Source organism: Haliotis cracherodii, unplaced genomic scaffold, assembly GCF_022045235.1.
Source record: "Haliotis cracherodii isolate W230 unplaced genomic scaffold, xgHalCrac1.p SCAF_10, whole genome shotgun sequence".
Taxonomy (NCBI): Eukaryota; Metazoa; Mollusca; class Gastropoda; order Lepetellida; family Haliotidae; genus Haliotis; species Haliotis cracherodii.
Window position 1 is genome coordinate 8,147,982 of NW_027266265.1, and position 60,948 is coordinate 8,208,929.

The window sequence follows — 60,948 nt, forward strand, 5'->3', positions numbered from 1 at the left end:
AGGTATGCATATTTGCCATGGTTTTTGTCCTGAATCTTGTCAAAATTGACAGAAAATTAAATGAGTGAGTGAGTATGGTTTTACGCCAGCAATATCACGGCGGGGGACACCAGAAATGGGCTTCACACATTGTACCCATGTCGGGAATCGAACCCGGGTCTTCAGCGTGACGAGCGAACGCTTTAATCACTAGGCTACCCGACCGCCCCCAGAAAATTCACACATATATATGATTTCATTGGATTTATCAAACTGGACAAGGCCGGGTTTGTTGGCCTGGATAGGTCTGAGGCGTTTTATTATTGTTGTTGTTGTCAGGATTCGGAACTAGGACATCTCTATTCCGAATCGAGTTCTCATTGCGCATTCTGCGAAAAAACTGCGCGGTGAGATGAAGTTCGATCTTTTTGTCAGTGTTTGATGCAGAGCAAACACTCGCTCTGTATATGGGAAAGATCAAAGGAAGGGTAGCGGTCTAATCAACACCGGCGATCAGACTGATCATGCGACAAGTGTCGTAAACCAATAGCCTCCCTTTCTATTAATGACACTAAAAGTACTAGTATCACTAGTGGGAATGACAAACGTTGATTTGATGTAGCGCGGTCATATTTGATGATGAAAATGCACACGTGACAAAATTAAACTATATGTTTATTATATATATAAAGTTATGCTTGTTTTAAGGGATCTACATACACGTACTTCAAACAATTCAATCTTACAGTTCGTTTGAATTCACCCATAAAATGTGGCCCCAAATACATAAAAACCTACGAAATCTACAAGTGGAGAGTACTTATGTCCGGTGGATGTACTTCTGGGGGTGCCTTTATCCATATGACCCTCCGTCTTGAACATGAATACCCCGTGGGGATTCCGTGTAAGAATTCGTCCCCAGCTACTGATGCTTATCGTAAGAGTCGAGTTATGTTTGTTTGTTGTTTAACGCCGCACTCAGCAATAAACCAGTGATATGACGGGGGTCTGTAAAAATTCTAGTCAATCCAGTGATTGACATCGTGAGCATAGATCCACGCAATTAGGATACGATCAATTGCATCAACCAAGTCACCGAGTCTGACCACCCGATCCCCTTAGTCGCCTCTAACGACAAGCATAGGCGCCTTTTACGGCAAGCATGGGTTGCTGAAGACCTATTCTACCCCGGATCTTCACGGGTATCGAGTTGATGGACAAGGTGGTCAGGCTCGGTGACTTGGTTGATCCCTGGAACGTTGTTCATAATATCAATCACTGGATTGTCAGGTCCTGACTCGATTACATACAGTCAGCCGTCATAAAGCTAGGATATTGCTTCAGCGGCATTTTCATCTTCCACTTTCCTTTGTTCTCCGCGAGTGCATATTAATGTTTAATAGGGCAGCAGGGGCCCCTTGCGTGACCGCTAATCACACTGATGCGCATGTTCAGACAGGAAAGACCTCGCGCCGAAAGTCGGAAACAGCCGAGGGAAGTTATACGTTAGGACATGTCGATCTGCTTGTTGCTGGAATATCTGAAGTATATCAGTGGCCCGTACAGCGGACTCGATTTCAGAGTCAGTGAATACGTAGCGTTATGGAAACTGGCACTTGTACTGATGAAAATTCATAATGGTTTAGGCGTCGTCACATGAGTAGAAATCTCAAAATTTGGGAAAGTTTTACATATCGAGTGACTGAGTGCTGGTGCTGCGCTAGGCAATAATCACGATACATGACCCTAACAACCAGTGACCAAGATGAATGTGTGATAACTGTAGCTGTACTCCATTCTGAGCAATATTGCACCAATATGACGGCGAGGAGGGACAACGTGGCCTTCATCAAACACATCAAAGTGATGCAGGTCTCAGACGTTTACCACTTCGGTGAAACACACGAGCTCGGGTAAGGTGCTGACAAACCTAGAAACATAATCGGGGCGAACCGGAATTCGAACCCACAATCATAGGTTTCTGGCGTGCCCTAAGGACGAAATTTTGCACAGTGAATCGCGGCGCCGTAGACGACTCGGCCACCCGTAAGAGGTTCGGTATTTAGATTATTGCACTTATACAGCGACGTCATGTGTGTGTGTGTGTGTGTGTGTGTGTGTGTGTGTGAGTGTGTGTGCTTGTACTAGTCCGGACTGATCCCGATTTATAGTGCTAGCTCACTGAGATACCATGCCGCAGTTTAACATCAATACCCCACTCAGACTGACTCCGAGCCGACCAGTCCTTGTTTAAGCCCCTTAATGCCGAGCGCCAGACAGGGTAACAACAAGTACCATCTTTTAACATCTTTTGGTATGACGCGGCCGGGGATCGAACCCCGGACCTTCCGCTCCCCACGCGGGCGCTCTACCAATTGACCACGGAGGCGGTCCATGCGGGTGAGAGGGAGTCCACATGGTTGGTTGGTTGGTTGTTTTACGCCGCACTCAGCAATATTCCAGCTATATGACGGAGGTCTGTAAATAATCGAGTCTGGACCAGACAATCAAGTGAGTGATATCATGAGCATCGATCCATGCAATTGGGATCGATGACATGCATCAACCAAGTCAGCGAGCCTGACCACCCGATAAGGCTAGCTGACTTGGTTGGTGCATGTCATCGATCCCAATTGCGTGGATCGATGCTCATGATAGGTATAGCTTATCACGTTACACGAAGTGCAACATTTTAATTTTTGTAACAGTACTTATGTTTATTCATTACACAGTTAATTCAACATCGCTGTGACACCTGACTTTCGTCTGAATGGGACAGTGCAACCTGCTTGGTGTCAATTTCCATGCAGTCTAGTTCAAATTACTTTCCCGTCCAGCCACTCACTCACTCGCTCAGGCACTCACTCACTCTATCACTCACCCACTGACTCACTCACTGACTCACTGTCGCTGTGTAGTAATTACCTGCTAAATTGACATAAGTTATACTACAACATGATCTGGTGTTTCAGCAAGTTGTGTTTTAACAACATGATATAACTTGCTAGGACCGGCACGTGACCAGACCCATCTATGGCAAATTGGGTCCCTGTTGCCATGGTTGTAAGAAACCCGCGCTGGTTCCAAGTTCCAAATGGAACCTCGAACATTCACACCCAAGAACCTCTAACAAAACAGATTTCGCAAATACGAGTTTAAAAGGATTCGTTTTGTTTCCAACCCGTTCCCCTTGTTCTGCAGCTTTAAACCTACATATTCACTGAGTGACTGAACGCGCTTGGTTGGTTGGTTGGTTTGTTGTTTAACGCCTGCACTCGGCAATATTCCAGCTATATGTCAGCGGTCTGTAAAATAATCGAGTCTGGACCAGACAATCCAGTGATTAATATCACGAGCATCGACCCACGCAATTGTGATCGATGACATGCATCAACCAAGTCAGCGAGCATGACCACCCGATCCCGTTAGTCGCCTTTTACGACAAGCATAGTCACCTTTTAAGGCAAGCATGGGTTGCTGAAGACCTATTCTACCCCGGAATCTTCACGGGTCGAACGCGTTTGGCGTTTCGAAGACTATTTATTTATTTTTTTAACCAGTATTGTATGAATATATCTTTCTTTTGAACAGTATTTCAATTGTATCACGACAAGAGTTTGATGTGGGAGGAAGCCTCTGTTTGATTCGGGTATTAGACGTTTACCACCTCGTTAAAATCACGATCACGTGCATGGAACATTAGTGTCATCCATAATAGAATGAAGAACCCGTCTTCAATGTAGCTGTTTCCATTTAGTATTTGACGTCTCCACCACTATGAACCGGAATCTCAGCTATCTTCTATATACATGCGTTAGACCGAATACAATATGTACTGATAGAAACAAAACATGGAACAATGAACAATATAGGGAAATAAGCTTTACCGTCAGTCCATTTGAAATAGCGTGCATACAAATTCAAAACGTCTGAATCAAATGTTGAGATGTGTTTGTGTGCTTTGTTTCCAAAGCGTATTCGTATTCGTACACGATCACCATGTTCCACGACAACCACCAAATGATGATCACTAAAGACACCGCAAACCCGTATCTAATGGAAGGAACAAGACTTGTGGCGGGTGGATGGACGAATGACGGCCGGAGACCCGACAAACAATTAAATGGTCTCTTACGGTGTAAAATATAACCATCTAATACGTCCCACAGAAGTGTGGAACATATAATCACAAGTTCTGAAACTTACTCTACATTTTATAAACACGAGGGGAATCGAACCCGGTTTTCGGTGTGACGAGCAAACGCTTTAACCACAAGGCTACTCCACCGCCCCATTACGAAGAGAACATCAGAATCCAGTGCACCAATTATTATTATACAGTGAAAGAAGTATACATCTGTCGTAATCCAGGAGCGACATCAAACGACCCATATATACGATTCAATTTGTTTCAAGTACGTTCATACATTATACTTTCCAGGATGAAATAGTCTACCACTGCGATCGCATTAGATAAAACTGACGCCGAAGCAATCATCTATATATTGACACTTGGCCATGATTTGTCAGTTCGACCGTTGTTTAGGTTACTGGTATAGATTTACTTGAAAAGCCCCCAATTTCTTTGAACAATTGACTGCCTAAAATATACATTAAGGCAAACAAACAGAGATTAAACAACAACACATCGCGGGCCCCGTGGGGTTGTGAACACAATGACCTGATCCATTGAATGTTAAATCACGTAAGCGGATCAAGCCAATGTTCCTTTGTGTTCAAGGGGAAGCCATTGTGGCCAATTCTCTCTAAAATATGCAGTGATAATTCGCCTTTGCAGGAGCGCAAGGTTATCCCGTCTGTCTGCGTTGTGATATTTTATACAAGTACAATGTAAACACATGCGGTAACACCGCATACTATATTTCTTCATACAAGAGATTTTTCAAATGGTATCTATCCTGTTTTACTTTTTATGACAGAACGCATTTCCTATTTTTACAAAATGACATACAATTACAGTAACCGAAATCTATTCTCTAATGGCACGTTTTGATACTGCTCCATGGCCAGTTATTTCATATCATATTAATAATTTGCATAGCATTTGCATAACTTTTTTACTTCTCAACCCAATTGGCTTAGGCCATGACAGATTACCCTCCCAATGTTTTCTCCGTTTCTTTTTAAGATACATGTATATGACCCAAGTCTTGCGACCATTTGAAGAAACAATCTCTGGAACATACTTATCCTTGTAAAAACTGTCCAGGAGGTCTATTCAGAAATGTCGGAAGCATACATAAAGTCCGGGTTATTTGGAAATAAAGAAGGGGTGGGGCAGTGAGTGTTGCTCAACATTTGATCCCCCAAGGTGTATATTTAATTATTCTCATCTTTTTCAAACTGCCAGATTCGCCAAGGTGTTGGTTATTAGCCTGTTGGAATCGTGGATTTCACCCTTCGTGGGAATACTGTGTTAGAAGTCCTCAAGCATCAACCTTGTACCATGCGACTAAATGGGTTGATTGGTTGACATCTATCCCGAGGCGTGGGACGTTGCTCGTTACATAAATCACTGGTTTGTCTGATCAAGACAATCACCCAATATTGGTCAGTCTCTATGACGAGGAAGAGGCGACTAATTGGATCGGAAGGTCAGACTCGCTGGCCTGGTTGATGCGAAGGTGCGGCGTTGAACAACAAACAAATCTCCTCCTCCCCCCTCCCCCCGCCGCCAGCTGAAAAGCTGTTCAAAGCAGCGACAAACCCCTCGCTTTCTGACACTGATGCCTTGTATTTGCCCAAGTGAATTTTCATTTCATATTTCCTCAATACAACCACATACGTTTTATAAACACACTTCTGAATGCAGATATTTTCATCAAGATAAATAGGAAATGACCTGGCAAACATATTCTCCAACATTCTACTTACTTAAGTAAACAATATTTGAACGGGGAGATTTTCAAGAATGAATGTTGGGAAATAATGGAAGATAAAAATTATTGCCCCACTTGAAGCCAAATTCCTTTGAGTGTACATGTCTTAATAGTGCAGTGGTGGTCGTGACATCCTCTCACTTTCCACTTGATCAACCACCTTCCCGTTCTCAGCTCACTCGCGGGCCTGTTGTGACTGGCATGTGGCCAGAAAATGTCTACCCAATCGCCCTGTGCAGGGCCACACGACCTACACAATCATGCATGCACAAGTAACTGTACTTGAAAGCATAGGAAGCTAGTGCAAACCACCCCCCATTGTGTAACAAACTGACGTTACTTACACTATACATAGATCAGTTCAATTAAGTCATTAATTTTTCATCAAAAGTTAAAAGAAATTAACCCTTGAGTCCACATAAGCCATGGAAGTCCATATGTACCAGCTGTGGTCTGTTGATAGTATCTGCTCACTGAGACTGCCCTCAAATAACGGACTACTAGTCAAGTGCAGAGTTCACTGTTAATCCACAGCTACATCATGGTACAGGCATAACCATGGTTCTATTGTTGAGTGTTAATTTATTGTTCTAACACTGCTATGAATGGTTGTTCAGCTACATCACAGCCTGCCACTACAGTGTACAGGAAGGAAGTGCAGTGTGATCAGTCTTGCTAGCCAAGTATATATACTGTACACAAACTTAAAACAGCTGCTAAAGCAATTGTTTTGTTGTTTAGCGCCACTCTCAGCAATATTCCAGCTATATGACTGGGGTCTGTAAATAATCGAGTCTGGACCAGACAATCCAGTGATTGACATCATGAGCATAGAGCAAATGTAACAATGTAGATGTCTTGGTATCCTTACCAAAAGTTGAGTAGTATATTCTATAAACCGTTCACCCCTATTCCACTCTTATCATTTTTGTCAGCTGTAACAGCCAATACCAAGTCCCACTTTGAGGTCCTGAAATTAAAGATTTGACCCTTGTATGAGACCTCATACATAACCATATTTGGGGGACTATGTAAGTCTAGGTTTTACACTGTTTTCTCAAATATTCCAGTCATGACTGTGAACCATGTACCAAGGTCAAGGTTGACAACTGTTTTCACTACAACCCAGCTGGTTACCATAACTAAATGTGATAACTTAAGTTAGAAGACATACTTTTCTCATTGGATTGAAAATGGTCAGGACACCCCCAATAAAATGCTATGTGAGCAAGGCCCAGTATAATTACCCCATCTATTGTAATGTATATGTGTGCATGCATTTATGGCCATCACAGGAGAGACCATGCTCCTAAATGAAGTGACTACTGCCAGTCCAGGTTTAGACTTGCTGCCATATAGGAAATTGAGACATTGTCCAGTGTAACAAGTATATTCATCATCTGCCAGACTGATATACCTGTTCATCATAATATTTGGGTTATTAGACAAGGATATACGTCTTTGCCTGAATCAAACTCTACTGGCCAATAGCTAGTAGTAAGAAAATATTTTCAGCCAAGATTAAGGAGGAACTCTCACAATAATTATAATTAGCCATGCTCAGGCACAACAACAATCCCTGCAGATTTGAAACAGGTTATTTCAACAACTCATCAGCTATCAAAAGCCTTATGATTTAGCACAATCTAGCAATTATATGGTAATGTTACCCGGTAATTGTAGAGAGAATGTTTCAATTTCATGTTGGGAACAAATATAAATGTAAGACTTTGAAAAGAAATGGGCACATGACCATGAAGCTTAACACCTCATGACTGTGGGCCAGGATAAGGTATCTAACCACTGGATACACTGTAGCCTTCAAAGACTATCAGTCAAGAGAAAAAGTGGCATGTTAATTCAGAGATAAAAATATAGAAGAAAGGAGAGTTAGGTTAGTGTCATTTCCAGTCTAGGACAAGACATTAGGTATAGTTGCATGTGTGAATCTGAGATTTAAATCTTGTGTACTTAAGGCACTCACAACTAAACTGAAAATTGCTATACTTCTTAAACTTTTAATTACCTTACAAGAAAATTTTATTGATTCAAATAAAACTTGCTGGGAGTGTCAATGTGATTGAGCTCTATGATAAGGTTCTGATACTGCGATGGTATTAAAGTATAGAGCATTGGGGACTTTTTCTATGAGGTTAGTAGACACATACCAACAGCCTGATCGACATACTGTAAATCACAAAATCAATGCATCATGTAGCAAATGTGAAACTCTGAGTAAAGTGAGTGAGTGAGCATGGTTTTACTTCACACATTGTACCCATGTTGGGGATTGAACCCGGGTCCTCGATGTGATGAGTGAACGCTTTAACCAGTAGGCTACCCGACCTCCCCGAAACTCCGAGTATAAAATGTCAAAGGAAAAAAGACAGGAGTGCTTGTCGGTTAGTGAGAGTGGTCTAACATTGCACTTATATATTATTCCATAATTATCCTCTTCCTGCTCTCACCTTATTGCCATGGTTTCACAAGATAATCGTTTTTGTTTGTTGCTAAAAGCCACTCAGCAGTATTCCAGCTATATGATGGAGGCCTGTAAATAAGTGAGTCTAGACCAGACAATGCACTGATTGAAATTTTGAGCCATGACCTGTGTCAGGGTATGATTACACACAACAGACCAGGGGTCCATTCCACAAAGTGATATTAGCCCGAAGGTGATTGTAACTATGATCATTGTAGCACTAACCATTGCTTTCTTGAACGGGGCCCACATCACTGAGCATGACCACCCAATCCATAAAGCCACCTCTTACAAGTATAGGTTCCTGTAGACCTAACCAGAATCCACAAAGAGGAAAAGGAAACATAAGCCTGTGAAATTTAAGCCATTATTCTGATGATACATTCATCTTGTGATTCATTGTGATTGTGAATGTGTATAAAAGTGTGTTGTCAGAATTTGGGTTGGCTTAATCCGACATCATGACCTCTTCTATTAATCCCAGTGTGAATTCTCCTCCTCCGTTGGTAAAATACAACATTAACAACAATTAAACACCAAAGCCATATCTTAATAAAAATAATTATACATACAAAATTTCATCTCCTCCAATAAATACTTACATGCTGATTAAATAGTGACTGAACCAGAACATTCATGTAGAAATTGGCTCACCATAAATGAATTGGTCAGTGAATAATTTACCACAATAACTTATGACACAATGGTGAACCTGGCTTCAGGAAAGTGCAGGGGAAGAAAAGGGAAAGTGTCAAAATATCAAAAATGAAACAAATTTGTAGATCTGAATGTTTATTTCTGAAAATTTCAGAGCATCTTAACATACACTTGATCTGCCCTCTAGACAGGAAAAAATATATTTAAGTAGAACATGTGTAGTGTTGTGTCATGTGACTTTGTACATATGTAGAGTGATTCACATGTCAAATGATCTATGGAAAAGACACCTATTCGAGACACAGATGGTGCCACTTGCTGAAAATAAGTTTTACAATGCACTGCTTTCATTCATTCAGGTATGGAAATGTTTAACAGGTAATAAATAACTAACAACAATCTCTGGAGTCTGATATTGCTGAGGAAAACGGATATTAAATTTACATTATTCAATAAATATATCACACATTTGAAATTAGATTGAAAGTTTGTAACATCAAGCTGTTTGAAATGACAAACTACTAAAATCAAGGATAATATTATTTCTGAATATTGGATCTGACAGAACACAGACTGAAAGAATGGTTTTTAAGAATCAATGACTCCTGAAGCCAGGTTTTCAACGTCAAAAAACAAGGAGTACCCCTAGGTAGTGATGATGACTGCCGGTGAGAAGGGTACTGAAAGCAGTCAGCACCCGATGACCAGTGATGGTGACTGCCAGTGAGAGGGGTATAGCAACAAGACGGTACCCCTCCAAAGCAGTGATGACAACTGCCAGCGAGATGGGTACTGTAACGAGTCAGTACCCACCCCAAGCATTGATGATCACTGCAGTGAGATCAGCACCCAACCCAAACCCAGCAGTGGTGATAACTGCTGGTGACAACGGTACTGCAAGTCAGTACCCCCCACCCCAAGCAGTGACGATGACTACTGGTGAGAGGGTTACTGAAGAGAGTCGGCATCCCCCAAGCAGTGATGATGACGACTGCCAGTGACAGAGGTACCGATTAACCAACAGTATGATCTATGACATGATGGAAACAAATGCTGTTGCTAGTGACATGACCTGAAGTTATAGTGACTGTGGCCAATCGTTGTGACACGGCAATAGGAATGTACAGACATTTACAAAATTTCCTAGCAGTAATTAAATACAAATGGCAGTTCAACTTCAGACCAAATAATAGGCCTCCTCTGGCCCATGATGAAAAAAAGAAACAATATGGCTGTTGTGGTGTTGACCACACAAGAAAGGCTATGCAAACTAAAAAGGTAACAGCTATCTACATAAAGTAACCAAACATGTACAAAAAGTCACAAAAATATGCAACAATACTGACGAACAGATCATCAGCCCAGTCCTATGTAAAATTGATCAGCTATTTTCAAATTATTTGATTTATAAGCAACTTAATATTGATAGCGTTCATGCAGATAAGTTAGGCACCCTGCATTTGTACAAGATTCTGGCACGCATGTTTCCAAACTAGATAAATTAATGCATTCAATCTGTACAAACTTTACCCGCTCTTTTCATCTCCTAACAGTTGAGCAATAGTTCGTGCAAATCACTGTTCAGAACAATACTAACTTACGAGGTTCAACATCAGTTTCATGATCTTATAAGGTATACAATCATAAATAATAACACCTAAGTCAAATTTCATGATAAAAGAATCTGCGCAATAATATAAACTGCAACATAAATGTGCAACATTTCATGCGGGCACCAGACCAGATGATTATGGTTAAGACTTCTGACACAAAATAAACAGTCATAATAAAAGATGACAAAATCAGCAAAAAAACATGACCAAGAGAGATCTGGGAGAAGGGTTTTCCTGTCTGAGAACTCTTTCCATCTCATTCTTCATTATGGTGCACAAAATAGTTTTAGTTGATGTCCTGGTTTCTTCGGTCTCTCAAACATAACAAGCTACATGTCTCCTTAGTTCCCAGCCTTGGTTTCTTGCTGATTATGTCCAAAACATAAGAAAAACATTCAAGCTTAAGTAAACCTACACTCTCTAATTAAATCTCATGAGATGCTTGACTTAGTTCAAATAAACCGAGGCAGCAATGGTTCATGTAAATTGAATATGATACAGTGAAAATACTAGAAACATATTGACTGACGGCTCACCACACAACTGAAGAAGGTAACAAAGACACATCACATGGAAACGCCCATCTTGCCACAGGCAGAGGATGAACGTGAGTAAAACACAAAATCCCAACAAAATACTACCAGCTAAGGAATTGTTCATTGACAAGTCCGACAAACTCAACACAGTAGTATATACACGTAGTCCCCAGACCACTGCAGTACAACTGGGTCAGTAATGTCTTATGAGGTAATGAGGGAGGGAGGGAGAAGAGGGGTTGTCTCCCCTTAATGATTGCCTTCAATCAAATTAGCTGTAATACCAAAATACTGGCTCTGGTGCTCTCTCCGCGCCCAGGCCAAGGTAAATACCACTACAAGTTCCGTGTCAAAATATATTCATACAATTCTACAAAAAATGCCCTGAGACCAGTTTTTTTTTATCTCTGTCTTATGAAACAGGTGCAATTTACAAAGCCATGGATGAGGAGCAACTGTATGAACAGGCGTGACAGACAGCAAGAGGATACTATCTACAACAGTGGTTAAACAAATTGGAGCAGCCCACGGTAGTTAGCCCAGTGTGTGTGCGCATCCTTAGCTTCCACGATAAGCCAGGTGAAAACATGCATAGAGGGTTTATATGAAACACAGCAGTTTTAATACTGAGGTATTTGGTGAAGTATCCAAGGCAGAAGTTTCAATGGTTGAGGGGAATACACCATATGGGTTCTGATGAATTCACTGGGTTTTGAGAGCAGCCCACAAGACACTGAGCCACAGTTAGTGACAGCCTCCCTGAAGAGACAGTTGGAATGATGCAACGAGTCAATCCGTCCAATGGGCCGTGGTCAGAATAGGGTGATGTTGCGTGAACGCTAATTTGTCCAAGGGCATGTATATGGCCCCTGTAGCACAAGTGACCACAAACATTCACGCTGAGGTATCAAATGCCATCTCATTTCCCAGAATGAAGCTTGCACATGTTTGGACTCCGAGGTGACAGTAACATATTGGTGAATGGAGGCAGGTGGGTGGCCATCACTTTTGATTGTAGCACAGAGTGTGTATGTAGTCAGTGAGCACTTTGTTCAAGAATCTTCCTCTTTCTCTTCACCAACCCCATCTCCACCTGTTTCCACTTTTTCCTCAGAACTGGACTTGCTGTCTAAAGCCAGAGGCTCATCTGGCACAGCTTCAAGCGGACTCTTTACTGATTTCCCTGATTTCTCTTTACTCTTTGTGGGCTTACTGTCACTTTTACTGGGGGAACTTTCAGATGGGTTGTCATTTGGTTTCTTATCGATTTTCATAACCTTATCTTTCAGAGTATCCACAATTTTACTCAGTTTTGATGATCCTAATATTTTGGGTTTGTTCATCATCCTTTTGACTTTGTCTTCTTTGTACTTCCGGTCTATACTTGATTTTACGTCTGGTTTGGTTTTAACTGAGAGATCTGTAGCATGATCTTGTAATCCATGAGACCTTTGCTTGGAATCACTCTTTTGATGACTACTGCTCTTTTTCACAGACAAATCATTAGGTTCACCACGAGAGGACTTCTTTTTCACCGAGAGGTCCTCTGCTTTGTCCTGAGCAGTTTCATCATCAACATGCCTTGCTTCCTCCTCAGACTCAGACTCCAGACGCCCATTCAATGCACCATGTTGAGCCATGGAGGCAAAGGATGAGGACATATTTGACGGGAGGGGAAAGTTACGTAGACTCTGGGCAGCCAACATAGGGTTATACAGTAGTGGGTTGTAGTAGAATGCTGATGGGAATGAAGGGTGTGGCGTTGCTGATGTTGATGTTGAGGACGAGGACGAGGACTTATCACTTTTACGCCTTTCCCGTCCCTCACCCTTCTCGGAGTCTTTCTCTTTAGTTTCAGTTTCTGACTTTCCAAGAGCAGAAGCCATGGGCATTCCCGGTAGGCCAAAGCCAGCAAGTCCAAGCATTGGGTTAACCATTCCCAGGTTAGGTATTGCACCAAAAGGCAAATTCAGAGGTAGTTTAGGATAGCTTCCCAAAAGCCCGGCTCCCGGGAAGGCGGACATTGCCGCCATGGACATCGCAGGATAGCCCACTTCTCCACCAAGGAACGATGGATGAAGCATACTTTCTCGTGGTTTACGACCTCTTCCTGAGGGTTTCAGCATCCGAGAATCCATACTCTTTGGGAGTGAGCCCTGAAACAAAAGGCAACTTTAGCAAACAAAGACAAAATTATGTAATATATTTAGACAAAAGACAGTATTTCTTTTCTTCATTCAATTCCTTAACTCGTATTAAATTGATGAGGAAAGTGATCAATGATCAATATTTCAGTAAGCATTTGACTTCCATTAAGCGAGTGAGTGAGTAGGGTTTTATTGCCGCTTTTAACAGTATTCTAGTTATATTACAACACACTGAAGACTAAGAATCAACTTAAAAACTGGCTCCACAATACACACATGAATAGTGCATAAATAGCTGAATGTTGTTTCCAACACTTAATTTGAGGAGATTTTCATTATCTGTGCACTAACCTTAGCTCGAACCAACTCACTCCACTTAGCCTCCACATCATAGGCAGGGTTCTGCTCCAGCCACTCCGCAAGATGTTTAAGTGGCGGGGCCTTAGCTCCCGTGATCTGAAGGTACATTGACAATAAGTATTGAAAATCAATATTGATAAGCAACAAATGGCAATAACAGCACACTATAATTTTTCAACATCAGAGCACTTGTAAGAACAATGTTTACCATCTGAATCAAGCAATTAAAAGGAGGGCATCCTGACAAACATTCATACTCCTTGTATATGTTAGCATATATTGGTTAGAGTATATTTCATATTGTACATGTGATGCAGCAGCTATATATGTCACTATATCATGCAATTATAATGTATTAGATGCAAATCTACCACTGAATGTTAAGTATCTATTTCTGGCAATTAACTATTCATGCATACAGGAACTGAGGTTAAATGGATATTCATTTGTTCAGTAATGCATAACAATCTCTTGAATACTTTCCAATGATAAATAGACAAATATTTTCATCAGTTCACAATTCCTCCATGATGTTGGTATTCACAAAAGATATTTGCTGGCAGAGTACAGAAGTGCAACAACCATGTGCAGTCATGCGAAATGTTACATCAGCCAATAAAGAGTAAGCTGGACATATCCGTACATCAAGACCTAATGATTACTGATAAAATTAACCTGGACCTCCAAAGATCCAACAAGCCCAGAGTTGTTCCCCTTGATCCTCCTCTCACCTTTTTGCCTGTTTCTCGATCTACAACCGAGACATTTTCCTGCCCCGTAAGACTTTCTACATCCAAAGTTCGGGGATCTACCCGTGGGCGCCGCCCCCTTCCCCGTGGCCTATCAAAGTGCTCCTGAAATGCGGGACAATGCAAATGGCATACTATAGCAACAACAGAACCGCAAAAAAAGGCCTGTAAGGCTGGTGCCTCCATGCAGTGTGCAGGGTTCTCCCTGCAGTGGGGCACATGGCTCGTCCAAGGATCGATCATACAATATCTAACACCACAGACAAAGCATTGAAAAAAATTATTCAGAAAATTTTAAAAGATATGGGTATTGTGGTGTGGACTTAATTACACAGCGAGCACAAGGGGCAAATAAACACATAGGAGAACACTGCACAAGAATAAGTAAGCTCAGCAATCAAACAATCACTACTATTAAATGTCAAAGCAAAGCTGAAACTGGCTTAACAACACACTGCTTTCATCATGTTTGTTCTCTTTTTTGTTCTTTTCATTCAAAACCTCAAAATATGACATCTGGAAATCAACACTTTACACTGTCTTGTTATACATTAGTTGTTAATGTCTATATAGTTTTCATTATTGTGTTTCAGCTCACAATGAAACACGATATTTTGACAGTTAATATCTAATCCTTAGTGGCAGGGCTTTTAGAACTGATTCATACCGAAACAATATTTGACACTTTTCATGTTTAATATGTGTGACTTTCGCGAATGTTCGTCAAATTAGGTGCATGTGTACTTGTAGACTATCAAACAAAAATAAAGAAGCACAGTTATAAAAGCCCTGGCGAGCATGCGGTAAATAAAGCATTACAATACAAGTCAGTTGTCTACAGTAAGCTTCAGAATTTCAAGCCTGAATCACAGCCATGTCAAATAAAGCAAAATAGGCACACAAAACAAACCATTGGTGACACGTGGTGGGTAATCTCCCCTGGCTCTTCCTCGTCAACGGCAAACTCAGACTGGTCAATGATGTAGTTAGGGTGTGCCATGAGCCATTGTTCAAGGTCTTTTTTCCGTGGGGCTTCTTCTCCAGACAAACGACTTCCATCCTCAAGACAGATGACTGGAATACGTTGATCTGTTGACAGTACATTTAACAATTTGTATAAAAAATGGTTGTAAAATATGGATGAATGGACAAGAGTTTGTTAACGCATCAGAAAAAAACCTTAAAATTTCTTTTTATCCCTCTCGAACATGCAGACCAGTAATCTCTCGCATTTGTTTTTAAGACTTTGATACTGAAAAGTGGTTACACCATTAATTAATTACAGAAAGCTATGGGTACAATATATACATGTACCTGGGTCTATACTGGCAAGAATTCTGGCCTGATGACGTTTAGCAATAGCTTCAGCTAGGGCAACCTCAGCCATCTTTTCGGCCTTACGTTTTCGACCCCGGCGTCTCTTCTCTGGCAGCAGGCCTTGTTCAATCTAAAAACAAATACACTTACAATTTTACAGAAGAAAGAATTGTACACTTAGCACACAGAAAACATCAAAACTAAGGCTCTGAAAAACTTGGCACAACACGAAGGTTAAAGTTGGTATTGGGAATCACAAAGTCATAAACAATCATCACAATGTCATCTTCAGTCTTCTTGCAATCCTATCACATAGGATAATATAAAACTTGACATACATTATTAGGAAGTTCTGTAATAAAACTTGAATAGTCAAACTTCTGACTACTTGACAAACCTATCAACAATATTGTTGATCAACTCAATGAATCTGACCAACATTAGTTAATATACTATTCAAATTTTGATAGAATGATTATCACTATTAAAAATACACTTGATCTGAGAATCATTTTTGTCTTTATCGTGGAAAGATAAATATCCCTATCCATACATAACCAAACATTCATATACAAAATTAGGCACTCACCAGACTAGCAGTGAGCTGACTTGGGTCAAGATCAGATGCATTACTGCCGTTAAGGAAGCTTTCTGTGAGTGCCTGTAATAGGAGCAGTCATTGTCTAACCCGATACTTGGTTCATTCTGCTTCTTAATTAGAAATACCTGTCCTTATGAAGAACATTTACCATAAACCGTGATGAGTACTTTTTACACAGCTGATAACAAGCAGTGTCAGCTTACCTTTCAGTGCTATTTCAAAAGCGAGTGTGTTTTATGCCATTTTGAAAAGCATTTCAATTATGTCACACCATCACAACTTCAGTGCCAAAGGAAAGCCCCAAAAGATGCTAGTCTTTGACATTTACCACTTTGGTGAAACCCATGAGTATGGGTATGGTGCTGACAAACTGATGATCATAACCAGGGTATATGTGGGGTTCAAACCCACAATCATATTATCAAAGCATAAGCAAGGGACACAGTATTGCAGAACTAGTGTCCCCTTTACTGCTTCATAGTCATGAAAGAACTGCATACTTTCTCATAATCCTTGTGGTTAATGTGGGGTTCACTCACATTTAAAAAAAAAATCATTTGAAAGAAAACATTCACTATTCATGATCATCCTACTACATTGACAGAATGACAATGGCAAAGATAAAATAAATAACCTGGCTGGTTGTGATGCTTTCTGTTGCTCTTTACTGGATTTACACATGGATGTATTCTTTGGCTCAAACTCAAGCATCTAACAATGCCTGTCCATGGACTTCAATGACTTTCTGGCAATTAACCTCTAAAAAACATTTCACATTGAAACCTTCGAAATCAGCAGAATGTAAAGTCTGCCTTAACCATTGAGTGATAACCTAAGACCATTATTCTGCTTTGAGGTATCCGAGTGTATGGGTGTTCACTCACTGAAGTGGAGCCTGGTGTTGCGCCGGACAGGTTCATTGCCGACTCCGGCTGACTCTCATTGTCACTGGAGGCTGCACTGGTAGCTCCCTGAGTGCTCTGGCTCAACAGCTGCTGTACTCTGGCAGCTGAAACCCACACAGCCATGTTAACTGTAGCAAGGAAATACTGCACTGGGCTGAGTACAATATATGAGGACATCATCAATTATTGTCAAATTCCACTTCAACTTGCAGCTTTCAATAAAGTAGAATGTTGATTCTACTGTATTGTTATTGAACATTACTATAAGTCCATCTGCATATCATTTATTCATATTGCAAGTTGCATTTTCGTGATATGACGCCAAATTGCTTGAAAATACTGTCTTTGCTATTTTTTAAGAAAACATAAGTTCCATGATGATGCATTAAAATATTTACCCAATAGCTTGCTTTCATGCCCCCTGTCAGAATCAATTTCATATCGCTTCTTCCGGCCACGCCCACGTTTATGGAATGTCATTTTCAGACCTTCACCCTGAAAGACCAGACAAACAGCATGAACACAATGTTTAAAAAACCTTCTGATATTTACCAAATGTATACATTATGAAAGCATGAATCAACATCTGCATAAATAGTTCACAATTATCAAGATCAACCAATGAATAACATTATCTTTCATTACCATTTATTACCATTACTTCATTACGTTAGTCAAGCATGGAAATATATTTCAAAAATTAATTTTATTTTATTACATTTACATTGAAATTCATTTGAAAATTATCACATCACAAACAATTAAAATCTGAAAGAGAACAAAGAAGCAGCAAAAGCAATGTGAGGTGACTTCAGTGACAATGTGTCAAGATTGCTCCATCATTCTACACACAAATTGTCAACCTGTCTTGTACTGGAAATATGAAGTTGCACTTTTGTAATTACTGTATATTATCATTTGGCATGTGTGTGAATGACCAGATGATGCACAATGAAGTATGAAATTGGGTGTTAAAGCACAGCGCATGCTGCATGATGCCAGTCAATGGAAGCACAGAAAGCCATTCATTCAGTGTTCAATGCATTCACAGATCCAAAGGGAGTGCTGGGCTGTGCACCCCTTTTTTAAGCATACTGAATATTAATACATTTGCAAGTTCTATACAGGTAAAGAGGTTCATAAACAAGTACAATACAACACTATGACTAATTTTGCGAAATGATTTTAACAAAAATAACATCTGTTGAATGCAATTTTTTGCATTGATTATTTATATTCTTATAAGTACTTTAAAACATTGAACAAATGTCATTTTATTTATTGTTGCTGACTAGGTTGTTCAGGGAGTAAGTAAGTGTTTGGTGCCAATGTAGTATCCAGGACACAAAATTTGTTTTTTTATGTATTCTTACAGTTTCTCTCTTTTTTTTAAATGACAAGAGTTGCATGAAGGTTACATGATAACCTGATGACTGATCAACGTTAGAAACTAACAGTTTTAGTCCACAAGTCCTTATAATAATAACATATAGCAAAACCCTTTAAAATAGCAAATTTATACTAGTCCTCATGATACCTTTACCATTGGGCAGTTTGGCCAGGACTATAGGACTAGTGCCAGTTTCTAACACTGCTGATTACATGGTTCTCCAAAGTGCTGCCAACTTAACCCATAACCAAATGTCATAAAACCGAGGCCCATTAACACCACAATTTACCTTCTACCATAGGAAGGACAAAATATGCATGGAAGCTAAACCAAAACAGCCAAAATGAATTCACGAAATGAAAAAAACATAGCCCAAAACAAAGAATGATCAGCAGTTACAAGCTGTCACAAGCAACAGTGTCTAATCCAGCAACTCCTTCAATCAAAATTTTAATACATATGGGATTTTTTCTCAGGATTATCCTGGGAAAGACACTGGTGAACGTGCAACAAGTGGCAGGTGGGTGTTTGATCTCCCTCAGCAGTGACAGCAGCAGCCATCAGCGAGCCAGCTATCCCGGCAGCAGATTATTTGAGCCTACCTCAGACACATGTACCTCAAAGTCCTTATCATTGTCACCACTTATCCTCATCACCTGCGGCGTTGGAGCTTCCAGTAAAGAGTCAGCAGCATCTGAGTCCATGAACGATCCATCACCCTTCGGAGTAGATGATCCCACAGGTGTGGCACTTCTCGAGTCAAATCCTGCTGATCCAAAGAAGGGGGGTCCTCCGGCAGACCTACGAGCGAACGGCCATTCCCCGTTCTCCACAGTGTAGCAGATGTGTTCCAACCGGTGGAAAATAACTCGATCCTTAAATATAAAGTGCTGATCTCAATAAGACTCACAGTAAAAGCTTTAGGACACTCTGGATTCATCACAAAATACTAAGCTTACTTTCAGTACTAAACTTTCTAAAGATCGAAAACCCCTTACCTTCGGCCAGTCAACAACAGTTCCGAGAACACTTCTACCCGAGTATATCTCTCCAGGTTCAGGGCCATCCATGTCAAGGTAACCAGACTCATCATGGCCATAATATGGCTGAAACACACAAACAAAATTTCAGTTCAATATATACACTTATCTATACACTTCGTATATTGAATGTTCTTTAATAGCAAATCAAGTAATAATGCCGATCATTATCAGGAATAACTTCTTCAACAAGACGAGATGCATTTAACGAGAGATCACAGCCTGACAGTTCATACCGGCAAGTTGTCCTTCATGAGTTCCTCTTCCATCTTCCTCTCTTTCTTTACATCATTGATGATTTCCTGTACTTTCTCTTTCACAAGGTCACGTTCATCCTTTGACTTTTCTTCTTCCTTTACATCTTCATCTTTCACAGCACTTTTCTCTTCCTTCACAGGACTCATCTCTTCTTTCACTTCACTCTCAGATTCCTCTTTCACACTTTTCTCTTCCTTCACAATCTCTTCCACTTCCTTGTCACTCGCCCCCTCATCATCATCATCATCATCATTTTTTACTTTCTCTTTTAATTTCACAAATGCTTTACTGTCTTCCAAAGTATCTTTTTCCTCATCGTTTTCTTCACTTTTCTCAGGAGACATTTCCTCTTTGATTTCCTCCTTTTTCACAGTCTTTTCCTCCACATCACTTTCACCACTCAACTGATCATCACCATTAATTTTCACTTTCTCAGTGTCTTCATCACTTGAAACTTCTCCATTCTCATCTTTCACAACCTTTTCAATATCCTCTGCATCCTCCTCTAACTTATCCTTCACATCAGCACTTTTTTCTTCCTCACTACACTCTTCCTTTTCACTCTTAGCATCTTTAGAGGCTTCATCTTGCACTTCACCATTCTCAGACTTCACTGGCTTCTTGTCATCATCCATTTCAGGTTTCTCTTCTTTTGTAGGAGTTTCTGGATACAAAAAATATATGAGGTAGGGACTATGTCTCACCATTTCATGACACAAGGAAACATATCGCATAATTATTGGTAACGAATGACATCAAATGTATCCTATGTATGAAATGTACCCTACACAAAATTCACAAATAAGAAAAATGGGCTCTGGTTTAAGTAAACTTAAGTTAATGTGTACAAATGTGTCCAGCATTCTTCAGTTATGCAGTGTTTGACTACTCACTGAATGTCCTGGCCTCCAAAGAAAGTCAAGGTTTATCTGTATTAGAGGGGCAAATGACATCATTAGAATGCTTTTATTCTCTTACTTCAGAAGCAGCAATAAGCACTCACCTGGCATCCCTGGTACAGGCATTCCACTAAATGGGGACATCATCTGGTAGGGATTGTGTTGGTGGCGCAGGTTCTTGGCCTGGAGCATCTCATGGAAGGAGAGTGTGGGGTCACGTAGGATGTGATAGTCTGTGCGAGCTACGCCATGTCTGGTGAAAAACAAACCATTTCTATTCAAGTTACTAGCTTATAACTTATAACTTATAGTTTATAACATCATTCCATCATGAACTCCACAGAGTCAACGTTGCAAATAACATTTCAACATTCCTAGACTGCTATGATCCAAGGAAACACCTTCTGTATCACACTAATGTCAAATGTTCTAGTGACTTAGTGAGGTTACATCCCCTTTATAGCAACATTCCAGGGATATCTTGGAAGAGCACACCACAAATAGATTCAACACTGGAAATGGAACCCCTTAACCCCAATAAATGTTGCAATGTATCCTACCTTGCTGCCCCGATAAGCAGTTCCTTGTCATGTTTGCCACACTGCCACCATGATGGCATGTCGAAGGATGGCTGACATAGTTTGATATGTTCATCTAACTTGGGGTTGACTAGGATCTCTTCCCGGATTTTGTTGAGGAGATCAATACGGGCGAGACACCGACTGGCACGTTCTTCCGTGATGGGATCGACATACACAGTATTTGGAGGCTTGGCTGAAGAGGAAATGATATCGTTATAGTATATCAAGCACTCGTATATGTTTGAATGCATGTTTGTAAAAAACCATAAATCAGATGATTCATGACATCCACTTCTCCACTCTTCATAGGCATATTTTATTTTTTCCATGAAAAACAAAACTGATTCTCATGTCAATTGTATATTCAAGCAGAAAACCCCTATGAAAATTTGGGTAGCATAATTTCTGTTTCTTTTTAAAACAACCTTTATCTTTTCAGTAGTAAACATGATGGACGTGACCGGATTTCATTTACCTGTCTTACCTTCCTCGGGGGTCTTGAACTTGCCACAAACACGCTGACACATGTGGTAGAAAGCATGGAAGTATTCTGCCAATGTGTCGTCATACTTCTTGTCTAGTCTAGCAAAGCATCGGAAACGGTCCCACCTGTACCTTCCGGTAGGTTTGTGGTATTCCACTCCAAATGTTGACACAGTTCTGTAAAAGTCTGCTTCTTCACGCCGTGACCACCGACTGAAAGATAAATATTTACATTACCATTACCTGGTCATTCAAAACAGGTAACACAGGAAGTGTTTGCAGTAATTCTTCTAACAAATACTAAAAACAAAAACAAGAAACACTCACTTTTGTAAGTACTCTTTCTTTTTGGTTTCCCTGATTTTGGTAACTTCCTCAGCTTTAGATCGTCTCTCCATTTTCTGAAAAAAAAAGAAGAGCATAAGTAGGTAACAACTTGCGACAATACAGTGATAGTCATATGTCCCTCATTTCAGTGAGTTGGGTTTAATGCAGCAAATATATATATATACTTATATCATGGCTTGTTGGCTTCATGTTTGTTTGTTGTTTAACGCCGCACTCAGCAATATTCCAGCTGTATGACGGCAGTCTGTAAACAATCAAGTCTGGGCCTGACAATATAGTGATTGACATCATGAGCATTGATCCATGCAATTGGAATACGATGACATGCACCAACCATGTCAGTGAGCCTGACCACCTGATCCAGTTAGTCGTCTCTTACGACAAGCATAGGTTGCTGAAGACCTTTTCTAAGTAGGCTCTTCATGGGTCATGGGAGGAAAGCCCAAAGTAATGTGCGACTACCACTTTGGTGAAACCACAAAATCATGCTGACAAAACCCAAAAAATATTTGGGTCGAACCAGGATTCAAACTGATGAGCACAGGTTTCTGGCATGTCCAAGGGACACAACTCTGCACAGTGAATTGCGAGTGGTTACTTGTACCCTCTCCATTTATGTTAACATACATATTTATTTAAAACAAACCTTGGCCCTCTGCTGGAGTCGGAGTTGTTCTTTCTTGTGGTTCCGCTGATATCCAGTGATTACACGTCTCAGTCGTGTGTTCAACTCAGATGGGTTTGGGAACGGTAATTTGTCACCATCTGTAATACCCACAAAGAATTGTGAACTAAATTAAGGGTTCTTGGGTCCAAGTTTTCTATAACTTCTAAAATCCAGAACATGTCAAATTGTACCTTTTGTAACATACGGGTTATGACAAAGAAAATGTTACTGAACTTGGAACACTGAACTACATACACAAAGTTATAATTTGAAACAGCTTGCCAAGCACCAGTAAAGGACCTACCATCTGTAGGCATGATGGGCTTGGTTGTTTTCTTCACAGGTTCGGGTGCTGAGCACTGTGACAGGTCTTCATCATCTTCATCATCCTTGAGATTCATGGACTTGTCCTCGAGATCATTCTCTTCGTCTCTGCAAAAACCCAAACTCTTACTACACTGTAAACAGGGGAAAAGACAACCCGGATCCACTATATTGAGTGCACACTGATCCTTTGACTGGGGTAATAATGGCGTTAGGCAGGGACAGAAATTAGCACAATCCAGGTTCCTTATGTTGAAGGTATCTTTAGGGCGAGTAGACTTTCAAACATTTTTTATTTTGGAGGATGGGGGCGGGACATTGTTATATGTTATCACTATTGGGGCAAGTATCCATTTTTGGTAAATTTCTATCTCTGTGTTAGCGCTTCAAGCATGCTTCAACAGATGGACTGGTCACTATTGGGCATTATAAATATCCAGTTATCATTATTCACAACAATGCACTCTTCAGTTATGCGAAACTTGAACTCATGGTTTATCCTTTCTTCCCAGCACATCTGGGTGTCCAGGTATCTGTATTAGCATGGCAAGTCATCATCAGAATGCAGAATTGAAAGCTAAAATCATTCTCCTTTCAAAAGCAAACTAGGCTACTGTGCAATGGTTAATGCTTAATTGCCCATGGTCTAATAGTTGACATCAATGCCACAGTAGACTATCGATAAATTCAACTGACTATCAATGAAACAAAACTGGTACACATGTCTGAGTGACATACATATCCAAGCAAAATAAGTGGAACACTCAGACCATAATCAGTGATCACTCAAACTCGCCCAGCATCACCCCTAGCTACAGGACAAGATTGAACTCACTTTTCTCCATCATAATCATCATTCTGTTCTCTGGCCAGCGCCTCACTGTCAGGTGGACCACAACGATGAAGGAACAGGAGAGCAGGGTCAGATCTCATCAAGTTGAATTTCTCATAACCTGCAAGTGAAGATCACCCAGTGTTCATTTATTTATATCATAATTTCATGTTCCTATTCATCAATGTTGTATGAAGATTGCAAGATCATTACATCTTTAGATGTGATTCTCAAAACAAACGAGATGCTCACCATGCTTGAAAACACCAATAAGGAGTGATCTGTCTGATTCTTCATCCCACCACAAAGCAGGCAGTTCACCATCAGCACATGGGGCAGGGATATCGATTTCACTGAAAACATATACACAACATTGACAACCCTAATGAAATTAGACAGTAACTTGCCTAACTCAATAAAAAATACATTTAAATAAAATTTGATATTGTCCCTGTCTAAGTTGAGTTTTAGGACACTTTTTTCACACACATCACAGTAAGAGCCACCAGATATGGGTTTAGCACACTGTATGCGTGTGGGGAATCAAATAAAGGGTTTTTATACCTGTTATGAATATTCACAATTTCCTTATTATGCAGGTAGTAGAGACCATATACAAATGTCCATTAATACAGTAATGGATCCTGGATTTCAGCTTACCTGGCAGGCACACCTTGGAAGACTCGTTCTACTTCATCTCCGATTACTTCTTGTTTGAGGTAGTACAGTAGGCGCACCCGCAGAAGCACCCTGGAGGAGTAACACCAACTTGATAACACCAGGCATACACCATCCTTACTATTCACCTACTTGCATTCATTCAACCTACTGGCTCCAGTCATGTGTCCTAACTTCATAATGCTTAGGAACCAGCAGAAATTACCAAAAGTTTGAAGGTTTTCCAAAATATAATCATATGATCTAGTGACTGAAATAATTTTCAACAGCTGTAATGGTGCACAATATCATACATGTTGAGTTCAGTTTGATCGACAAGGATCTAAATCTAGTATTCTAAAATCTTCAGCAATCGACAACAATCAAAATCTAGCATTCTAAAATCTTCAGCTGATCGACAAGGATCTAAATTATATTATTAAAAAAACTTCAGTTGACCACTACTCACTTGTTTGAGTGTCGGAACAGATGTCTCTTGTACCCATGATCCAGGATGGCGTCAGGGTCAAAGTCTAGAGTGGACGTTTCAAATTCGGGTCCTTTAGAAGTCTGTTTCTGCTTCTTGCCCTTCCGGCCTCTTGGAACAGGGGCGGATAAACCTTTACATAAAAGATTCAGGTGATCAAAGTCATTCATTCAACCAAAGTGTGCATACAAATAGCAAACATATTGAAGCGATTACTTGTATCATAATTTAGCTTCCATATCATGATAAATGGCAACAAACTTGACAAACCTGAGTGATTTTTGAGCTGATCTTCGTCATTCTGAGAAACAAGATCCCAGATGAAGGTTTTGATTCTCTCATCTCCCTTGTAAAACTGGAGGGAATGCACCAACTGTAAAAAAAAAGGATGGTACATATGATACTCTTCTTATGTCCAAAGTCTCATCAATCTCCAATCAAATCTTTATCAATAAGGTAAAAGAATGAAGACTGTCCTTTTTCCTTCATCAGGTTTAAATGTTCATATCTATTGACTGATATGTATTACTAGTACTTACGATAGCCTTTGCAATAACTTCAACATCCTTTTCTTCAAGTCTTCTCTTGAATCTGGCATGAGCAAGTATTTCTGACCATCTGCCCCAGCTGTAATTGTGAACAAGTATAAATTAGAAGTTCTTCATATACAATCATATAGAATTCATTGCATTCCTTACCCTACAGCCTAACATATATTATAGACATTAATGTAAGGTTAATATGAAAACAAATACACTGTGTACATTGCTCCCATATCAGTATGTCGGTTACTTCAAAATAAATGCAATCTTACCCATAAACAAGGAGGTTCTTCTCAACCTTGAAGCACTCAGATCGATGGAAGCCATCACCAGCTTGATCGTCAAGAGGATCAAAGTCGTCATCATTACGGTTCCGACGGCGACCTCGCTTGCCCTTTCTTCCACTACGAAGACCAGAGACCTCTTCCTCTCCACCACTGTCTGATGAAGATTCAAGGTCACTGATTTCCATCATGGCATCCTCATTACCATAGCGTGCTGTCTGTTTCCTCTGACGGGGCTCTTGGATAATCAGAGTATTCTGGAGAGAAGATGACATGGTTTAATTCATGTAGACTTGAGGCAAGGCAAAACAAAGTAGAAGGGGCATTTGACGAGTTAATTTGATTTAATGTACCAAGACTTGACAGGTATACACATCATTTCAGTACAGTCCCTTAAATGCACATATTGTCTTACAAATGCAAATTTTGCATACAAAGAAATGCAAGTAGTGTAAAAGATACTCACTCTGGACTTGAGTTCATCAACATCAATGTCAGCCTTCTTTGCCCACTTCTGCCAGAAGTTGGGATCATTGATATCAATATCACTTCTGTTTGAGGTCATGCTGAAACTGGCCTGCAACACAATAGCATCAGTCATATAAGCCAAGTGTTTAATTTTATCAGCTGTATTCGCAATTCAAGCTGCCGGGAATAACAAAAAAGCCAGTGCTGCAACTGACCTAGCGACACAAGAACAGTGGTTCACTAAAATCATGAGCAAAAGCTTAGTGGATTGGATATTCCAGTGAAGATGTCCAAATTATGACTACTATGTATGGACAGTGTTACCATCTTTATACACATCTTTATTTCTGGTGCATTAGTTGTTGTATATAATATCAGCAATATTCCAGGAAAATCATGTCATCCTGTAAATAATTCACTATGGGTTCAGATTTTAAGAAAACATCAAATGCTCTTGGAGTTGATTGAGAAACAACCAAGTCACCAAGCCTGTCCACCTGATCCTTCATAATCACTAAGACAAGCATAGGTAATTCTAACCCGAAACCCTATAGTAAGTACATGTGTCACCATATCCATACAATGAGTGAGTGAGTGAGTATGGCTTTACGCCATTGGCTTTTAGCAATGTTCCAGCAATATCCCGGCAGGGGACACCAGAAATGGGCTTCACACATTGTACCCATGTCAGAAATCGAACCCGGGTCTTCGGCGTGATGACTGAACGCTTTAACCAATAGGCTACACGACTGCCTCCCATATCAATGCAGGTGTGGACATACCTTAGCAAAGGTGGATCCCTTGCCTTCAGATTCAATCTGAATGACCTGTGTTCTTCTCTGCAGGATCTGGTCAATGTCCTCCTCACAGAACTCATCCCCAGCCTTGTCGTCCTCCATCAGAGCTCCATAAGCACCCTTCTTCAACAGCTCTTCGATCTCCTTCTTTGACATCTGGGATTGCTGCACAACAGGAGTGAGTGAGTGTTAGGATGAGAGTAAGCAACAACACAATGCATCCTGGTGGTGAACAATCCATACTCAGCAGAAATAGAGGTGACTCTCATGAGAACATATTCTGCCCCAAAATAGCATCAGTTTGCAGACTACATTACAGAGAGCAGCGATTGAGTATGTGAGGTGGGAATGAATGTTGTTGTAAGCCAGTCAGCAATATTCAATCAATATCAAGCCAGCCTGTAAAAGACACAAGCAGGCAAACCAAAGGCTTATAGCATGAGTAACAAACTGCTGAGGTAGGATGACACACAATCAGCCAAACCACATGCCTGGGCGCAACTGGAGTTTATAACAAGCATGGGTTGATGGGAACTTGTTCTCCAAAGGTTTCAACAAGAGAAATAAGAGTTCTCTTAGGCTCTTTTCTACGATAACAATATCATAATTACAAGAAAAATTGATAAGCTGTCGATGACAACTAACTATCACAAATTTAATGTTTCATCACTAAACTATGAACTTACAGGGTTGGCACCTTTGTCTCCAGCCATGGACTGAAGCACAGCCTTGTCCAAACCAAGTTTGAGAGATGCACGATCAAACATCTCTCTCTCATATGAGTTGCGTGTGATCAATCTGTATACCTTGACCGACTTCTGTTGTCCGATACGATGGCATCTGGCCTGGGCCTAATGAAATCAAGGGCAAAATACTTCAATTTCTACATTGAGCTTTTTAACAAAATTATTGAAGCAGCAGTCACCTGTTTCTTCTTAAATGTAACAAAATGTAAAATTCAATCTAATATCATGCAATATCACAGCAGAGGAGACCAGAAAAGGGCTTCACACTTCGTACCTAACCCAGGCCTTCAGTGTGATGAGACAATGCCTTACTACCAGGCTACCACACCTCCCAATGTCCTTATTCAAACAAGCAAATAATCTTGCATGAGGCCTTGACCTTTGACAAGGGTAAACAGGGCCGTAAACAGAATGGCAGAAAGCCTCAAGGAATATAGAGCTATCTCGTTTTTTAAACTTCTTGCACATGATTAAAATATGTAATAATAACCAAACTATGGAATCTGCTACCCATAGAGACACGCCACTGGTAGACAAGAAAATGTATCAATCATACTTCAAGTAAAAGCAACTGTGAATGAACTTTTAATCAAAAAGGTACTATTTGATTGTTTGTTGTACCATTGAACTAAGTAAAGTTCCAGCTATATCATGGCAGACTGTAAATAATTGAGTCTGGACCAGACTATACAGTGATTGACATCATGAGCATCAATCAATTCAGTTTGAATACAGTGACATGCATCAACAAAGAAGACCCATTCTTACCCAGATCTTTACAGGGTGCAAACTGGTAGTCCTTAACATGTGAAAGATTGTTTCAATCTAAGGAGGATTCATTTCCTGAGAGGAAATAAGCATTAAAACCAAATAAGATCTCAAAAGGAGATATATGGAACACAATGTCCCAAGGATGGAATTTCATCTTGTATTGCAGTGTGTCTTTTCAAGTGTTCTTCAGTGCAAATAAAATCTTTGATCAAACACATTCCAGATATAACAATGCTTTTATTATAATATTCACAAATAGAACTGATCTTGTAACTTGAAAGCTTACCTGCAGATCATTCTGTGGGTTCCAATCAGAGTCGTATATTATCACAGTATCAGCAGCAGTCAGGTTGATGCCCAGACCACCAGCCCTCGTACATAGCAGGAACACAAATCGATCAGATTCAGGCTTCGAGAATCTGTCAATAGCTTCTTGTCTCAAGTTGCCTCTAATCCTACCATCCAGTCTCTCATACAAGTATCTGAAGGAAATTTTATTTGTTTAATGATTATATTTTGGAGATTATTTCAATCACAAATCTCATTCAAAAACCATGATCAATTAGTTTGCCATTAAACTCTAACGCTAACATTTTACAGACATTTCAAAGGTGTTACTAACTAGGTTCACACCAAATCTGTAGACAATACAGTCACAATTTAACATAGAAAAATTTCCAAAGTACTTCCAATTCCAACAGCAACTCACTTTCTTTGAATGAGGTAGTCTTCCAGAATGTCCAACACCCTGATCATCTGGGAGAAGATAAGGACTTTGTGTCCACCCTGCTTCAGTTTGGGGAGCAACTTGTCCATGAGCACCATCTTGCCACAAGAGTGGACGAGGGCACTGCACAGCTGTTCCGTGTCATTACCATACTTCTCCCTTGCCTCCTCCAAGATCTTATCCTCCGCACCTGAAACATCATCGTCTTATTCAAACCCTTTCAATCATATGGAATTCCTGCAATGGTCCTTATTCATAATTCACTTTTTATACTGCCATGATATCTATTCATTCAATCCAATATTCAGTCTGAACCTGTGATGACTAAATAACACCCATGTCTGGACATTCTGTTATCAGTCAATGTTATGAGAAAGTTCAGTGATGGCTGCTCACCTTGGACAAGGTACGGATGATTGCAGCATTTTCTCAGCTCCATCATGGTGTTCATGAGGTTGGGAACGTTGGCATAACTGCCAGCCTTAGACAAGAAGGTGAAGTTCCTCTCCAATATGGCTCTGTAGTATTTCTTCTGGATGTTTGTCAGCTCCACCTTAAACATCAAAACTGAATTAAGGAACTCTCCTTGAAAACATTGCTTAAGATTTTATCGCTCTTCTCCAATGAAGTCACCCATACAAAACAGTATCGCCATACAGTAAACAATTTTTATTTTACAGTGGTGAGCAATATTCCGAGTAAGTTAGGTTTTAACGCCGATTTGAACAGTGTTCCAGATAGATCACGGCATGTCAGCTTCATGTGGGAGGAAAGACTGAATGATGCAGGTTTTTTGTGCTCATTGTTTCAAAAAGATTACATACTTTTTTAGAAGTGTAGGACATTTCCCCACAAGAACTTTTCCTCGATTTGACAATAAAAATTATATAATTTATATCACAGTTTTATTTACAATTTGTCAAACCACAATGATATAAATATTAAAATTTCATATTTCACCAGCTAGATTATGCGACAGATTTTCTTTGACATATTTCCCGATCCGATGCCATTGTTTCTTCTATACTTTAATACCAGTAGATATTTAAGAGATCATAGACAAGTATTAGGCATTCACTACCAAGTTCCTCTAACTAAAACCGTTACCTCTGGCACCAATACTCAGCATCCTCACTGGGCAAATGTCAAAATCACAATCCCTAACGAGATCCTGTCTGCATGGTTATGCCCAGTGATTGTTAAGGTAAAAAATCCTATCTATAATCAGATAACATAGCATCATATCCTCTTATAATTAGTGGCAAATGTTAGAAAAGCACCTTTTGAACAGATATCCGGAGTCCCCCACAAAATGCAGCATATGTATTTACCTCTACAATGGTTTCTTCTTTTGGTGCCAAGTTTTTCTCTACATCCTCTTTCAACCTTCTCAACATCATTGGTTTCAGTATCTGAAATACAATCACATCTTATGATAAACAAGATCAATACCAACTTCTAAAACAAAAATTATTTACAGCAGCATTAAAGTGTTTGTTTATTTAACCCACAAACAAATCATGACAGCTATTATGACTTAATTCTTATATATCCTGTACCTTTTTCAGTTCGTCAACTTGGCTCTCCGTCTTGAGCTCACCAAAGTCATGCACAAATGACTGAGATGAGTTGAACTTAGTTGGGTTGAGGAAGTTGAGGAGAGAGAAAAGTTCCTCTGTGTTGTTCTGTAGAGGGGTTCCCGTCAACAACACACGATGCTCCTACAACAACCAATGTTTCACATTAAAAATCACTGTCCTCTAGTCTAGTAATGACGCAACGGCCATCCATTATCACAATAGTTTTCAAGTGAGCAAGTAGAATAATAACAAAGTTAATGCAATCATAGCAATAGGTCACAAAGATATTTACCAAATATTATCATTGTTAAATCAAATCCTTCTGAAGTGTAAAGTAGATCATACTTATATCATCAAATGATATACCTGTAAGGCCAATGTGTAGTACGCAATTTATTTTAAGTGCCAATTTGATTATTATCCATTTTGTGCCAAAATTCTACCAAATGAACTGATCTGTTGCCATCATCGTCCATAGATTTTAGTGTACAATGAATTATCATTTGCCGAGATCCAAAGAAATGTTTCTAGATTTTGGATTTAGTCTTGTGTCTTAAATTGCAGACTGGATCATTACAACTGATTTCAATGTCGACGTACAATATCAATCTGGCGTAGTCCTTCCATCAATCGGCAATTCTTGTTCTTCAGTCTGTGTGCCTCATCTATCACAGTCGCTCTCCACTCAATAGTAGTGAGGAGTTCTAGATCAGACAGAATCACCTCGTATGTCGTGATCAGAGCATTGAATCGGTAAATGTTGGGGAGTTTGACGCCCTGAAAGTTGTAAAAATATTTGTCAACAGGTATTCATAAACATATATATATACTGACAACTTATTATTGATGCGGTTGATATACAAATTGCAGCTTGGGGAAAAGTTACCCACCTGATCATCCTTGAAGTACATTTCATATTCTTGCAACATATTTCTGCTGGGGGAGCTTAAAAGAACAAACACTGAATGTTAAACAGCATACATCCATAGTGATACACAGTACATATTTTCCTGTTCATAGAATACAGTCAGCTTAATCTCTGCACATAAAACACCTAGCATAACAGAAAATACAATTGAAATGGTAGACTATTATGTCATTTTTATCACAAATTTCACATTTACATCGACAAACTCTGTTACCTCTTGTTCATTCACCAGAAAGTTTTTGACTGTGCACAATACACAAAAAAGCAATTTCCAAAAATATTGTACCCAAAAATGGGAGCATTACTATTACATAGTTGTACTTATATGCACACGATACACAAGAAAACAAAGATACAAAATTGTAAACTAACCTAGTTTTATTTTGATCAATGGTGCAAATATTATTGAAAGGAAGCATTTTAAAGCTTTATGACATATTTCCCGTACAAGTTAAGGATAAAACTTTCAACAAGACTATGTTTGAATCTGTCAGTACTTACGTTCCATGGTACACAATGACATTCATGTCTGTCCACGTTTCAAATTCCCGTTGCCAGTTTCCTAAAGTTGACAGAGGTACAATCACCAGGTAGGGTCCCTTTACTCCATAATGATACATTTCATACAAGAATGTAATGCTCTGAATTGTCTTTCCTAGACCCATTTCATCAGCAAGGATACAGTTTTGTCTGAAAGAAAGTTGAGCATATCTGTGACATTTCTATAACACCTAATTGACAGAATTTCCTAAAGCCAATATACAAGAATGGGAATATTATTATTTTTAAAAACCCTCAAAGTTAGCTGGAAGTCTGAGGGTCTTTATGATTTATGCTTATATTGCAATGGCATGAATCACAAAAGTGACATGTGATGTATCAAATCTGAGGAATTTATTACATCCCTGAATATAAGAATAACCATTAATTTCTGTTAGATGGTAAAAACATCTGTCATCAAGATGATTCTTGGTCTAAGGGTGGCTGACATACATGAATCACAGAAACATCAATTCATAATAACTGACCTGTTATGGTCCATTATTTTGCCACTCCTACATCTTGGCATTTTGGAGATGAAAATCAGCAGATACAAAACAAAATTGGTCTTACAAAGATGACAAACTAACTTACCCATTGTACCAACAGAATGTGAGCCAGTTGACACCCTCCAGCTGGTACTCTCGCAGTGTGTTACCGCCCTTGTATGACCGTGTTTCATCCAGCTTCTCCCACTGGCCAGGTTTAGGACGAGCTATTTCCTGAAGGAAAATTATCATTTTAACATAAGCAAGGTAGTTCAAGTTTGTGTAATGGATCACTGACATGCTATCTTACGTTTCATTCATGACACCTGTATGGAAACCGTCATGATTATAAGTGCTTTGAAACCCAAAAATGATTCCTAACAGTTATTAGAGAGTATACAAGAAATTCCACAACACTAAAATATGTCAAAGTTCCCACTCACAACTCTATCTTCTTCTGCAGGAATTTCCCTCCACTTCATAAAGAGTTCCACTTTCTTTGGGTCAACATCTTGCTGCAGTTCCCATGTGCTCTCCTCGTACGAGAGACCACGCCACTTGACCAGGTAGTGTGTCAACTGAACCTCTGTGTTAGGATCAGTGGTCACTGACATGTCCAGCACACGGTCAACTTCTACGTAGTCTGGGTTGAAGTATTCATCGTCTTCATTCTGTATCAGTGATCAAAGCCAATATATTACAGTTTTCAAAGTCAACAAATGTTACATTGCAAACCCAAAAATTACAAATGTTTGAACTGCTTCCCCTTGGTTGTTTGAAGTACAGCAGCAAATGTATTGTCACCAATCATCTTCCATAAAGTCAATACCATTTCATCAGGATTTCAAGTGAATGGATATACACAGAACAATATATGATGTTCTCACCTGGTCAAATATGCTATTGAGTTGTAGTTTTTTCAACTTATAGCGCTTTATCTTTGACTGAATCCTCTTATCCTTTTCCAGTTCTGGAACTGTTCTCCATTCACAATGCAAGTATGAGCTGAAACCAAACAATGAATGGTTAGACCATAACAGGAAAATACTTTCATACCAAATAAAATTTACACTACATCTGAATAAACAGCAACCAATATAAATGTTCTGTTCAGTAGCCAGGTTGTTCAATGTGGTCATGAGAAACATTTCTAAACTTTGTATTAAACCAACTAGCATGGTAACTCCATGTGCTAGAAACACTTCAAACAGTTATTTTGTTTGCAGCGAAGGAGTCTAACTGCATCCTCTACACCAGTAATTCAAGGGTTGCCAAAGATGCCAGTGCCAGTGGGGCAAGTGTCAGGCCCAGACAGACTATAGGGAGTTTTCGTTTAGACGCAGCAACTGTGACATCCTTTGTGTCAATTTTTATGCAAGGAATTGTTTGGTCCAGTGGTGAGTCAAGACTTATGGTGTATCGAACTGATGGGAGAGCCAGGATGTGCCGATGACACCATAAACATGTTTACCCCAACAGCACAATGATGTTGACAGTTTTGGCGATAGCACCATAATGTGTGCATAAATATCTAAAACTTGAAGAACCAAAAGGCGAAATTGCAAGGCAACTTTAACAGTACAAAGTTATAATGATAAAATCCCATTATGAACCATACCAACATTATCTCTTTCAACACAATAATGCTAGAACACAAACAGCACTTGTAACAGTAGCATTCCTATGGCAACACAATGTACAGGTCTTCCCACAGGCTTCTGAATCACCAGATTAGAACCAGATAGAAAACCTACTTGGTCCCATGTGATCTGTACTCTAATTTTGTACATAGGCAAAAGGTGCAAGTAATACTTGATGCTAATTGAGGACACACAAGATACTGTGTTCTTATGACCTTGACCTTTGTAATGGCCATGTAATGTCTATTTCTTAAACATGTTCACTGATGGCCTGTTTGCAACACGTCTTTAGTCAAAGTGTTCTGATGTATAGTAAAGAAGAGTATGCATACAGGCTATACAGTGGTGAGGAAATGGTAATTAATCATGAACTTGAAATGTAAGTGCACTCACTAATTCTTGTATTTGACAAAGAACTCCTCTTCTTCTTCTGGCTCCTCAGAACCTTCATCACCATCCTGAATTACAAATATACATTCATAAACACCAACTCATTAAGCAAAACAGTCACACACAACACAAAATATTACTTGACCCCCTGTACTGTATTATTGAAAAAGAAAGCAGAGGAAAATGTGTACCATCTGGTGAATTTGAAAGTAATGAAGTATTGTACATCATGACGTATACATGCTAATGTTTTTAAAAATGCATGGTATCACTGATAGTGATTGATTGTTATCAAATCATTTTTCCCTGTATGTAAACCACAATTCATTATTTTAAACTGAAATTCAACTGCAAAACAAAAACTAACTCAGAAAGCTTTAAGACCTCTAGGTAGACTTGGATATTAACAACATGATACACAGGCTTATTAAGTCAAAACACCTAAGCAAGCACAAATATGAATTTGTATTCTGAAACTAATTGAATGATCAAGACATGGTTAGAAAAAACCATAACAGACAAATGTTGGAAGGCATCTGCTAAATGTGTGTGCCTGAAATGTCACAACAAATAATTGGGATAACACTGTAACGAATGTATGCAGGTCTCTTTGTCTTAAATTTCAAAATGAACCACAATTAGAATTGCATATCAGCTTTTAATGGCAATAAGCTCACACAAGGTGTGTATAAATTAACACAATATTATCTGACAAGGTTATTATTGTTCCAACAGCTGCATTAATTTTGCATAATGTAACAAGTGAAAACACAAACCTCTTTGTCAAACTTCCTCATTCTGTGGCCAAGAATCTTCTCTACAACAATGGCATCTTCGTCTGCAGTATTCTCCTGTATATAGACAATAGCAAAATAATTCTTCACAATATATATGTTTGATGTAAATAGTGAGGACAACTTGATTTTATTTTCATTTGTTAATCCAGTATGTACATCAGTATTTCATGAACAAAACTACCTTCAATTGTTTCCTTAGTTGTGAAATGGATAACTTCTAGACATATTTGACACGCAAGTTCACAAAATGTTAAACAGGCATACAAGACCAATTACCAAAATGAATTCTTCAAATTGAACATGCAGCATGCATAAAAGAAACAGATTGTACCGTTTTCATTTGAAGTGGACCATCAACAGCCTCAATGTCAATATCTGCATTATTGTCATCCGACAAGTTGAGTTCTATGTCATCCAAGTACTTTTTCCTTTTGGTGTTACGAGCTGATCTTCGTTTCTGTCAAATCAATGCAAGAAAACAAACTATAATGATTCATAACTTCAAAATAAAACTACATGTTCTTCTATTTTTATCAGGGAAAAACTATCAACAATACAAGCCTGTAGAACTATTTAAGTGAAAGGCTTTTTATGTAATAACTTGAGAGAAAATCATTCAAATTTGTAAGTATTGTGAAACAGTCTTGTATATTAACAAAGAAACATAATAGAACCATTTCGTGATGACAATCTGGTAAACAAACCTTTGGCTAACATACCCTGCATCTAGTAGATATCACAACTTCATAGTTAGTGAGAGAGTGATTGAGTGAGTATGGTTTTATTCCAGCAATATCATAGCAGTCGACACCAGAAATGAGCTTCAGACATTGTACCCATTAGGGGAATCCAACCCATCCAACCACAAGGCTACCTCATTGCCGACGTTCACAGTGATACGGATAAAAAGACATTACAAACTTGACAACCATAGCTCTTTTTACATTCTGACCTGAGACTAGATAGAAGCATCACAAATGAGTACTGAAACATGTCTCAAGACTGTTTAGCCGACTTACAAGTGACTCGTCTTCTTCCTTTGGTGACCCGGGAGGAGACAAGTCCAGATCAGATACATCTGAAGATTGACGTTTCCGCTTCTTCTTGCTTTTCAGCAACGTGGCAGGAGGCCTGAGAACACATGAAGATCAGTTGGTATAATCAGTATTACGGGTAACATAATCATCTACAACATATTACGCAAAATGGGGTTTAACATCCCATCCAAGATTATTGCACACATGTGTCCAGACTAATGCCAGTTTTATAGTGCGAGCCCACTGAGATACCATGCCACAATTGAAAATGAATACCCTACTCAGACACAGTATACTAACTCTGAGCAGACCAGTCCTTGCCGAGCACCAGGCATGGTAACAACAAGTAGCATCGTTTAACGTCTTTTGGTATGAGGAAGCCAGGGATCGAACCCAGGACCTTCCGCTCTCTAGGTGGACGCTCTACCACTAGACCATGGAGGCGGTGTCTTCAACATGTTAGGTCATGATGAATTCAGAGATGTAATTTCTTAAAGTACGCAAAAAAATTTAACGATGCATATTTTCAAACAGCCATATTGATAGTGATTTATCAAGTTAAAATGTGAGTTGCAACGTCATCAAGCTGCCAACTTAACAGTCTACACGTCTGACTTGTCAACATTGGGTTCTTGTGAAGCACTGTATACCTGTCAGAACAGTCTGTCTATATTTTTGGTGTCCATTCACGATGAAAAGGGAGAGGAAAATAGTGTGAACACTCTTATTTGACAAATATTTGTATTAAGTGAATCGGTTTCAAACTTCCAATAAAGTGTAAATGTCGACCTGCAAAAATTGAGAATGGTGCGCCAAAACATGTCTGTTCACTCATGGAAACCCCACTAAAGTACCAAACCACAATTTGGGGATAGAAAATAGGTGACCATCACTCGAGTGCAGAATAAGTTTACAGACAAGGCATTGGAGGTCACGACTTTTATCAAGGATATTTTTCGTCTTTTGGAATGCAGCTGAATTCTATTGTTGAAGACCTTCTGGTATCTAGTAGAATGTGAGTTTTGATTGACTCTCAATCAAAGTATCAGCAATGACATCTAAACTGTTCAAAAATAGGGTACGTCAGGATGTCTATTCATTTAAGTGGTTAAGTGAATAGATGTTAACATTAAGCTTAGAGTAAGCAGCTTCGGTCTTTCACAAAAACAGGACAAATTGAAGGTTTTACTATCTAACACATCCAAGAGAATGTTATTTGAACAAGATCTTACTTTTTCTTCTTCGGCGTTTTCACTTTTGGTGTCCTGATTCTCTTTTCTTTCTTATCTTTCTTTTCCTTGTTATCCTTCTTGTCCTCACCACCTGTTTCTTCACTACCATCCCCAGTAACCACTGTAGGCAACACGGACACTTCTCCATCAACAACAACGTCAGCCGCAGCCGCAGCCGCAGCCGCAACCACATCCACATCCACATCTTTCTTTTTCTTCCTCTTTTTCACTGGTTTTTCTCCAGTGTCAGGTTTAGGTTTCCTCACACGTTTCTTCTTCTTCGGTGTCTTTTCATCACTTTCAATTTCAGCCACTACGTCTGTGACAGTTGCTGGAATCGTTGCAGGTGAGAGCACATTTGGAACAGCTTGTCCTTGCGCTTGTGCTTTGGCTATTGCCTCAGCAATTATTTTGTCCGCTTTTTCCTGGTGCACATTTTTCTTCTTATTTTTGACTAGATCATCATTTTCATCATTGAGGTCAATATCAAGCATGACTGGGGTGGTGAGACTGTCAAGACTAGGTGGACTAAGGGCAATATGATCTTCCAGGGAGGGGGTCTCTATTCCTAGGCCATCAACCTGGGGCTGAGGCACAGCCTGCAGCAGGGGTGGGGCCTGTGACAGGGGGTCAGGCTCAGCAGCAAACAGAGGCTTTGAGGTAGGTAGAAGTTGAGTCTGGTCTGTCTGCTTGAAAACAAAAAGTAGTGTGGTAAATACAAACTCATGTTTTTTGGTTATAAGAGCATAACAATGTCAATATTCCATGAAAACAAATGTGAACTGCAGTGTTATTTTTCTAACAGATTATCAAAAACATCTTGCTCACCTCAGTTACCACAAAATATTTTTCCTTGATACCACTATGTGTAGATGCAATTGCCTCTTGCTCAATTTGAACAGGATTTTGACAGAACTTTATGAATTTTTTTTATCACAGCTATAACAGTGCAGTGAAATTCTCACACACTAACTTACATCCTCGAGATTATGTAACTACTGAGATATAGGATGTATGGAAATCAAATCATGTGCAACCAATGTCCAACATATATACATCAACAACAAAGGAGATTATTAGCCAAGGAAGAGGAATTAGCCAAGCCAAGATTGATACAAAGGAACATGCTAGGCCCCCAACATCTCAACATCTAAATTACCCCAACCCCTGCAAACAAAGAGCACTTTCTGGCCTACCATGTAGAACCTCCATAAAGTTTTTCACTAGCTTTATCCACCATATAAAAACAGCACAAAGAAATGATGGATAATTTCACATGACTACATTAAGTCAAATCAGCCATCTGGTCTTTGGTGTGCAGTGAGTAGAAAGCACTAGTCTTGTATACAACTACCTCACTATAAGGACAGTGGTAGTGGTCAGCCAGCCTTAAAAGGAGTCACTAATGACATCATCCTCCATAGGTTTTATTGCCTTAATACCCACATGTGCTGCTGGCTGTGGCAGTTGATCATGATCTGATATGCCAATGCCTTACTTACACTGCCTTACATTGAGGACCTATGATAATTGACTGTGTGTCAGGCTCTCGTTACCATGACACCAGGCCTATCAAGCATCAGTGGTAAGCCAGCCTGGCTCCATTGACAAAGTAGATGACCTCAACCTTTCACCTTATGATGCCCACAGCACTGCTAGCCAATGAGAAACCAGTTCACAGATCATATGGTTACCCATGCTGCTAACACTACAGTTTATCATTTTCATCTCACGGCCCACATGTAGCCTAAGGCTTGGTGTCTACAGCTAAGATGTGTTGTATCTGGTGAAAAAGTGTTACAAAGGTTGGCAAAGAGTACTGGGGGTGCCGAGAGCAGCTTTCCACAGCATGAGCCAGGAAGGAGCTGGCCTCCTTGTCAGTCCAGCTGGAAGGGTACACACCTATATTTCCTGAAGCAATCAGAGTGATGCAGCCATAAAAACCCAGTGAGAGGGGCTGGCAGTAGTCTGTGGTTGATGTTAGCGAGGTCTCTGGTCGGACATATTTGAAGGCTTACATCAGCTATCAGCTTGCTGTGTATGATGATGGTCTTATCAGCTGTACTCATTAACCAGAGATGGGGCTATGCACTCCTCCTCACTCTTGCAGCACAGTTCACTCTATGTGTTTTGCTGGGTCGAATAGATTACACCCAATTCTTGGAATTTAGGTAGAGTTGGGAGATTTGATAAAAGTACCACTCAAAAACACAGGAGAATATTTTCATCAAATAAAACACTAAATCTCAGTGTGTGTGTGCCAAAACGTTTGAGACTACTAGCCCGACAATTATGGACAATTATTAGCGAGCTTACTAAACCCAACACACTTTTACTAGACTTGGGCTTAAGACCATGTACATATTACATGTATTAATGTATCTAGACTTTTTCCTTTTCACATTTATCCCAATATCCTTTTTAGAGTTTAAATAGTTTCAGAATTCACACTATCAAATGTTACAAAAGTAACTTGAAACATTCTTAACAGAGATAACATCAAAACTCCAAAACATGTTCTTTGTCTAAAATGTATTAAATTCCATACAGTAACATGCACAATTCATACAAATACGCACATAAAAAACCCTGTTCAAAACACTGGATAAAAAAATACAATTGCCAACTGCTGCATAATAATTTAGAGTCGAACAAGAACATGTGTGTGACGTAATTGTCTAATTATGCAGGTTAAGTTGAACCGAGCACTATTTGAACCGAAAGTCATATTATCCGGCAAGGGTAAAATTAACTTGCATCATCAAATTAACATGCAGGTTTTTGTTATCAGGCACCAGTAGCAGCAGGTTGGCTGTGTTCACTTGCACTGGAGCACATCTGGTAATGGCTTACCACCGTGACCCAGACCTCCTAAACCACATGCTAGACTGAACTGAAAACTATCCCTACCTGACTGTCAGAGCTACACGACCCACACCACGCTTAGGCGAGCAGGAGGAAGATCTTTGTTTGCTAGTACAACATAACACTGCTCGGACCCTTCAAGTCTGACGTCGCTTTTCAATGGTGAAACCTTAGCAGCCAAACGAACATCCTAATGATAATTTTCCAAGCCATAAATCTCCAAATACCGTCAGGTAGAATATTGACGGAACATTTTAAAATAGGAAGTAAGATGCCATGTGCCTAACACTAGAAGTTGCTGATGGTGTGCCCATGGCTAAGCCCCGTGAGAGTGAACAAAGGCCACCTCTAACTGTCATATTCCACCCGACCGACCCCTCCTTTGTCCCCTAGCTCCTACACACCTGTCTAGTAAACGTCACAGCCACATGATCACATCACTCAATGCTGCATGTTCGATACACAACACACTCTCATTGCTTCACTGGCTCTTCAGTAGTAGGGAGTCTATCACTTGTAAAAGCAAACTTGTCAAAAGCAATTAAATATCAATATTTCCTTGTGGTTCCGAAGAATTCGAATTCAAATTTGTTCAATATGCCTACAAAGTCAATTGACAGAGGCAATTGACTGAAGCAGACTCTTGAAATGGAATGAAAAATGCAAATCAGTCAAAATACTATACAAACTTAGAGAAACTACTGCAAAATTTAGGGATTTGGATGGTAAGTGAGTTCATTGTCAACAACCCACAACTGACAATCAATATGACTGACCTTCTTCATGAATAATGTAAAGCTGGATAAAATTCAAAAGGTTCTCTTCTATTAGAGATAGGTATCACCTGAAGTAAAAGTAACATTGGGATCATGAAAAGATAGATAACATCTTTCATTCAAGCCTGCCAAATAATCAAACAAACTATACTACACACAAATTAGGCTTAAGTATCAAGAATGGACTACAAAATCAAGCTGACTGGTTGAGGGGAAGCCATTGTCATACTAAAGAGCCACAAAAATGAATGTGTGTATCATTATGTGAAGACAATTCTCAAATGTGTTACAAATCTGAGGCATTTCACCATGGCAGACTGCAACTGCACATTCAAATACCTGACTTAGACAAAAGTTGGTCACAATTTTCAGGCCTGAATTACCTTGTAGATATGGGTGTGACTGACAAAAGATTGATAACATGACACAGGGATAAATATCACAGCTTACAACAGAAATCCATATAGCTTATGGTACATCTGATAATGAAATGCATCTATGCAATAACTTGTCAGCCACTGTTACATCAACATCTACATCATTGATCCAGGTAAAGCCACATGTTGAAAATAGTCTCAGAACCAGTCTTAGAACAGACAATGAAATGAAAGTCAAATGACAAAGGCTCCTTTCCTCCTACCCATCCAACAACAGACAGTATGCCATGCTGCAAATCATCTAAGATAGGAAGGGGGAGTGAAAGAAGTTGAACTCCCCATGAACCTGCCTAAAATTTTGAACTGCTGAAAATCTGGCAGAGTAGGGGAACTCACTTTTTTTTAGTATACTTACAACACATCCTTGTCTTTATCATTTCAGTTTCAAGTAAATTTACCAGGACAAATCAAACTTGTTTGTATATTTACCTGTAACTATTTAGCAAGAGTACCTTCACCCACACATCTGGGTCAAGTGGTTATAAAACTATAGTATGCATACATATTAGATCAGTTGAGAGGATGTGACACCTTGTTTTCCACCAAGCTTCACTGACTACAATTGTCTGAAGTACAGGCTTTGTTCTCTAGCTTGGGCTCTCTAGCCTTCCCATTGTCTAAGCTATGTGATGTAAGACGGACTAATTAGGCCATGGTTCCTTCACCACCTCCATTCAAGGGGTAATCTTTTCCTTATTCTGGTGGGATAATAGATTTTTTCTGACATTGTGCAAGCTATGGTAACAAAGAGGTAAAGGAATGCGTCTAGAGTGTTTTTACAATCTAATTTTGTAATGGAATTTGGTTTGATTGAAATTTGAAAGTTAGTTGTTCTCGTAAATGAAAATCACTCCTTGTCCTCAGAGTATAAATACAAACTAGAATGGACTCTGAAAATCACACTTACTGATTTGTGAGTATCAATCTCAGATTATCAATGAGAGAGGATCTGGTCAGATACAGGTCAATTCACTCAAAACTTAAACACCATGTATTATGGAAATTAGCACGAACATGTTCATCTTCGATATTGCATCCACTAGTCTCTTACGGTAACTTCCAGACTCGTCAGCACCATACCCGTGCTCGTGGGGTTCACCGAAGTGGGAAATGTCTCAGACCTGCATCACTTCGGGCTTTCCTCCCACATTCAGCTGACATGCCACAATATAACTGTAATACTGTTAAAAGCAGCGTTAAACCCAACTCGCTCATTAGATCTAGAGAATGTTTTAAATGTGGCCGACATGCCTTTGATTATGACAGACATGTACTTTGACACAATATTGTATCAATGATCGAAATGAATTCTTCTCCACCCTCATTGGAAAATTGATGTTCAAATTGAACTTCTGGAAGTAAATGATATGCTTGCACTATTCTTGGGCTCAGTTCAAATAAAATCTGGAGTTATGAACCAGCAAACTTGGGAAACCATATTATTAATATTCTGTGAAAATATCTTAAATTTGACAAATGTATTGGATTATCTCTTCTTTACATCTGTTGTATCGCAATGGCTCTCACTTGTGTACATAACTGATGATGAATATGTTTATATGTCTTGTGTTAATAATGCACCCATTTATGTAAATAGTAGCATCATGCATTTGCTCTGAGAAATATCAGAGATATTGTAATGACAGGTTTGTGTCATTCCACACACAGGGAATGATACAAATCTAAATATCAACTGGTCTGTGTCAAAAGCTAATGAGGCTTCTAACTTGGTTCTTGCACCCTTTTCAGTAGATATTAATGTTAAAATACAGACGACTATGAGTTGAGCTTACAAGACCAAAATTAATTTGACCACTCTGATGTAACTCAGGCTTTAGACTTGTGACTGAAGTGATTAGTCGCAGACTTTTCTGATTTAATAATTTCAAAATGTCCATTTTAATAAAGATGACATAATGAGTAATTCAGTCTTACTTCATAATTTCATCAAGAGGTAAATAGGTATAATTTTGAATGGAGGCAATGATTAAAGTCTTCGTTTAAATTTTATGCGCCTTCCCTGACAAGTCATGAAGGAAAAACACTGCAGCCTTGACATATCTGTCCCATAAATATGAAGTTGGTAATAAATCTTCCCCATGACACCACGATAGTGTTTGATGGAACACACACAGTAGTACCAAGTGACGAAACATCTCAGCTTGTCTTACTTGACAAAATAACCTGTCACAATATTTGACCTATCTATCAATACATTGATACAGTTCAGCTCATGTTCCAATGAAGTTCAAGCCAAGAACGATCTGGTCTGTCAAGGTTCGATTTAAGGAACTTCATTTAACCTGCACCAAGTGCACCAAGTGCACCAAGTGCAAAAGCCAGTTGCATCTGAGTAAAGCAGGTTGCACCCTGGTCCCATAAATTTATCAAAGTTGAAACAAAAGCTGCATAAACTAGTCTAATTAAGTAAAATCTCAGATCTCTGAGTGTCATGAGTTCAAAAACACGGGAACGAGTGAAATAGTATGGTAAGTAAAGCTTAGAGCTACTGAGTGTGTTCAAAGAATCATGTGTGGACAAGTTAGGGTTAGTCGGACACAAAATTGAATTTCTTGGACATTCAAGTACGGCAAGTATGGGTTGCTGAAGACCTGTTCTTTCCCGTAATCTTCACGGGTAATTTCACATAAAAGATATGACAACCATAAGGATGTAACAATGTTATAATACAGTTTTCTTCAATATCTAGTGTCCGAAAAAATGCATGCATACCAATCTTGCATAGGTATACAGGTTTCAAAAGTGTTTATATTAAAAAGTATTCACATATTTACAGCTAGGAGTCATGTCAACAATTAAAATTTGTACCAATTGTCATCGACGACATGTTTCAGCCACCTAATCCCGTTAGTCGCCTCCAACTACACACATTGGTTGGCAACGACCAATTCTTACTCCGATCTTCACAGCAGTGAAAGGAAATCAATGAGCATAAAAACACCAATCTGGGATTTGTACCCAAAATCAATGGATCCTGTCATGACAAAGGGACACAACTGCAGCAACTTAGATGATTTGGCCACCTGTGCCGCCAACACCTGAGCAAGTCAACAATCAAGCTTGTTGTCTTATGTAAAAGATCTTTATCTTCTGTTAAGCTATAAAGAAGAATATAATATTCACAAATCCCTCTCTGAGTGGAGTCTGTATTATTTGTTGATTACAGAGATCTATCAAGCCACTGTCAGGTTGAAAAATGCTTCTAGGTCAGCAGAAAAAGTTCCAAAATTGGAACTAAAATTTCCAAATTGAGATTATGTTCACAACTAATGTTTAAGCTTTGCAAAGATGAGTTGTATTTCATTGACAACAGGTCTGTATACAGAATTACATTGAATGCTGTGTCAAACATGTGAAAATAATCTAATATTACGAAAATATGTATACAAAACAACAGTGGTTTTATCTGCCATAGTAACTTAGATGAAATAATTAGATCCCTGTTTAACCATGTGTAATCACCTACATAAGATGTAGCAGTATCACAAGGAGTACATGTGGTCTTACGAGTCCCACGTTCGGTTTTACAAAAAACGGTCATGCTACCATGAATTTATCTTACTGACATGTTACAATCTGCCATTGTATATGAATTAAAAGAATTTCAAAATTGATACAAAACAGCTGTTCTATTGAGCTGAGGTTATATGGTGCTATGTCACGTGACTTTCATTGACTCGGGGAAAAAATGTGCAGCTTTTTGCTTTGAAGCAGGGTATAGGGGATTTTTAATTCTGCTCAGAAATCCATGTGCAGACAGTCTTCTTCGTGGCGGGGTATAAGGGAATCTATTCTCATGCTGAGAAATTTATTTCCCTCCCAGGCGGGGTACATAGTATTTTATAAAGATTGCATGAATCAATCAGATCTCATCATTCTGACATGGAAGTATAAGAACATTTACCAATAAGCCAGAAATTGTAGTACTACATCGTACGTTTCATTTCCATCATTACACAAGTACAAGGAAATCCCTCTGTTGTTTCCCAATTGATCACAAAAGGGGTAAACTTCCTTTCAATACATGTTCTGAGCAATTTCTATACACATGATTACTAAATCCTAAATACTGGTAAACATCCCTTATGGATTTGAATAAACATGGCAGAAAAATGACAGCTTTGTGAAGACCAGTGGTTGAGAGATGAGAGACGGTCAATCGGTGGCGTAGGTATGATCCTAATACATATTTAATGATTTCAGTTAGAGCAAGATGGAGAGGATGACAGTTTAACACAGCAACTGTCACAGATGGAGTCTGGTGCCTGCCTACCAAGCTAATCACGACCGGCACGGCCAAGCCAAGAGCAGCGGACAGACGCCAGCAGAGAGCGTGTGTCGTTACAACTGGTCAACGACTACTGCTCACCTTCGCTAAAGAAGCCGAGAGAGCAACACAATCAATACAATCATCACAGGCTTTTCCTAGATCAATAGCTACAGGTTGAGAGTGAAGACAGAGGCCCACCACCACCACCACACTTTCAAGACTACACACACACACAACACATCGCTAGCCTCATGGTGTAGCCATTAGAACTTTAGCTCTGACTGGTATGCTTTTTAAAAATGGTGTTCATTATTGATCAGTCTTTGTTAATGAACAGTTCCTTCCCAGATCATGCACATGTTAATGCCAGACCTCAAGATTATTTTCTATTTTGGGAGATGTGTCATTTATACACAAAATACTCCCGACAGAGTTGAAGCATTGTCATGACAAGGGGGGCCTGGTTGACCTTGAAGCTTTTTTCATATAGTAGTTGAATCTAGGGACCCCTAAATCTTTCCTTTTAACATATGACAAGAATCCCTCGACCTCATGATTAATTTGAACCATTAGAAACACCTAAAAATAATCACCAACATAGTATACAAACCTATATACCATATTTCTGAGGTCAAAAACATATTGGTTAATCTTTTAGTTTTATTACCCATAGGGTTTAAAATAACTGAGTTTTATAAAAGTTGTATGTGCACAAGTGCAAATATCACTTCTTCTGGACCAGTGTATTGTTTCCGTCATCAGGGCAGCATTGTTGACATCATCACAATCTTATTGTGACCTAAGGTCAGAATTAAGTCACACTAGACACAATTCTAGAAATGACATCATAGCTAAAGATTGCTGACCACATTAAAAAAAATAGTGGTTTTCTAGGACATTGGTGGATCAAGTCAGAATGGGTAATACAAAAGTTATTACACACCCATGTGTGTCATATTGCTTTTATGAAACTTGTGTAAGAATGCATGTTTTACCCTCGCTCTTGCTCGGTAAATGCAATCATTCTGACACTCATTTCGTAAATTCAATATGACACTCATGCTCCTATAATAATCACTATCTGTTAAACACATTAGTTACATCTTCTATTAATACTTAACACTTGACACAATTATTTCTTCATATTTCTGTACACTGTATGTTTTATGTGACAAGACAAGCTACAAATAGTCATATTTACAAACTGACAACAAAAAAATGGAGGCAATGGATCCAAAACCTGACTATAAAGTAAGTTCATATTTTGTCAACACAACAAATATTATTCTGAAAGAGAATTGCTCATAATAACATCATCCTATAATGACTTATTACATACAGCAACATCTGCTTGCAACTGTGGTGCTTCTCTAATGAATGATGTAAGGATTAAACAAATCAAATGGATTACCTTCATCAAGCATAAACTTGCAATGTAATGATTGATGTTAAGAGAAACATTTTCAGACTGAAAGAAGTGTAACTCACAAAGAATGAATGATGAATACATGTGAAAGATGCCTACATTACGAGCAAAAATGAAACATAGAAAACTGAGGAATTCAAGAGTTCTTCTAAGATTGAACATTTTGAATGACTCCGACAGACACACAATTATGTTTGTTGGCAATAGTCCAGCTACCGGTATATGATAGCAGCCCTGGACCAGACTATCCAGTGAATGACATCATGAGCATCGATCTACACAATTGGGATATGATGACATGTATCAACCAAGTCGGTGAGCCTAACCCCCTGATCACATTGGTCGCCTTACGACAAACATAGTTGCACAGGCAGTTATGAAAATGAGAATTTCTAATGTCCAGTATTGTGCATTTATATACCTGCATAATGTATTCACACAACAGATGGTTTGGATAGTGTGGTGTTTTAGCCATGACATCAAATTTCCTCTGAACAAATGAATACCATACAACCAGAAAAGATGAAGTTGTATTTCATGTCAGACTTAACACTATGGAAATGGGTTGTAGGTAGTTAGTTTCTTGAAGAAAACACTGAACAACATGCAGTTACCATGGCGAACCATGAATCAATTAAAATTTCTCTCTCCATGTATTGATCCATAACGTGACATATCCCACCAGTCCTGATTGCCCAGCTCTCAACACCATGAACAAAAACCAATACAACCATCCTCATCATCATCACAAAACCAGCCAGTATTTACCATAGACAGAATCGCTCTCCTCACTTGCTAGTTCCAAACACAGGAAAGGTACATCCATGAAATTTCAGACCTCATGAGCTCATCAAGGGTAGGCCACTGATAACGTGCATGCAACACACCTAATTATGACTAACATGACAGATCTTTACATACAGGAGTCAAGCTCTGAATCAACAGAAATCAATTTCATCATATTTTAACAGCACTGCACTGTATTTGTTATGGTAACAGTCATAATTGGAGGTGAACTACGAATAGCTTGCTGGGAATCAATACGTAAATAAGCCTCTGCAAAAATACCAACAAGAGACAGTGAACATGAGAGGTAAAATCTATACAGCGCCATAACCTACTTATTGCTGGCGTCATACGTTTTATCATTTATAAAGTACCACAATACCAAAGACATGCTACTCAGTGAGCGAGTGGTACTTGTCAAGTAAGATTAAATTGCAATATGTCAGAACTTCTGAAAAAGTCACATTTTACACACATGAATAGTATTAACACTTATACAGTCTTGATTGATTTCCATTCATTTCTTTTGAAAATCAGTAGAAATAAACAAAATTAAAATGAACTAGGCATTCATAGTTGTTGTTTTTTCAAATTCATTAATGTCATTCAGTTGGTAAATTTTAATTATCTTTTTTTTCGTTTTTTAACGCAGCACTCAGCAATTTCCAGCTATATGACGGCGGTCTGTAAATAATTGTGTCTGGACCAGACAATCCAATGATTGACATCATGAGCATCGATCCACGCAATTGGGATACGAGGACATACATCAACCAAGTCAACGAACCTGACCACCCAATCCAGTTAGTCGCCTCTTATGACAAGCATAGTCGTCTTTTACAACAAGCATGGGTTGCTGAAGACCTATTCTACCCCGGATCTTCACAGGTCTTTAATTATGTCTCAGGGTTAGAAATTAATCTATTTTCACTAATCCACAACACTAATCTGCTAAAGAGAGTTGTGAAAGGTGAAAGTGGTAGAGCACAAGAAAATGTCTCTAGTCCTTCCTGAAATGTACTAGTCCCAGAATAACAGATGTTAATTTTGAACTGAATGATAAGAATCATCCACGATAAATCTGCACATCATAAAACTGCCGCAATGACTGATAACACGTGCAACACATCTCTTATCATTGCAAATATTCAAAGTAAACATGCCTAACTTCCTACGAAAAGAGACTTCTGTATTCTGAACATGCTGGGGTGGAGGGTTAAGAGAGGTATTGCTATATGTTATCACTATTCAGGGTAGTAGACATTTTTGGTTAATGTCAACATTTTAAGAATTTGCCAAACATTCAGTACAGCAAGGAATATAATTAATTAAAAAAAATAGATACTGGTAAAGGCAATGTTTATGTATTGCAATAAATTGAAATTCAATTACCATATTTGCCATAGGAAGCGCCCTGTTCCAATACACACACACACCCCAGCCAAATTCTAGACTAACCTATCTTTATAAGCATGCCAAACTAAGGACAAAACTTCACATGTCAATGTGTAATTTCTAAAATTGCATATCATTAACAGAAAACAGCAATGTAAAAAGGGAATATAATTGCCTGGAAACTATTATCAAAAACATTCTGTTTCATTGAGGTTTGAACAAAGTTTGTTCATTCCCAAGATTGGAGCTCTGTCTCATACAAGTTAACTTGTGAACAGTTTTAATAAGCACCCCCTTTTGCCATTTTTGTAAATGCTGGACTGCCTATTACAGCAAATATGGTACCTGCATTGAAACATGTATTTTAAGTGCAGTTCTCAATTTGTTATCCTTATAAGTCAAGAACCTGTAAGCATGCAACAACATGGCAATTGTTCTTGAGATGGAACATCATGGAGAATAAAACTATAGATGGGTATTGCATTTGGGTATTGTATTAAACTATGTACAACAATATACTACTGCCAAGTCACTGATAAAACATTGCTGCCTTAGAAATTCATTCTTTTCAGTAGTCCTTAGATTTTGTAACTAGTCCTGCTTTAATTAGACAAATATATTTACAACTGTCAGTTTTATTCAGTTCCAATTTTTAGCACAACTGAAGCACTGAGAACAGGTTCAGAATTATATCCCTAAAATGCTAAGTCAATGAGGACTACCACCATTGAATTTTACTTGTCCTCACCACAATTTAGTAGATTCAGGCTTGCGGACTAGTGTGAACTCTAAAGGCTGCATTTCTTTATAAATAAAGTGGAAAAGGTGAAATTTCACTTCCTTAGCAGCACATTTTTGTTCAAGTGACAGCTGTCGTAACGTTTTTGTTTGTGTCTCAACTGGCAGCTTTTGTGTGCTGGCATGTTACAAACAGGAAAAACAAAACATAATACCAAATATATGGTAAGCCAAATACAATTGCATTATGCATTGTTTTAAAATTAAAATCAAATTTGCAGTAAACCAATAAATCATGCATCTCTTAATAAATTGAAAAATAAGATTGAAGTAACTGGTGTTGAGTCAAACATGACTGCCACTGTAAGCGACTTTAGCAATGTTCGAAGCATGGGTGTTTTCGAATTTTCTTTCATCTTGTAATCTTAGCTCATCAAAGAACACATATCAACACTAAATCATACTTGAAATAATATCAAATGATATGTTTGAACATATAGACTAAAAATCATTTGACACATACTGCTGTCAAAATGTAACAAATAAATATGAGTTGATAGAGATGCTACAACAACCAGGTCTAATTGATGTAGAACAAAATGTTTAGTAATTTGACAATCAAGGACATATTCTTTTGTAAAATTAATTCAGTAAAGGTCATATGACCATAAGGAGATTGAAACAGTTGCAAAAAACTTGCTTTTATTACTCAGGAAACTGACTTATACAACTAGATATGAACCCTCATTCAGTCACATTACATTATGTAAATATTTCATGACAATTAGAACAATTACAATCTATTTATGTTAATACCGTTTTAATCTGAGCTGAGATAAAAATGTAAAAATATTCAGGTAGAAAACCAGCACTTAACACAATGCTACTGCAGTCTGCGGCTTTAGCCAGGATGCCATATGAATGGAGTATATCTATATACCAATATACATTTGAAAGGACATGTTTTTTCAAGCAGGGTTAATCCTGTTCCGGCATCAGCTGGTATAGCAGTGGTTGTAATAGTAAAAATCAACAACTGACAGACACATACAAATGTAGTAAAAATCTGGTTAACAGAATTTCAATATATTGGTGTCTCGTCTCTCGTCTTGTCTTAACATTAACAACACATGTCCACATATCCCAAAGAATGGTAGTGAAATTCTTGGGGGCATGTGATCATCCTTCAAATCATGGAAGCACACCCTGATATAATATCAAAAGTATTTATACAAGACACTCAAACATATCTCCTATTTGTCATTGATACTTCAACATGTTTATTTTGCATAATTAACCTGCATAGCATACAGTCACCTGCATCATCAGAATGTATGGAGTAAAGGCATCAGTCCCCATACAGAGGTTCTAGTGTGAATGATTCTACGGCAGAATGGATTCTAATTAGTTTTGCCACAATAACAGATATGGTGTAACGATACAGAAGGCTACATTAAGATACCTACACCAATCTAAGATACTTGTCGCGATACATTACATATCTTGATACACCAGCGATAAAACACAAAGGCAATGAACTGTGACTTGTATAATTTAGAACAGTGAAAAAATGTTTCTTCCTTGCTGTCTTCCTGTCCATCCCAAGAAGTAACAGGGAAGTCAAAATGATCAATAAGAGGTGATTTGTAGCTCAAAGAGAACTTTTCACGCACACATTTTCGACATTTAAATATTTATTTGAATTGTCAATGTCATGTATCGCAATACAGGTCTGTATGGTCCATGCACCCATGTATTGTATCGAAGGCCCTGTATCACAGTTCATCACAGTTTCAATGTACCTTTTCAACCTTAATAACAGACTGTAGCGGAGATGCGACTTTTCCATGCTTATAGGGTACAAGTAAAAAGAGCATGCATACACTCTGCTTTAGGAAAGCTCATCGTCATTGTACCTTGTGTTAGTTGACAACCACTTTACATGGGGCATGGCTTTTACCATGCTTTAGCAAAATTCAGGCTATATCATTTCAGAGGTCAACCAAGAAATGGCTTCACATGTACCCAAAAAGAGAATTTAACCCTAGTTTTAGACAGGACAAGCTAAGCTTTAGACTCCCCCACTAGCCCTGTTATCTTTGCAGTATTGCTGTTTATAGTTGTTAAATGCCTGACTGACAGTAAACATAGACCCATCCAATTTAGTGACAAAATTTTTGTAATGAATACTCATTACACAATTCTAAAATTATTCAGATTAGACTGTTCAATAACCACAGCAAAACATAAACACAATAATATACAGTTATATAGGAGTCCAGGACCTACTCATGTCTACATCATCAATATTCATCCTTTAATCAGGTTTCCACAGAAACTGAAACATACTTTCATAAATATTTATTTAATAACCTGTTTAACTATTGACAGAATTATCAAGGAAGTGAGTTTTTATTATATAATCTCAATACTTGCTGATGCAGCTATCTTACTATGATAAAATTCAAACAGCATTCTAGCCATCAGTGAGAAAAATACCAAGTGGAAAAATCTCTTACTATATGAACTTCATAAAATATAAAAATACGTCAAAATAGAAAATGTGTATTTCATCATTTATACATTAAATTACTTAATGCCATTTGTTGACACTAATGACAGCACAACAAAGGTGCAAATAAATGATAAACATTTCTTGATAGGCCCAACACCTACCCTAAACAGAGAAATGTGAATCCTCCCTGACAATTTGGTTTTACATAACCCTTTCCAAATATTACCTATTACACTGAAGACAAAGGACCTTTCTACCAGTACTCTTTCCCATCAGATACTAAATAGAGACCAAACAAATCAACCAGTGGTCCTGTTTGGTACATCCCCTCTGCAACTCACAGCAACAACGCTGACTAATGATCCTATATGTCGACAAACTTTCTTAAGCCAACCAGTACCATTATTCATCATTAATGAAAAATACTCGTCCTTGGTTCCGAGCTTCTTTTTACCAGTCCTGATTTTAAAACACTAATTGATAATTAAATAATATTAAACTGACACCTTTATGCCTTACTTGAGATTTGTTGTGCTACTGAAACTGAAGGTCATCATCTTCGGTACTCAGTAATGGAGAAAGTCTGTATGGATGTGATAATTTAGGATCAGTAAAGTTTGTGAACACACTCTTGTTTTAAGTGTTTTTTTACATATCATTTTATAGGGTCAGTGGATCTGTGAAGACAAATCAGACCAAAAAAAACACAGTACGGCCTCATTTGTGTAGTGGTTAGGAGATCATTTTATTTAACAGTTGACTTTTTTCAAAAGAGTACACTAGTTTACCATCACCTTTTGAAAAACTACATACAATATATTGGAGATCATGCATGACAACACATCATCATGTGAGTAATGCTGATTCACAAAACCCTACATAACATTCAAGCAGAGACCATACTACTCATGTAGTGACAAATTGCCAACTTTCATGTTGGATTCATCTACTTACTGGCAAAACTGCTGAAAACAACTGGTCATCCTGATCCCCATCACATGACCAAATGATGATGTAACTATTTCTTATCCCAAACTTCACAAACGTCTTCATTCATTATTTGCATGGATATTAAACATTTTCACATGTCACATCATCAAACTTATCAGACTAAAACAAAACGGGGTCTAATCTGGTTGTTTTTTTCAGCCATGACAAAGAAACTTTGTTGTGGACATGATTTTCAAACCACAAATAATGGGAGAATTTGCAAGTTTTGTCATTACAAGAGAAAAGGATGTCTTCACGCACTATTGAACGGCTTCCTGACCTAATGTATCATGGGGATTACAAAGATCTACCAGTGGATCAAAAACCCAACATGTACCATGACATTCTTAATGTGCCAACTTTAACTTGCAAACTTAATATCTGCAGGTAAAAACGTGGCACAAAAATGAATTAGTTAACTCAACTGCTGAATAATATTCAGTTTCACCATGAGTTGAGAAAAAATAATTATTACATTTTCCTAAAATAAAAACAGATAATGAGACAAAGTTTTTAATACACAAGAAGATTTACATACTGTGCATAATGTATCTCATGTTTGCACCAATTCTTTAACAAGATAGGCGAGGTGAGGTGAAATGGGGTTTAACGTCGCTTCTAAGATTATTGCAGTTATATAGCGACACGCATGCACGTGTGTGGCTGCTTGTACTAGTCCAGACTGATGCCGATTTATAGTGCTAGCCCACTGAGATACCATGCCCCAGTTTAACATACCCCACTCAGACACAGTATACCGACTTAAGCCGACCAGTCCTTGTTTTAGCCCCTTAATGCCGAGCGCCAGACAGGGTAACAACAAGTACCATCTTTTAACGCCTTTGGTATGACGCGACAGGGGATCGAACCCCGAACCTTCCGCTCTCAGGGCAGACGCTCTATCACTAGAAAAGGAGGTGGTCTAAACAAGATAGGACACTTCAAGGACATCCAAGTCTGTATTCATCCCATTCTAAACCATTAAATCATAGATTTCACCAAACATGTAAAATATAATGTTTTGATTATGATGTCAATATGGTAAAATACCATAAGGGACTGATCATTATTATGGGGGATGGGAAAAAATATTTTTTAGAAATTTTATGATGACTATATAGTGCTTTTGCACTTTTGTCTTTTCGGGGAGGGTCACCTCACCGCTACCCACCCCACCCCTGTAATAAATTACTGGTCTGTAAATACACTTCAAATGTTGGTCGGTTTCAACATGTGGCAAAAGCGACTTTAAAACATGATAGTTTTGTGGGTTAGAAGATTATTAACCATCATTCTTTCACAATCATTTTTGTTTTAGAAACTAAAGGAAATCAAACAATATGTGGTCAAAATGTCAAACCCTATCTCAGCATTCATGAATACATATAATGTCAACCTTGCTTATGATGATGACCTTTAACATATGAGCATACACTTCATTCACTGACTTAACTGAATCATCATTTCCCCACCCCCCACCCCCGAATGAACTATCAAACATTTTGCTAAGTCGTGGGTTCATTTAGAACAAACGCCCAAATATCATTCGAAGATGTTGATATGTCCGACTACAGAATTCCCTAATTTCACAGATTAAACCCTGTACAGGAAGAACTAATGTAACCAGCTAAGACATGGCAATGCCCCTACCTGGACAAACTGCTGTTGTACCCTCTGTGGTGATGACACTGATAAAGACCCTTGAGGTGTTTTGGGTGGTGTAGGCGACAACTGGGGCATAGTTAGTGGCATCTGTGTTGGCTGGGTCATGGTCTGTGGGCCCTGGATGGGCACCGCCTGTGGTGATGGTGACAGTTGCTGCTGCTGTTGCTGCTGTTGTTGCAGCTGAGGCTGTGGCATTCTAGGGCGGGGCCCTGGCATCCCACGCACAGCTTGGCCTTGGGGACCTCGCATTGGACCAGGGCCTCCAGCTCCTGTGTGCATCTGTTGTCTCTGCTGCATCTGCAAAATCTGCTGCTGCTGTTGTGCCTTCAACATCCGCACTCTTTCTTGAAGGTCCAGCATCTGCTGTTGGATCTGTTGAGTCTGAGGCATGCTGTACAACTGCTGAATCTGCTGCTGCAGTCTTTGAATCTCTATATTTACATTCTGCTGATTTGGTATCATACCATGACTAGGACTAAGCGGGCCAGCAGCATTTGGGTGTCCGGTGTTCACCGCCATACCCATGGTCGGGTGCATTGTGTTTCCTGACATGATTCCAGTTGTGGATGGTGCTGTTGTTGTTTGAAAGTTACTACTACTATAAACAGGTGGCTTCTGTGCAATGCTCATTCCCATGGTTGACGCTGGAGCACTTTGCATCACTCTTTGAAAAGGGTTTGTGTTTGACAAACTGCCCATCTGTGGAACTAGCTGTTCTAATTGCTGAAGGCTTGACTGACCAAAATTTCCCTGAGATGTGGAGGAATGAGTTGGAGTATGAGATGGCGGTGTTGGGGTGGGTCTTGGTGAAGGGGTTGTTGCTCTCTGCGGAGCCATTCCTGGAAAGGGGGGTCTATAAGTCATGTTACTTGTGGGACTCTGATTAGGATAATGTGCTAATGACGATGACTCTCCCATGCCCTGAGATAACTGTTGTTGGGTCTGCTGTTGACCAGCTGTATAGGAATAGTGTTGAAGTTTATTTTGAGGTGTGGTCCCTGAGTTAACTTGTGGTCCTTGTGTCATATAATCAGCGGGATACCTTGGCTGCATTCCTGATGACTGTTGGGCAACATTGAAATTGGACATTCCCATACCAGGTTGCTGGCTAGAAACTGGATTGCTCTGCTGAAAAGGTTGAGCAGGGCTTACTCCTTGGGCCATGGACACTCTACTTCCTTGAGGAGGGGAAGCCATACCCTGCATAAAAGCATTGCCTTGTACACTCTGAGGAGCTCCATCTTGGTAGTGTCCAAGACGTGAACCTTGTTGGCATGCATTGGGCATAGCATAGTCATGCTGGGGCATGTAAGGGGACATCTGTGATGTGGTATTGCTCATAGGTTGCTGCTGCTGGGGCGGCTGCTGCTGCTGCTGTGTCTGCTGAGACATGTACTGAGGGTGTGTCGGACTTGTCTGGTTGTGATTCCATACTGAGTTCTGAACCATTCCCAATTGCTGTTGCTGAGGATTTGGTAATCGAGGCCCCGGGGACATGCCAAAGTTCTGATACCCACTAGATGGATGTTGCATCATTGTCCCTCCTGAAGGTGGACTATTGTACTGTTGCTGCTGCTGTCTTGGCATTGCTTGTGCCATCAAGTTCTGGCTCTGTCCACCCATCATCATTTGGTCGCTCATGTGGTGAAGCTTGGGTACAGATCCATACTGGTTATATCCTTCACGGCCATATTGTTGATTCATCACAGAATTTTGAGGTGCCATGTTCCTAAAATTTTCTTGCGGCAAACCTCTTATCTGGTTATACCCTTGCTGGGTCTGTTGTGACAGTATCATGGCCTCCTGTTGCTGGCCCATGTGTGACTGCTGCATCCCAGGCATGCCAGATGCCATCAGGCTCTCTGCCCCTGGCATCACACCACCAATACCCTGAGAAGGAACCATTTCTGTCGTCCCAGGGTTGGTGAGATCATCCAAGAAGGCCGAATCTGAATCAAACAGGCTCAACATTGGCTCTTCGGCCATTTTTGCAAGCACCCTTTATGGTGTTACTAGCCTGTGTCAAACCATGCACTGTGTCTTGCTCATATACTTGCCATTGTTTGATGCATGCGAGACAGGAACCAGCAGATCAGTATCCACTAGTACCTGCAACAAGATGAAAAACTCCATTAAACTCCAATGTACTTGTACATTGTATGCATTATAGACTACAAAGTGCAACAATTATAACAATATCTCTTTACTTTTATAATCAATTAACTCTATAAAATCACACTAATTGTTTTGTCTTTCCACAGCCCAATCAAGTACAGTTTGGTTAATACTATCCAAAACTTTACACATCAGTATTGACTTGGGTGTGCCACTTAAATGAAACATTCATTACTAAGGTATTTTTTCTAATTTCTGAACTGCAATGGCTTACACTTGACTAACACAATTCGTGGGATATATATATATTGTCAATGATCCTGAACTAGCTGAAATCTGGAATAACTAATCTTTTGTCTTTAAATCTAGTTATTCTACATAAACTGCTCGTCTGAGATAAGCTATGGACTACTTAGATTTAATCCATGATATCTACTCCTGTTTGCTTTCATCTATTTCCTTGGCTTACCAAATAAAGAACATGAAATCAACATTATTTGTTGACCAACTTGCTAAACATCTGAGCAGTTAGAGTGTTTCTTTTCAAAATCTCTAGTAATTAATCCTTGTAACTGTGGAAAGCAGTGAAACCTTTTTTTTCAGATAACAAGAGTCATCAGAAGATGACAAGTCCCCCATCTCCCACATGTACTGAGTTTGGATGAAAAATCTTCCATGGTTTTCAAGTTATGCTCCAGAAATGAAATATGGTTGGACAGACTGACCACATCATGAATATATCCCTTGCATTATATCCCGAGGGATTCTAATGAATCCAAGAAACACCTCATTCACAAATTAGGTACCGGTACATATTTTACCACTAAAATCTATTATCATGGACTAATTAGTACATGCATGGTCATCGGTCAAATATGAAGTTGGCATGACCTGCACTGAAGCAAATGGCCATTGATGAGCATTCGATATGTTGTTGACCACAAAGACTGAGCTATGGAAAAAGCAAATCTGAACAACACAAGCACCCCAAATAAGTTAACTTGTTAATAATATGCTTATGATTGATAAATAACAATAGATACCATGGCATTTACAATACATAACATGATGGAAACCATTCATCATAATTGCTGCAAATGATCTTTGTTGGTACAAAATGTTAAAGAATATCAAAATTCTATGTGTCTTAAAACTTTTATAGTGATTATTTAATCCCAAAACAACAAAATCACTTGCAAAAACATTTTTCACAGTTCCACCATAAAAAAAATATCATTTTTAACGAACATAAAAACAATAGTTTTTTCACCTAAATAGAACGGACAGTGTATGGGACATTGAATGTAGGCATATGGGCATTAAAAAATACAAATATTATTACCATGATTACAAAGAAAGTGCAAATGTAACAACATGGGAAATCCCCATGTAGGTAGAATGTCTTAAAATAGAAACATATCATATGTTGCCATTTCTATGATATATAACAAAGAATACTGTAGAAAATTAAATAAATGCAAGATTAATCTGTAATTATATGTAATGAAATCTTACATAAAAAAATCTTTATTCAATTTCAAGTGGTAACTTAATTACACATAATAATTATGCAAGATTATCTGAAGAGAACATTTCTTTTCCAAAAAAAGAAACAAAAGAAATAAAATCTTCATTAAAATATAAGTCTATCACATGGTAACCATCTCCCCAATACCACTTTGCAAAGTTAAATTTGTTTTCGATTAGATTAGACTTGCCCAAAGGCCTCAGTGTCAATACTCCCATGCTCTGCATGCATGCAAATATGAACATGGCCATGCCCATGGAGTACTTGTGGTCCAGAGAAATTGACAGTTGTTGTGGAGACAAAAATAGTAGAAAGGTAGCTAGTTGGTTGTACGAGATCACCAACAAGCATAGATATCAAATTTGTAGGGCACGTAGACAAAGAATCATCATGTCCGACTTAATACCAAGTCGCGGCTGAACAAAAGCACTCAAGTATGTCAGTGTCCCTCGCTCAATAAGGTGCCCGTATCCCCGGTGTTTCAGTGTATTTACAACAGCACGTGTATGGCACGAGAGTGACAACAATGATGCCAACTTACGTCCAGAACAATATTTGACAGTCCCATAACACATTCCCATCGCTATTTTATTAAAAGAAGTTATAAAAATTAGAACAATGGGAAAAGTTTCCTTTGAACGCCATTTCGCTTGTAGTTTTTGAAGAAATTATCTCGACAGAAGCTCACGAAACCCGGACCATATCCGGGGATAGGGTGGTCACTGGAACTTAACTGGACCAAATTAACTTAAAACGGTACATTTAAACATCATTTAATATGGTACATTACAATCTCACCTGTCCTTTGGTCGAAAAATTTCACTAATACTCTGTGGATGAATTTGTAGACTTTAGGCCGCTAAACCCTCAACATCTTGCATCGTGTATACACCGAAGGTACTCCAGTGACCTGCTTTCCTATTGGTCAATCTGAGAAACAGAAATCATTGCTTGTTTGCATTTTTATAGAGTAAAATATGCATAGAAGCAATAACATATCACTGCAGTATGTGTATTGTGCCAGAACTATTTCATTTGCAGGCCAATATATTGTGTCATGACAAAAAACACTTAAATTTGTCCATTTATTTACTCTAAAGTGGCTTCAATTTTGTCCAATCGCGTGTCGCCTTACAAATGCATGCTTGCTATTGAAAATATCTGCGCTGGTTAAGAGTCAGCCAATCAGCGCGAAGCTGTAGAGAAGGTGCCCGGATGATGTGCTAAATTTGTTTTTCTAGG

At 38.9% G+C, this 60,948-nt stretch overlaps 1 protein-coding gene and 1 non-coding gene across 3 annotated transcripts; both read right to left on the bottom strand.

The window, feature by feature from the left end:
* Positions 1 to 8,890: 8,890 nt before the first annotated feature.
* On the bottom strand, positions 8,891 to 60,588 carry LOC139454029 (chromodomain-helicase-DNA-binding protein 8-like). Of its 2 annotated transcripts, none has more exons than XM_071235514.1 (45): positions 60,505 to 60,588; positions 56,049 to 58,172; positions 38,180 to 38,868; positions 36,930 to 37,041; positions 36,242 to 36,367; positions 35,890 to 35,964; positions 35,117 to 35,181; positions 33,971 to 34,088; positions 33,527 to 33,754; positions 33,190 to 33,317; positions 32,557 to 32,745; positions 32,018 to 32,072; positions 31,728 to 31,904; positions 31,107 to 31,268; positions 30,879 to 30,959; positions 29,944 to 30,100; positions 29,530 to 29,737; positions 29,107 to 29,302; positions 27,990 to 28,154; positions 27,289 to 27,468; positions 26,505 to 26,615; positions 26,027 to 26,295; positions 25,752 to 25,839; positions 25,483 to 25,585; positions 25,195 to 25,345; positions 24,729 to 24,818; positions 24,321 to 24,421; positions 24,072 to 24,189; positions 23,217 to 23,344; positions 22,892 to 23,010; positions 22,225 to 22,298; positions 21,890 to 22,110; positions 21,394 to 21,607; positions 20,938 to 21,086; positions 19,913 to 20,598; positions 19,635 to 19,742; positions 19,239 to 19,511; positions 17,645 to 17,741; positions 17,226 to 17,350; positions 16,330 to 16,401; positions 15,738 to 15,870; positions 15,334 to 15,512; positions 14,406 to 14,528; positions 13,666 to 13,770; positions 8,891 to 13,323 (listed from the first exon to the last, which is right to left on the bottom strand). In XM_071235514.1, exons 2-45 carry the CDS (start codon positions 58,047 to 58,049, stop codon positions 12,220 to 12,222), a joined length of 10,053 nt encoding a protein of 3,350 aa, XP_071091615.1. In that variant the 5' UTR covers positions 58,050 to 58,172; positions 60,505 to 60,588; the 3' UTR covers positions 8,891 to 12,219. The 2 variants fall into 2 exon arrangements, with proteins under 2 accessions (XP_071091615.1, XP_071091614.1); XM_071235513.1 differs by having other exon boundaries at positions 20,938 to 21,107.
* On the bottom strand, positions 23,699 to 23,799 carry LOC139454600 (small nucleolar RNA U6-53/MBII-28). Its single transcript, XR_011652463.1, has one exon. It is a non-coding gene; the product is annotated as a small nucleolar RNA U6-53/MBII-28 (small nucleolar RNA).
* Positions 60,589 to 60,948: the final 360 nt, after the last annotated feature.

What these genes read in the sequence shown, in the direction of transcription:
- LOC139454029 (XM_071235513.1), bottom strand. Translation starts at nt 58,049, where the DNA reads ATGGCCGAAGAGCCAATGTTGAGCCTGTTTGATTCAGATTCGGCCTTC. An exon ending in AAAACGCCGAAGAAGAAAAA is followed by an intron (nt 37,042 to 38,179) that starts GTAAGATCTTGT and finishes ATGTGTTCTCAG; the next exon opens with GCCTCCTGCCACGTTGCTGA. An exon ending in GACTCCAGCAGAGGGCCAAG is followed by an intron (nt 22,299 to 22,891) that starts GTTTGTTTTAAA and finishes TTTTTTTTTCAG; the next exon opens with AAAATGGAGAGACGATCTAA.